The sequence below is a fragment of the Stegodyphus dumicola genome, chromosome 2, assembly GCF_044657685.1.
Source record: "Stegodyphus dumicola isolate Sdum_Otavi_A_Nest chromosome 2, ASM4465768v1".
Classification (NCBI taxonomy): domain Eukaryota; kingdom Metazoa; phylum Arthropoda; class Arachnida; order Araneae; family Eresidae; genus Stegodyphus; species Stegodyphus dumicola.
This window is the reverse complement of record NC_140769.1, coordinates 27119645-27191733: the sequence shown is the minus strand read 5'-3', so window position 1 is coordinate 27191733 and position 72089 is coordinate 27119645. Positions and strand designations below refer to the sequence as shown.

General features: G+C 31.8%; 1 protein-coding gene across 2 annotated transcripts; it reads right to left on the bottom strand.

Moving 5' to 3' along the window:
- Nucleotides 1–13710: 13710 nt before the first annotated feature.
- LOC118199031 (cytochrome P450 3A2-like) lies at nucleotides 13711–70517 on the bottom strand. 2 transcript variants are annotated; one of them, XM_035370812.2, is made up of 14 exons: nucleotides 70248–70517; nucleotides 66857–66953; nucleotides 66705–66757; nucleotides 63633–63729; nucleotides 58162–58278; nucleotides 52880–52968; nucleotides 50863–51008; nucleotides 47124–47239; nucleotides 44172–44340; nucleotides 42202–42362; nucleotides 33528–33616; nucleotides 29118–29264; nucleotides 16585–16750; nucleotides 13711–14007 (listed from the first exon to the last, which is right to left on the bottom strand). In XM_035370812.2, exons 1-14 carry the CDS (start codon nucleotides 70298–70300, stop codon nucleotides 13906–13908), a joined length of 1602 nt encoding a protein of 533 aa, XP_035226703.1. In that variant the 5' UTR covers nucleotides 70301–70517; the 3' UTR covers nucleotides 13711–13905. The 2 variants fall into 2 exon arrangements, with proteins under 2 accessions (XP_035226703.1, XP_035226709.1); XM_035370818.2 differs by lacking the exon at nucleotides 66705–66757 and having other exon boundaries at nucleotides 70248–70514.
- Between the last annotated feature and the right edge of the window lie 1572 nt (nucleotides 70518–72089).

Here is a 72089-nt window from a genome sequence, read left to right as displayed (position 1 = left end):
TTTCTTATTATGCACTAGTATTCTTTTTAATAAAAGAAATAATATTTTTCCCTCATATGTTGAAAGAGGAAGCTAGTTTATTTTAATATAAAATGAAGCTTTCATCTTAGAACAGGAATTAATCTTGTCTTTATAATTTAAGAAAATTGCGTGTTCCTCAGAAGAAAACTGAAATCAGATCTAAAGGACTTAAAATACTCACTCTGTCAAAAATAATGTTTCTGAAAAGAAAAGGAAAGAAGTTTAAATTTCAAAAACGGAAGAACCAAATTATGATCTTTCTAACTAAACCAAATTTTTGCTAAGGTTTCTAAATTTTATTTTAGTTACTATTTTACATTTTTATACAATACTCTTTGCTCCATTATTTTTCCATTTTTCTCAAATCCGCAAACCATAAAATTATAAGTGTTTGATATTAATGATCTTACAAATGTTTTCTTGTAAGATGTTTTATACGCTGCTGTTTTCATAAACAAAGCTATGGGATCAGTCTATTCCCACAAGGAACTTAGTATTTAAAGATGATTGAAATAAGTATCTCGGAAAACACAAATTTACAATTTAATGAATGACAATAAGTGGTGGTTATTTTCGTCCTTTTTTCAATTGAATTTGGGAAAATATTATGTTAAAAGCACCAATGTTTGCATAATTTAAGCACTGCAACCGTTTAAAAAAAAAAGAATTAAGTGTGGGAGAAATTATTGAGTACCTCTCTGTGCAGTACATGAACTCATATGCTCTTATCGCGAACCTATGATTATTAAAACGTACTTTACTTGTTCCCTTTCATTTCATTTAAAACTCTTGTACGATATTCACTTTCAATATAAATGTATTGAAAAGAATAGGTTCTTGCTCGGAAATATAGATTTTCACACTGCGTAAAGATGTATAGCCCTGTCTTACGAATTTTAATTATTCCTTTTCAGAACCGAGCACTAATAATAAAGTTCACGTGTCACCAAACTTTTCGTGAAGAATTTTTATTCCTTTCGTCCAAGTATTTTCATGAAAAATTTTTGAAAAGTAATTCTTTTTCATTTTTGAAGAAATTAAAAGGAAAGGAAAATAGTTTAGCTTAGTTAAAATAATTTTAACACATGTCATGATAGATTACATGTAGAGAACACTGTGAAAAAAATTAACGCTATATTTTCTTTCCTTAAATTTCAAAGCTTTCGTAATAGGGGAACACATCAACTCTTTTCAATTTTTCAATTAACTTTATGAAAAAAAAATTTTTTTTAACTGCTGACTTGGCTCAAATTTTCGCACTACGATTTCTTTTGTTTTCCTTTTGTACTTTTCTAAAATTTTTCGTTTAGCATTTATTGTTGAAAAAAGGAAGCAGATAATATTTTTATCTCTATAAACAATACTTTTTTTTAAACGCCGTCAGTTCTTTAAAGTCTTCTTTATGTGTGTGTTTTACTTTACTTTAATATTACGTATTATCTGCGGTACAGTCATTAGGGTTTTTTTATGCTGGAGACGGGGAAAATGTGCAGTGCCCTTGCTGGTACTCTACCGCTAGGCTTCTCTAATGCACGTCGGGTATGCTTCCAATTACACCATGAAGGCATGCAGAGAGAAAATACCCTATATAATCTCCCTTCTAAAAGGCGACAGGGGCTTAGGGGGCCCATTCTCCAAATCCTGGCGGTGACGAATAATCATCCGCCACCTTTTAGTTCTAGCGCCAATTGTAGAGTCATTAGGTATTTTTTATGCTGGAGACGTGAAAACGTGAAATTGTATCCTCCGGGATTCGAACGATGGACCTCTCGAATACGCGTCAAGTGTGCTTCCAATTACACCATGAAAGCATGCAGAAAGGAAAGAGGAAATACCTTATAAACTCCGCCTTTTAAAGGGCTACTCGAGGTTAGGGGACCCCAGTCACCAAATACTGGTGGTGATGAATAATCGTTCACCACCTTTCAGTTCGGACACTTGTAGAGCATTTAGGTGTTTTTTTATGCTGAAGTTATGAAAGATATGCAATGTTGTCTCCGGAACTCGAACCCTGAAACTCTCGAATAAGCTTCGAGCATGATTCGAATTACACCACAAAGGCATGCGGAAAGGAGGCAGAAAATATTTTATACTAGATAGATTTTCTCTTTATCGTGTTGTACCACCATTACAAACACAATTTCTTTCTTTTACTTTTCCAATTTTTCTATTCCTTTTATAATCATTGTGGGCTATATTCCGATTTTATTAATTTTTTATATACAATCAAAATCGTTTATAGTAAACTATGAGAAGAATGGTAAAAGGTCGTTATCATTGTTAACTCATTTTACTGATTATGTCTCCAAAATCTAAATTAAAATCAATAAACATATAGAAATGTATCTTATATTTTATTAAATTCTTCCTCCTTACATCCGACTCGTCAAATGAGCTAAACGTTTCAAGTTAAGAGATCGCCTGAGTCGAAAGATGTACTCCTTCAACTGCAAACATCCAATACGGACTTACGGCTGGATACGGGGATTGTACCTATATTTGCCCTTCTAAAGGAAATTAAACCTATATATCCAGAAATAAAATTTATTTCACAATATTTTAGAACTTACTGGCTTACATTCGTTAAATTTGTATATATATTTCAATTTCTCTAATATTGTGTTTGCTACTTTTAATTTTTTGTGTGTTACATATATTAAAATATTTTAAATAATATAAAAATTAATTGCCTTCTTCGTCATCGACATGAAATTATAAAATGTATCATTAACGATACATAAACTGCCATTTTTAGCTGATATTTGTTTTCCCAATTAGGAAACTAATGTAGAATTAATTTGTCCTTTAAAAAAATTCTGAAAGCTTTTTAATTTTATATCTTATTATATTAATTATATATATTATTATATAAATTGTATGTTTATATGTATAGCATTATGTATTATATTTGTTACTATATTATTAATATATATATATTTATATTTATTATATCCGGTTTAAGCGCGTCGCACTTAAACCATAAAATTCAATTCAACAGCAATATCATAAAATAATTTAAAAAGAGCATATCTTAAGAATTTCCGATACACAATCTTGTGCATTGGAGATATTTTTTTCAGTTGCCATTGCTCGTTTTGAAATCGTCGAGTTTGTTAATAAAAAATTCGTTAAAGTTTGACAAAATCTAAAATTCATAATGACTACGTTATTCAAAATTTGAAGTCTCTTTTCAATGAAAATTTCGGGTTGCATATTCTACATTATTTAATTTCTTTAATATAGAAATGTAATATTTGGTGGCAACAATTTAAAAAGTGATTCGCCGTTTATATTGAATCAATGCAAAATGCCAAAACGAAATTAATAGCTTTTCTGGAAAATTGTCCCTTTGGGTTAATAACATTATATTTTCTTAAAAAATAACATCTTTCACTTTTAGACCCCATATTTGAATTTTTTATATATAAAATGAAAAGTAATTTCTGAAAATTTTATATGAGAAACATAATTGGTCATTTTAATATTCATATAGATGACATTTAGACGAAATTGATCTCATTTAGACGAAATTCGGTCCAAATGGATGAGGGAAATCATGCACTAAAGGAAGATAATTATAGTTTAGAGAAATCATAAATTAAAAATACAAGTATAATTACCTTCAAATTCTGAAAATGAATGTTATTTTCTTTACTTAGAATAAAAGAAAGAAATACAAGAGTATATTTTTAAACTTTGGGCGATTAGTTCATTTCGGAGAGGAAACATGAGGCTGATAATGATGAAAGGGATGAGGATGAAGATGAGGATAATGAAAATGTTGGTGAGAAACAGGAATATATAGGAAGTTGGTGAGAAACAGGCGAAGGGCGAGAAGGATAAGGTGGTGAGGATGGGAAGAATCAGAATGATGATGAGAGATATGAAGGATAGAATGATACGTGGGATGAAAAGTGTGAGGAGGATGAGAATTACGATGGGCATGAAGATGCGGATGTGAATAAGGAGAAAGAAGATGGTGGAGATCATCGGAATGAAAATGAGAATGAAGGTGAAAATAACAAATATGAGGAAAAGGAGGATGAGTACAGTGTTTATGATTATAAGGAGGAGGTTGTAAAAGATGAGGAGGAAGCTGAATAAGATGAGGAGGAAACTTTTGAAGGTTATGATGAAGCTAATGAAGACTGTGATGTTAAGAATGAAGATGGAGATGAGGTATAGGATGACAATAGTGAGATGAGAATCAAGATGAGCATGAGAGAGGGACGGAAACGAAGATGGGGATAGCGATAATGGTGAGGAAAGAGTATGAGTATGTTGATGAGAATAATGAGGATAAGATAGGTGAGAAGAATAATGAACAGAACGAGGAGGAGGAGAAGCATGAGGAGGATTAGGATCTGAGGAGGAGAATGAGGATCAGAAACGGCGTAAAGAGGAGAAGGAAAATAAATTGCCTTCTGTAAACAGGATGATAATTGCGAAAAGGATAAGGACGGGATTGGGTATAAGGATGAGGATGAGAAGCACGAAGAAAATGATTACGAGAATGAGGAAAAGGTAGTTGAGATTGAAGATGAGAATCAAGAGAATTGATAACAAAATGGGGATTAGAATAATAAAGATTTCGAAAATGTCGATGAGGATGATAGAGAAAATGAGAATCAGAACGAAGAGGATGACACTATGGCGAAATTTAAGAAGAATAAGAATGATGAGGAAAATTAGGGTAAGGTGGATTAGGATGATAGAATGCTGAGGATTATGATGAGAAACAGTATGAGGAAAGCATGGATGATTATGATAAGGATTAGGGTGAGATTAATAATAAGAATGATCATAGCGTGCTGTTGAGACTAATGGGAAAGATGAGGATAATAGAATCCGTGATTGCGATGAGTACGAGAAATATGTGGATGATGAAAAGGAAGAAGATGAGAAGAGAATGAGGTTGCTGAGTATGATGATGAGAATGAGGAAGATACGAGCAAGGATAATGATGACGAGGATGGGAATTAACAAAAGAATATGGGTGAGAATGTTTAATAACTTTGTCTATAGTATACTGATGAGAATTATTGAGTAAACCTATCTGCCATTTTGATGACAGTGAAATATTAAATAGCTAAACATAACCATTGGAGTTTAGGAGTTTCCAATCTTTTTCATTCCCTGCATCCCTAAAACAAATTTTAATAGGTTCTCGGTTTAATAGGGTCAGATCGTTTCTTTAGAAAAGCTTTAACTTCCTTTCGCAGTTCAAAAAAGTGTGTTAAAGCTGTAGAGTGCCATTTAATTTTCTAATCAGTTATTTTAAATTAAAGTATCTTTCCTATTAAACCTTATTTCATTTCCCTGCCACAATCCAAATTTTCAGCACGTGCGCTATTCAAATTAGGCAGGAAAAAGGAGGTATTTAAGGGAATATTTTGGATGAGGAAATCAGAACGTGTTCCACATACTTAAAAGGCATATTGTTAACTTTTATTCTCTAGCGATTAGAATTCTGCAGCGTAGAGTTATTCTTGCTATTAGGCTTGTTAGGCATGGAGGCACTCTAAATTTATGTCGAGCCGAAAGTTTTCTCGTGTGGTTTGGCGGTAGAGGAGAGAGCTCGGATCACTCCCTCCCATATTGCTCTTCCTGAAAACTGGACTGGAAGTAGAAGTCTAACCTTCTTGAGGCCCTGGCAACCATTCTTCCATGAATTACATGAAGGAGATAACAGCAACAACAATATGTTAGATACAAAAAAATAAAAAAGGACCCCTTCTTAACCTTCATAAAGATTGTTAGAATAAGCCTATCAGTAGAATGAATTTTTTTATAGTAATATTAAATGAATTCAATTCCTTTTAGAATTCTTTCCTTCTTTCTTTTATTAAAAAAAAAATTAGATTTCAAAAGTAACTAAGTATGGGAAAAGATGAGTAGCGGGAATGCTATTCTTTCAGCAACACTTTCGGATTGGTGTATAATTTGAAAAATGTATATTTTTTAGAAAGGTAAAATATTACTATATCTGAAAATTTTTTTAGGAGCGGTATTTGTTTTGCATTTGTTCTTGACATCTGAAAGAATTCCCTGCTTCTGTTCTTTGCGACATGACAGTAAGATCTTCCGCGCATCGCACAATATCCCCAGAAGTCTTTGTTTCTCTTCTTTTCGGAGATAGTGTCCACTTTTCTCTGACAGTGATGTAAATCATGATCAAAATATATTAAGGCAGTGTGTCCTCTTAGATTCTCTGAGGAAAAGTTGTGAATATATGCTAGATTTAAGTGCTGCTGGTGTAATGCGTTACGTTAAAAGTATTATTACATGTTGAATCCCTAGAAAACTCCTTGCACTTTTTAGAAGTTGTTGTTTAGTCACGGTTATTAATACTATTCGCATTTTACTTTAAAGAACATCTCTCTCTCTCTCTCTCAAACTCGAGATATTTTCCGCAACTGTACGGATTGGAGATTTATATTTCGAAGTTGAGATAATAATAAAACTATAAATGTTTATAGCTTCAGACTAGAATATTGAACAGAAATTGATATAAAATGTTGATTAAGACATTTCAGATTTAAAAATTAAATATTAACTCCATACCTTGTACTGGTTTAAAAAAAAAGTAAAATAAAATATGACTGTGATATGACTAATTTAAAAAGACAACTAGTTAACTTAAAGAGACAGACCCTTAACAGTTTCAGTTTAATATTTTTAATTGGGAAATAAAACTGCACGCCAATTTAAATACAGATTTGCATTGCTATTGAGTTAAATGACGAAAGCAAAGTGCATGACAGGCTTGAAAGGAGGTATGTCACCTTTAAAAAATTTCAACTGGAAATTATATTCACGTCATGGAAAACCACGGAAATTTCATGCAGCCAACTTGTTCGCTGACTAAATTTTAAAAAATATTTTTTTTCAGTTATTGTAAATGTTCTCTGAAACTTTAATTAATTCATATAATCATTATTATAGTTATTAAATTGAATTAATATTTTATTTAATTAATTTAATTAATTAATATTTTGCTGTAAATGCGATGAAAGTACTGGAATGTAAAATTAACAGAAATATTTGCTCAAATTCTCTTCCTACCCCACCAAAAAAAAGGGAGGAAACATCACACTCATAAATTTTAAGAATTATGTGCGAAATATATATAGTTACGCATATATGTATATGCATATCTTATCATCTGAAATATAAGATGGCGTTATCACCATCTTCTCTTATTCATTCCATTGGTTGATGGGACAGAAATCGAAGGTACAAAGCACTGTTTCATTCATCACCGCTTCCGCTTTTATGAATTTTCGACTTAAAAATAAATACTTGTTAACAAATCCACAGCTATTGTTAATAAACTGATAAATAAAAAAACGAAGCTGAAAAAATGTATGGTGAAAAATTACAATATTTTTTATTTAAATGCTTGATTATTTAAATACTGCAAATAAACAACATGAATTAATAAAACATTTACAATTTCGCTTTTTCGTTATTCTTTAATACTAGCAACGTCCGTGACTAGTGGCTCAATAATTTCTTCACAGGATGTCAAAAATTTGATAAAAAATAAACCTTTTTTATATATAATTGACTGTAATCTCTGATGCTTCCCTCCAAAGACCTTTTGTTCACTATTTAAGTAATTCTTTTTGCACCATCAAAATGAAAACTTGGATACACATAATTTCTTCAGCGAATATAAGTTTTAAAATGTCATTTGTCGAATAGAGATTTCACACTTCATCATTTGACTTAAAATATACTATGTTCATTTTCTTTTTTTATAAACTACATATTTACCAATACAGAATGATATAAGAAATTCGATTTATAATTTTTTTTTGGTTGTTTTCAGGATCATTCATTCAATATTAGTTTTTACGCTGCTTCTGTTAAGCAATATTTAACTGTGCTGATTTATTTTTCGCATAATACACTGAGCATACTAAGCTCATATACAGAGATACGCTTCAGTTTCTTAGGAAAAAACAGTGAAAATTTTAAACTTGAAGGATCATTTAAAACCATTTTAAATTCGGACTAGTGGAATACATACATTAATTTCCCTTTATTTCACAAAATGTAATTTAAAAAACTAAATAATAAAATGTGAAATTTTTTATATGTTAAATTCTTATAAATTGTGAAATTCTTTGACACAAATTAAAATGATAAATGAATTTCAAAATATTTCTTTGATTATCTTTTTTCCTCAGTTACATTAAAAACCCCATGGCTCTAATAGCAGACATTATGTAATAAAACAAACATAAAAATATTTAACAAGTGCACAAAAATTAATTTTTCCAGTTAATTTACTCATTTCTATTATCTAAATTTTTTCAAGTAAAAATAAGAATTCAGAAAAGCTAAATTTCATGTTAAAAATAAATATAAAATGTGAAATAATTTTCCCAGTTTTATGGATGAAACTAATAAAAAGCATAAGACTTTTCATCCTAATTATTGGCACAACTTTTGTCTTCCATAAGTACTGCTGATTCTATCAATAATCTACTCTAATTCTATAAATTATATAAATACAGTACTAACATCTTTTCTGAACACCTAGAATTGTCATTGAATATATTTAAAATACAATAAAACTGATGTTTAATATTGAATAAATGCTTAATTTGCAGAAAGGAATGCTATAGAACATTTTAAGGAATTCAAAGTCTTTCCAAGATGTCAATTTTCAGAGGAACGTACCTTTGATTGTTGGATTCGTGTACTTCAATTTCAAATTTAAAAAAAGTATTTTATGTTTAACTTCTACTCTTTAAACGTTATGCCACTTTGTAAGATTCCTATCTTTTAAGTAACAGCTAAAGTTGAGGAACCTTAAGAACTGATAACCGAATAATCGCTTTAGTTCGGTAGACAGAGTACAGATAATTAAGAAGGGTTAAATACCCTTTATTATTCCAAATAAAATTCAAAAAAGACCCCTTTTTGGAGTTTACAATAAAGCCTCTACTATGGCTTGAACTCAGGAAACTAAGAAATAAAACTTGATTAATCTTAACTAAAAAGATATAGTCGAAGATATCAAGATTTTAGTAGAGTTGGCCCCTTAACGCTACCTAACGGCGAAGCTATCAAGGGCCTAAGGTACAGCCGAACGTAATAATAGCTTAAGAGAGAGAGAGTAAAAACGCTAAAAAGCGAACCCGCACTGCTCAGAATATCTTGCTCTCCAACGAAGTCAGTAGAACTTCACAGTTAAATACTCCTTCTCCTCATTTGCATTTGACCGGAATTCTGAAAATACGTTCTGGCCAAAAGTTGCAAGCTGAAATTCAGGGAAGACAGGAAATTAACTTTTAACTAAAAATTAATTGTTAGATGAACTAAGATAAACTTTACAACTTAACATAGCAGTAAGCTAATTGTCAATTGTTAGAATAAATTAGTGTCACTTTTGCATAATGAAACTTGGCAATGGCAAAAAAACAAACCACCGCCAAACGATATATATTGGCGAGAAAGGATTCTATTTATGTTCAGCTGCAGAATTCTTAAAAAGATTTTGTGCTAATGTTGTATTTCTGCTTCATTTTTTTCAGCATGTTACCTTTTTTATGGAATCTGCTCCTGATAATATTGCCTTCTAGACTTGTAATTGAATCTCTTACAAGTTCTATATTTCAACACCTCGATTTAAATGTTTGTATAGACTGTTAACTTTGATTTGCATTCTATCTATGTTCTATCTGAGCTAAGCAAACTCTCGAACTTGTTAAATAAAAATTTCGTAGCTATTGTAACTTACGATTCTTTCATAAAACTGTGCTAAATAGAGGAGAGTGCACTCAAACACCTTAACTGTGTTAAATACACGACATATGAACAACAACTAATATTAATTTGCGGCAATAAAATAAATCACCCCCGTAATCGTATGGCAACATAAAGCCCCTCTCTGTCACTGACATAAATTTACTAGAAATGTTTCCAAGAATTTAATTAAAATATCAGCTTTCCGATCTTTCAAAACCTATTATTATGTTTACTCTGAACTGTGATTTTTAATTTCCTAAATGTTGTCTCAAAAGACACTTTTCATAAATCTTTATATAAAAAATGCCTGAAAGACATTCTTTTCCAATTAAGAGTTAATACTATTATTTAGACAAGCAAAAAAGGAAAAATGAACAAACTGTCTCTAATCCTTTCCTGCTATACTGCAAAGAACAAAATTATTTAAAATTATACTTCTTCCATTGTGTACAGAGGCATTTAAAAAGACGCCAGTCATGTAAAATGTAGTAAAGCGACTATTAAACAAAATGCCAGTGGCAAAACATTTTTATATCATATAATTTCTTTTTTTCAAACAAATATTTAAACACCAAAAAACTTCTAATACACAGTGAATAATACTTAGCTTTTCTCTAAGCAAATATTTAAGTAGCATTAATCTCATTTAACTATTTTTTTGTAGTTAATAAATAATTCTTTTCAGATGTAGGTTTTTCAGATAAAAGAGACGAAATTAGTTAAGTGAATTAATCAGTAAATAGGTTTATTATTTAAAATAAGTCCTTGAACGTTACGTGAAAATTTGAACAAAATTTAGATATGGTCAAATAAATATGCAGTGAAATTTATTATTTGAAATATATATCTTTACTATTTAAAACCAAATTATGTAAATATTAAAAATTTTAAATCATAACTATAAGTAAGGTATGAAACTTGTTAAGATACGAATAATGTAATCTAAATTTCTATTCTTACATGTTGCTAATTAGCTATATATTTGTAACTGTGTATTCAGATCCTTGAGTTTTATTTGCCTTACTCAATCAATTAACCTAATTGATAGGTTAATTGAGGTTAGGTTCCTATCAATTAGGTTAATTGATAGTAATCATTTTCTAATACGTATCTTAATCTATTGTCATGTTTACACAGAAACGTTATTTTTAATTTTCTAAATGGTGTCTCAAAAGACATTTTTTATAAATCATTTGCTTTTCCAATTAAGAGACAATGCTGTTATTTAGGCAAGCAAAAAAAGAAAGAGGATTAGACTATCTCTAATTTTTTCTTGCTGTGCAGCTTAAAACAAAATTATTCAGAACTATATATCTTTCATAGTATATAGAGGCAGCTAAAACGACGCCAGCGGTGTAAAATATAGTAAAATGGTTGATAAAAAATGAATCGTTACGCAAAATATTATGATCAAATTTTGAATGAAATTTTTAGTTATCTTTTAATAATTTTGTTTAGTTAAACAAACTACTCTAATTTTATAAGATTACAGAAAGAAGTAAGTAATCAATAAGTTTTCATTAAGTCTTAATCATAATTATTGATTCTTAGTTTCCGTTATTGGAAATAAAAGGATTCCTATAATCATCTGTATTAAGTGATGATTTCAGAAACGATATGCCAACAATCAGGGCTTATCTTCTAAAACTAAAAGTTCTGGAGCCCTATGAAGGAGGTCAATAAAGAATAACAAAAAAAAATAATTTTTTAATATAATTCATTAAATATTTTTTAAAAAATTTGGAAGCTTTCAGATTATACATTACGCCCAAAGGGGCGTTTTTTTAACGTTTTGTGGGTAACCTTTATTTATTAAATATCATGTTCTTCGCACTGAAATCATAAAATTCAGTTCAACAGCAATATTGCAAAATAATTTTAAAATGAGCGTATCTTTATAATTTTTGTTAAACAGTCTCACGCGCTGGAGATAAAAACGCTTTATTTTTCGGACACTGTTGCCATTCCTCGCTTTGAAATCGTCGAGTTTCTTAATCAAAAATTCTTTAATTTCTAACAAAACATGAAATAGATAATAAAACAAATTCCAAATTATGATCCAGATGACCGCTGGAGGATTACGTTATTTAAAATTTGATGACTCTAGGTATCATTGTTTTATCAGAATGCGAGAAACATACATACATTTTATGTAGATTTTTCATTATTTAATTTCTTTAAATATAACATAGGGCTATAATAGTTGGTGGCAGCAGTTTGAAAAGTGAACCGACATTTATCGTGAACCAACGCAAAATGCCAAAATGAAACTGATAGCTTTTCTGGGCTAACTCCCTTTGATTAATGTGAAAATAATTATAGAATTAAAATTAAAATTAAAAACATAAAGATATAAATAAAAATTTAATAAATAATTAAATTAATGATAGGCAACTAAATAATGAAATAAAATATCAGATATCCTTTTATTTGCAGTTTCAAATAAAAGGGAGATTTTATTTATAAATTCTGGAATTATATTTTCACACTAAAACTAAGAAATAGCTTAGCAAGGCTCCGGCTGAATTTTAGCCCTGAATATATTGTATAAAGTACTATTCAAGGGATGATGAATGCAAAGAAATACATGAAACAACAACCGTGAAACGATCTTTTCCCAACATACCAATGAAAAAATTTAAATGCTTAAGAAACCCTAATGGGAACAGAAAAAATGGTAGAAAGATTATCAGAGTATGGATAAACGTTTAACGGTAGATGTGTAGGTATAAAAACAATGAGAAAAACAGTGCAACACTTTTTCTGACCACAGTGCACTGTCCTTACAATCTTAACTAGTTAGCAGAATGTTCAAAACAGAAAATCCCCCGAATCCGAGGAATTATCTATAAGCTTAGAATAAACATAATGTTTTCTACCAGTGAACAATTTTATTCCTTGTTTATTAGTTACATCGTCTAAAAAAGTCTGCTGGGGCTCTTTTCTACGGCAAACTACTAATGTTGTACGTGAACGAAAACAAAAGCCACTTTTAGTACTTTCACGAAAGAAAATTAAAAAATTCATTCTCACTTCCTGGATAATTCTTCTTCCTGACCTTCGCCATCAACCTACTCTGGAGATTAATTATAGGCTATATAGAACAAAATTTTTGTTTTTCTTTAAGTGTGACTATTTATAGTTTGTAAACATTTAAACTGAAAGTCCAGAGTCACCACTATGCTAATCCATGTTGGATAGGTTTGCGTGTTCTGCATCACGAGCAAATTTTCAGATTATTCCAGTTATGCATTTGCCAAAAGAAAATATTAGTTCACGTTAATCTTCGGGTACTGGAATCATGACATGTGACAACACGATTCAAACCTTAACAAGACTCGTATGTTTCTTTGTCTTTTGTATCATACTGAAGAGATTTATACGGTAAACATGCACAACAAATACGTTCCACAAATTACCAATTGTTAGTAACATTTACTGTCAATTTCATTTCATTTCATAACGCTTGTGAACATTTCTGGTACTTTTCGTCTGCACATTCAATTTTAATGATTTTTTTAATAAACTTGTCTAAGAAACACCGCCTGGATAAGTACCAAGTACTTTACTTCTTTTAATACAAATTTAGTATCACCAACACTCGTATCATTATTTTAACAAAATGGAAAGCCATTTATCAATAAAAGAGATGTTTCTCAAATCGATGGAAAAAAATATCTGTCCCAGCTTAGAACATTATTTTATATTCTTCGAATTAAAGATAAATTTTTGTAAATTAAATAAAACCCTTCTATAAACCAAGAGAAAACATATATATATATGTTATTAAGCGTTTTTGATTTGAACAGTAATCACTAGACATTTACAAGGGAAAAAAAATCTGATTTTGAAAAGTCATCTATTTATTAAACACAAGGGTATAATTTTAAAATATAGTTTCGACGGTTCATATTTCACAAGGCAGAATTTTCAAATAAAAATCTTTTCCCATTTTTATTATAAAGTATTAAATAGATGCATAACAAAATGCATACCGTACATTGTATGAGATTTCAATACAATATTTATATAAAGCTAAATTTCTTGTCCAGCAAGAATAAAACACTTAAATTGAAGTTTTTCACAAAACAGATTTCAGATGAAACTGTTTACAACAGAGTGTTAATTTTCTGCTGGAGTATTAAGTTCCGTCCTTTTTTCCACCATTAATGGAAGTTCTTTAACGCTTAAAAAGGCATTGCCTGGAATAAACTTGAGAGGTTCCTAATGAGAAATAAAAATTCATGAAGAAACAATTTCAAACATTTTCATACGACAGTAAAAATACATAGTTCTAATTTATTCAAAACATTTTAAGTACTGTTTCTTCTACATTTGTAAAATTACAAATATTATTTTCCGAAAAATAGTATTTATATGTAGCATAAAATAAAATCGAGCGTTTCATAGCATCAACCCAGTTTTCTCGCTCTTAAAGTCATTTATAATGCAAAAAAGTAATAAAAAAGAGTAAAAAAACTGTATAAGAAAATTTTTTGACTTTTAAAAGTTTAAACTTATTTCCATAACTTACAAATTACCTGCCAATATAGCTTAATTACCAAGTATTTTAACTACATCGAGTGAACAATGGGTGATGTTTTGTTGTGGTGGCGCCATCTATCGAGGTGAAGGTCATCAACCGAAGTTTTCTGGATTTTGGTATTGCTTATATTTAACTATCTATGTTTTATAAATATTTGCATTCTAATTATATAAGAGAAAACGCAATATGTTTTCATAATATAGCCTTTTTAACAGACCTTTAAATTACGGAAACAAGGTACATCCTAACTTTCCAAATGTTATGAGAAATGTTAACACTACAATCATATCTTCATATTATGACTAAGATTTTAAGTACTTCTATTTACTTATTTATTTTCATTTCTTTAAAAACTTGATCCTGTGCTCGTTTCGTATACTTTTTCAAAAAAAAATATTCAGCTTATCTTTACAAAATTTGTGACGATTTTATAAATTATGTCATTTAGAAATAATGAGAAGGATTTTACGTTTCGGTCCAAAAGAAATAAAATTATCCTTTTTTTACAAAATATTTCGAAAAGGTAAAACTTTTAACAATTTTTTTAAAGTTTTCCGCCACGTGTATTTATAACCTTAGGTATTATTAAAGAGGCGACCTATTTATATCAATAAGAAAATCTGCACTTTGAAAAGTTTTTAGTCAGAGTATACTCAAAGCTATGAAAAAGCGAAATTTGAATGGCTGTATAGCTTCACTTATTACCAAATATATATTATATTAAAAATTCCCTGCATTATAGTTCGCAACGTCTGTAGTGACCTAGTACACAACAGCACAATTATTATTTGGGTATTTAATAAATATAAGCTTTAAACGTTATAGAAATTGCTAGCATATGACGCAGTTATACAAAGAAAGAAACAACATAAACAAAATTATATCATTCTACTACTGAAATATCGAAATCGATTATTTTCAAAGCATGTGAAGCAAATGGTAGTTACATAAGATATTCCTTGGAAATAATTTTGCTTTCCAGATGGCAGTGGTATGCATTTGCTATCTTAAATTTCCAGCCCTAGGTTATGCTTGATTGTATTTTGTTGTATGTACTGGTGGTGAAATTAATGTTGTTCTTTGATTCTCCTTTTTCTAATACGTTCAGTATTGTCCGTTTTCCAGCAATCGATAACTTTAATTTTTATTTAATTAATCCACTTACAGAAGCAGTTCTTCTAAATATATTGTTTTTATTTGCTAACTAGGTGTTTGGTTTTGTACTTTTCTCACCCCTTGTTTAACAAAGTATTATTTTGTATCGTTATCAACCTTAAAGCTTAAGTTTTATTTCGATTAGTTGTCAACTGCATACGTTATTTATAAACTACTGTAAATTCTTCAAACTATATTATTTGCAATTATTAACATTTGATTTAATCTATTATTTTTTTACTGTTCTGTATTAATAAAGTTCTTATAGATACAAAATCTTGACTGGAGATAAATCACCAATTATATTCTCTAGTTGTTCTGTTATGAAATTTATTTAATTTTTTTTAACCATCAGAATTTTTTCAATATGCAGGATGCAGAACAAGAGAATATTTCTTCCCCATCTTCGTAAATAAAGTGCATTGAAACTTCACTCGATTTAAATGTCTTTATTCAAGTTATCGAACTTTTATGAGAAGGGAGAACAGAACTCGATAAGACACAGTATGGGATGTGCTAAGGTGAAAAATATTAGCAGGGTAGCAAGACAAGTGAAAACTATTGGCGAGGACAAAAGGCGAGAATTTATGACAACAAATCTCACAAATCAAGATGGACCGCTACCACACTTTCCCCTGATTGCAAAAAATATCTTAAACATTCGTTTCTACCTCACATAGAATAAGCGAAATACATTCATTCTTTTCCCCTATGAAATCTAGATCTTAGGTTAATGGACTTTTTCTCTACCATTTTTTTAGAAGATTCTTATTTTTAGCGAAAAGATTCACAATCTTATCTTAGATAAAATAGATCATTGTAATATTATTTTTGACGTTTCTCTTTCATTCTGTATGGGTCAGACTTGAAGAATCGATTCCGATTTGCACCAATTTTATTAACAATGCACACAAAGGAAAATCGTAATGCTTTTGCGATTCTGTATTTTCTAATAACGCAACAAAAATATAGCAGAAAAATACGTAATAATGTTTATTTCTACATATGCTAACACCAAGCACTAAACATAAATTTGCATAATTATGTTTTTAAAATAACTTTGACTAAATAAAAAATGCTTATACACATGATATACTTACTTCTGTGGTTTTTGCTTTTTTGAACCTGAAGTTTCGCAAAATGTTAGCCATGCATAACTTAATTTCCATCAGCGCAAAACGCATACCTAAGCAGTTTCGAGGTCCAGCTCCAAATGGTAAGTATGCATATTGAGGATGACTTAGTTTACCTGAAGCATCTCTAATCCTAGAAATAAAATATAAAAATAAACATCATTTCATACTTTTATCCAATTTGATTTTATATTTTTATCTAGCTCTACTTCATCAGTGAACAAAGTCACTGATTAAGAGTATGATGCATATCTATCACTAAAACGAATATAATGCAATATAAATTGCCTCGTCTCTATGCATAGAAAGCACTTAGGAACTTATTTAGAAAAACAATATTTTGAAAATGTTTATAAATCTTAATTTAGAATCAGTATATAAAACGTATTTAGTATTTAGAAAGTATTTAGAAATCCTATTTAGAAAGATAATACTTAGAAATTCTATTTAGAAAGAAAGTATTTAAAAATCTTATTTAGAAAGAAAATATTTAGAAATTCTATTTAGAAAGAAAGTATTTAGAAAGAAAGTATTTAAAAAAAATAATTTTTTAAATCTGTATATAGATCGTATTTAGTATTTAGAAAGTATTTATTTCTATTTAGAAAATGCGATATATTATATATACTTATTTGGGACTGCTCACATTTCGCCAAAAGTGCTTTAAAGAGCAAATACAAAATTGAAAGCAAATTGCAAAGAAATTGTGAAAACGAAATCTGGTGCAAACTTCAAACATCTGTTGTAACATTCAAGCTGTCGTACACCATTTGTTATTCATGTTCAAGAAATGTTTCAAATTAATCACTGTCTTGTTTCCTTTCCCATCTTCTACCTCTGCTATCACTTTTCCCTGACATTTCGGGGCATGGGTTGCTATGCAATTCTTAATCCTCATGATGTGCCCTACCTCCCCCCCAGAAGGTTGTCGTAACATTTACGGGACACCATGTATATGTGTAATGTTTCGATGGTGTATATGGCTTGGTGATTCCGTAACTGCGAACGTAAACCGAGAGAGTCTTGTAAATTGAAATGATTGACTTGTAGACTGACGTGACCTAGTTCAATATAATTTTATTATTAGATAAAATATATTTGGAGATACATTTACATCACACAGAATTATGGATGCAGTATGCACCCTACAATTTCAAAATTTAGCCCATTTTTAAAAAAATGGACGATACAGCGAATCGAGCTGTGCGTGGAAGCTAGACCAGAAAAGAACGGCGAAAAAGAGTATTCCAAGTTCCAAGCTCCGCTGGATGCGCCGCTGTAGACTGAAGTGGTATTTACAGTAAAATTTTTCTTATATCTGATTAGCATACACTACATGCATTGCGGAAGGTTAGAATACATAATGCGGAATTAATTTTCAAATATTAGAGTTTCGAAAAGCTATTGCTATTTTAAAAACAGAGAGGAGAAAAAGTCCAAACTAAAAACCAATTTTTCAAAGACCAAAAGTTGAAATTCAAATGAACTTCATAAAATCTGATAAATGTACAATAAGAATATTTTAAAATGTAAAAATTAAAATAAGCCATCACAAGAAAAACCAAAAAAAATATAAAAGAACAAGAAAGGAGAGGATTCCAATCAACTTCGACACAACGTCGTCAGGAAGAGGTATGACGAACTTGGTATTTTAAGGGCAAGTTTTCATTTTTATTAAATTCTTTTTGAAATTAGAAAAATCATTTTAACTTGGAAGATATTTTTAATGATTTTACTTTGTATTTTTGCGATTTTCCTTCGCTTTGAGGAGGACCAGAATTTTCGGGTTAAGTATTAAGATTAAAAAATATATTGAAGTGGTTCATAAGCTAATTCTAGATACAGAATAGTAAAGATTTTGTCTTGGAAATGGAACTGTAATTAAGTTCGACATACCTCCTCCTGACGACGTTATGTCGAAGTGGATTGCATTCCTCTTCTTTCTTATTCTTTTATACTTTTTTTTGTTTTTCTTGTGATTGTTTATTTTAATTTTTACATTTTAAAACATTCTTATTCTACAATTATAGGATTTTATAAATATTTTATATTTTATTTATTTGAATTTCATTTTTAGATATTTGCGAAAAAGTATTTCTAAATTCGTTATATATATATATATATATATATATATATATTTCCTAAATAATATTGATTAATTGATTATATTATCTCCTAAGTAAAGTAGAATTATATATATATATATATATATATATATATAATACTTCTATGCACAAATTCCAATAACTTTTTAATTGCAATAGGTTTATATTAAACGCAGTCATAACTAGAATAAATGAAATTGAATTCTTTGTTATATTTTTCACATTAAAGATATGTAGACGGTGGAGAATAACTATCGCTAATCATCGATTATCCGTTAAATGAATTTTACACGTACTTTTTGTGTTATTATCTGAAAATACAACTACAACAACTGCAATGTAAAATATTTCTTTTATTATTTTCATTCTCATATATAAAATGTAAAAAGTGTTCGCTACGACTAAATTATCAAACAAAATCCACAAATAACTGTCATTCTACAATATTTAATATACCTTTCAAATTATAAAGAAACTTTACACTTTAGGCACAATGACATGCAAAGTCAATATATCAATTCACCCTCAAAACATTCACAAAATCGTTTCTTTCATCTCTTATCATCTTCAGCCAAATTCATGATGCGAAATGCACAGGAAACTAAGATAATTTCTTTAATACAAACTGAAAATACACTGCTGGCAATTAAAATTACAACACCGTGAAGGAAAGAAAATACAAAAAAAAAAAAAAAAAAAAAAAGATATTTAATGTACTTCAGCAATCAATAACCAGATGTATTGAATGGGTGACAGATCTGGAGACCGGCAGACCAGAACAGCAATCGAATATCCTGTGTATCGAGGAAGGTCAGAACAAGATGTACAACATGTGGTCTTGCATTATCTTGTTGGAAGAAATGGCGTTTGACATCGAAGATAGGGCACAATCACTGGTCCTAAGATGCCAGAAATGTACCAATTTGCGTTCAATTTACCGTCGATCTGAACCAGCGATGTGCGTGTCGTGTACCCAATGGCTTCCCAAACCATCACACCATGTGCAGGGAACCTATGCCGATATCGAATGCAAGCAGGCGACGAGTGGTCTCATCGGAGCCTCCAGACACGTATACGGCTATCAGAGTACTGCACGCAAAACCGGGACTTGTCTGAAAAGAAGACATTATGCCACTCTTGTATCTAGCTTTGTCGTCCGGCGCACCACAGTCGCCATCTCTCTCTTTGCTGCATTGGCAAGGGAAGCCGAAGTAATGGTCGCCTTGCTAATAGTTCACGCTGCTGCTAGCATCGTCACACCGTACGAGCGGATACTGGGCGTGCTGTAAACATGCCTATTTCCTCACTAAGGTCCCAATCACATTATGTTTCACCTACGCGGGACTTCGCGTCGAAAGGGACAATCCTAAGAACCCGCACATTTTTAGGAAATCCACGCAGCTAGATTACCATTTTCACTTACTACAAAGACTTGAACGCCAAACAGTAATCGATTATCGCTCAGATTGGGATCACATCATCCTTAAGGAGCAGAACTTTCGTTTGATTGGTTGATCTCTATCCGGAACAAAGCTCCAGACGAGACATTTTCGGTGAGGTTTGAAAAAAAAATCCCGCGTAGCCGCTACATCGTTTCCGTAGCTAGGCGGGACTTCGCTTCCATCGGAGCTCTTTTTCCTATGAATCCTACCTTTTAAACCAGTGCTACCAGAACTTCGTTTCTCAGAAAAGTTCCGCCTAGCAGGGACTGTCGCCAGATGTTTTGCAGGGTTGACCTCACAATATGTCTGTCCACTCGGGCGCTATTCTAGGGAGGGCGTTGAGATCCTTCATGCCGTTCGTTATGACCCTCAGCCACCCACTGATTCCATATTCGCATAACAGTGATTGGAAGTCGACCAGTGCGACGGGCGATATCACGATACGATAATCCACACTCTCGATAGGCAGCAATCCTGCCTGTATCGAATTTCGACACTTGCTGGTAAGCATTTATTATTATTATTCGAGGCATGAAATGATATTCTGAGCAAACCCTGACCTTACAAAGCGCTTTCCGAATGTGAAATCCACTACACAACTTTTATTTTATGCAGTGCTTCAGATGTGGTTTCTCCCTCCTGCGTCGTCTAAATGCGCTGACATACTAATCGTTTGCATATCCCAACCTCTACTTCCTTTCATGTGGTTTTGACGTTCCTCGGTTCATTCCTTCCTGGTGCTGCAATTTTAATGGCAAGCAGTGTATATTGTTCATCTATAGGTTGCATCGACTGATTTTGTTTCTCATAAAGTGTCAATAACTTTCTTCCACATAATATATATATATATATATATATATATATATATATAATGTTGTATGAACTTAAATCCATTTAGTGCGAATACAAGTTATTATTACTTGCGCAATTGCTGCAAAGTTAGTTAATAATAATTTATTTCATAACAGTATTGATTAATTGATTATATTATCTCCTAAGTTTAATTAAAGTAGAATTATTTTAAAAGTGTGCATCCATACTGGTAAGTTATATTTTGAAAGATGTTTTGAAGTAATTTGAAAGCAAAATGTTAATAATATTTTAATGGGGACTGGAGTTAAATCATCACGAAGAATAATATATCAATTGTAAAAGGAAAAATTAAAACATGTAATTATTGTCATTGAGCGGAAATTAGTTGACTTTTCAAGGGGAACAAACCGACTCCCGTTCAATGAACAATAATTGATAAAAATACGTAAATATGAAAGTGTTTCGTCTTTACTCGAGTTATAAGTTAAAGCCAAACCGGCAATTCTAGTCAAGCCAATAATTTCCGCGAATAGTTGCTACTCAAAGAACTTATTCTCATGAAGTATTTTAGTTAATTCAATTTGGAGTAAAAATCAATTACTGTAGAGAAATCCTGTAAAACTCGAGTAACCGTCCCCAACACTATCATCTTTATGTATTTGAGTACTATATTATTTGTAGAAATTAAACATTGGAAATTGTCATTATGAAATCGAATTCAAAGTAAAGTTGAAATAAACATAGAAGATTATAAAAAAGATAAATAATGCAAACTTTGTAAAAACAAATCAAAGAAAACATAAAAATAATATAAAAATAATATAGAAAATAATATAAATAAGATCAGTGAATGTACATGAAGATATAAAGGCCAGAAAGGTATTAAGTAACTTACATTCTTTCTAGTGGGGGAGTTGGCAAAGTGTTCTCTTCTTGTCTGACTCAGAAGTGTAGGCTGTCCGAAAATTCTTAGCGGCAGTAGGGGCTTTGAATAATATCAGTCGGTAAGACTTGGGTGAAGTAATTTATGGTAGTGGGTGGGACTTGGAATTCTTGAGGGATGTATTTTGTGGAGTTCTTATCTGAGAGAGACCTTCTGTTAAGATTTTTTTGAAAAAACTAGTGAATGGAAATTAATTAATTTCTGGCTAATTGTCGTGTCGCAATGTGGGTGGGACTTGGAATTCTTGAGTTCTTATCTGAGAGAGACCTTCTATTAAGATTTTTTTGAAAATACTAGTGAATGGAAATTAATTAATTTCTGGCTAATTGTCATGTTGCAATGATTAAGAATTTAAGAAAGGAAAAAGCATTTTCGCTGTCCAAGAGCTAATAGACAGTCTAAAGGCAGGAAATAGGCCCATTTTTTTTAGTAACAGTAAAGTAACAGTATATGTCTCAAGACAATTAGCTTTTTACAATATATACAATTGAGTAATTACACTATATACAAATCTTTCAACTGACAGTCATCCAACTTATACCGCCTTCTCAGGTTTAGGAATAAATTATCATATCCCTATCAGTTAAATGATTTAGAGTGAGTATTTAATGCCTGCTCTTTTAAGGCAATGGTTGATAAATTGAAAGAGAATTAGATTATTTTTGAGAATTTTGATAAGGATCAAAATTTCGCGTTGTAAATCTATTGTATCTGTGCATATAGTTTTAATTCGTTGTATTTGATTAATTATAGTATTGTTAATTACTTTTTTGGATATGTTGGAGTTCCAATTTATTAATTTGTTAGTATTGAAATTGAAGTTTCTTGTTTTGTCAAAAAGTAAAATTTTTTTGTAGTTAATGATTTGAAGATCTAGAAAGTCTATGCTATTTTGTGAATTATTAGTTTTATTAAGTTTAAGACAATTCGGATAAATGTCGGAGTTTTCAATTTTACCAAAATTATTAATTGTAATAAGGTCATCAATATATCTGTAGGTGTGTTTGTAGTAATTTAACTCTTGTGGTTGTAGATTTTTTTGGATGTTAAATTCTTTGACAAATAAAAAGATATTACAGATCGAGGTGCTGGAATGTAAGCCCATTGGCAATCCTCTGACTTGTTTAAAAAGTTGATTTTGAAATTTGATGTAGTTATGAAAAAGTGTGCATTTTAGGTAGGTTTTCCATTTGTCAAGAGTCATGATATTGAGTATATTAGGGAAACGTTTTGGTAGATCAAGTAAACTGGTATAGATTTCTTCTAGAGGAAGTGAGGTATATAAGTTTTCAAAATCATAGCAGTTAATGTTTTGGATGTTAATGGTATGAATGGTATTAATGACAGGAGTGTTATTATGAATGATCCAGCAATAGTTATGATTAGTGTTACAATCATTGAAAATAAATTTACAGAATTTATTAAGTTGAATTGAAAAATAATAGTCTATATTTTTCTTGTAATTATTAGTACCATTAGCTATAAATCTAAATTTTAATGGTGTTTTATGGAATTTGGGAATCGCATAAAGATTAGTAAATCTGTTGTAGTTTGCATTGAAAGTAATATTGAGTTTCTTATGAAAAGTTTTAATCCTGTTTATTATAGATGTTTCTGTAAGGTTGGCTAATTGATAAGTAGTTGCATTGAGAAGTTCTTTATGAATAATCTCAGTGTAAATTGTTTTCATATAATGCTAAAGTTATTAGTTGCTTTATCTATTTTTGTAATAGTAAAAAGCTGTTTTAATTTACTAATATCTGATGTAAGTTGCGACCAATTCAGTGTACTTTTAAATTTGAGGTGACTGATTTCTGTGGATATGCGTTGAAGAATTTTAGCTTTCCATTTTAAGAAGGTATCTATGGGTAAATTCAGTTGATAGCTTGCTTTAACTATAAATTCGTTGATGTTGTTTTCGAAAGTCTTGTAACAGTAATTTGTAGTCATGTTTCTGACTGGTCTAAATTTTGTACCATAACTCATTAGTGTTTTTAGTTGATGGTTTTGTATGATATTCAGGTTGCCAGTAATTATGTGCTGGTGATGAGAATCTACGTAATTGCTGTAAATTGGTGTCTTACAATGTCATTCTGCAGTTTCATCTATTTCATGGTGGTTAGTAAGCAAGTTGCTTAAGGTCCTTTGATATTTAAATGCAATCATTGGTATTGTGTCAACTGCGGGGAAGTAATCTTTACAATCTCTGATGATTCTTGAGAAATGAATATTGTCAAACTGCGGATGCAGAAAATTGACTTTAAAATAAATTTTGCGTTGAGTGAGACTATTAGAGAGTCTGAAAAGACTAAAATCAAGAATCATGTCTTTAATGATTTTTATGTCGTCGTAGCTTTCTTGAATGAATTTTTTTAGTTTGATAAGGAATTTATTAGTACAGGAGTGTAACCAGTTGAGAAGTTTCTTGGGAAAACAGTCTGAGTCAAAAAAACATTTCAATTGTTTTTTCAATGCAAGTGTATTCAAAGTGGATAAAAATCTCGCATTATTTTTTATTTTGCTTCCTCTTTTTCCTCTCTGCGTTTTGATGCTGTAGAGTTTAAATTGGCTGAAAATAGACTTCTTAGAAGTATCTCTATGACTATGTATATAAGTGTTAAGTCCATATGGATAAAGTGAACGTTGTATTAGTATATAGAGAGATTCCTGAAAAATTCGTGTTTTGTGATTGGGTATTATATCTAGTATCTGAAGTTGAATAGAGTTGAAGTCATGGTGTTTAAAGTGTTCTAATTCTGCTGTATTAAGTTGTGATGGTGTACTTATTTTAATGCTATTTTTTTGTGCGTTGAATTTTTTGATTTGAGCTCTATGGTTATTGATTCGAAAGTTAAGATTGTTTTTAGTCTGTCCTATATATTTAATATGTCAAGTACCGCATGTAATCATGTAAATACAGTTAAATGTTTTTCATAGAAATTGTTTTTTGGGTTTACCTGTAGCAGGCATGGCGTTAAATTTTCAAGTTTGTCATCTAGTGGAATGACATTTAGTGACATCTAGTGGATGACAAACTTGAAAATTTAACGCCATGCCTGCTACAGGTAAACCCAAAAAACAATTTCTATGAAAAACATTTAACTGTATTTATATGATTACATGCGGTACTTGACATATTAAATATATAGGACAGACTAAAAACAATCTTAACTTTCGAATCAATAACCATAGAGCTCAAATCAAAAAATTCAACGCACAAAAAAATAGCATTAAAATAAGTACACCATCACAACTTAATACAGCAGAATTAGAACATTTTAAACACCATGACTTCAACTCTATTCAACTTCAGATACTAGATATAATACCCAATCACAAAACACGAATTTTTCAGGAATCTCTCTATATACTAAAACAACGTTCACTTTATCCATATGGACTTAACACTTATATACATAGTCATAGAGATACTTCTAAGAAGTCTATTTTCAGCCAATTTAAACTCTACAGCATCAAAACGCAGAGAGGAAAAAGAGGAAGCAAAATAAAAAATAATGCGAGATTTTTATCCACTTTGAATACACTTGCATTGAAAAAACAATTGAAATGTTTTTTTGACTCAGACTGTTTTCCCAAGAAACTTCTCAACTGGTTACACTCCTGTACTAATAAATTCCTTATCAAACTAAAAAAATTCATTCAAGAAAGCTACGACGACATAAAAATCATTAAAGACATGATTCTTGATTTTAGTCTTTTCAGACTCTCTAATAGTCTCACTCAACGCAAAATTTATTTTAAAGTCAATTTTCTGCATCCGCAGTTTGACAATATTCATTTCTCAAGAATCATCAGAGATTGTAAAGATTACTTCCCCGCAGTTGACACAATACCAATGATTGCATTTAAATATCAAAGGACCTTAAGCAACTTGCTTACTAACCACCATGAAATAGATGAAACTGCAGAATGACATTGTAAGACACCAATTTACAGCAATTACGTAGATTCTCATCACCAGCACATAATTACTGGCAACCTGAATATCATACAAAACCATCAACTAAAAACACTAATGAGTTATGGTACAAAATTTAGACCAGTCAGAAACATGACTACAAATTACTGTTACAAGACTTTCGAAAACAACATCAACGAATTTATAGTTAAAGCAAGCTATCAACTGAATTTACCCATAGATACCTTCTTAAAATGGAAAGCTAAAATTCTTCAACGCATATCCACAGAAATCAGTCACCTCAAATTTAAAAGTACACTGAATTGGTCGCAACTTACATCAGATATTAGTAAATTAAAACAGCTTTTTACTATTACAAAAATAGATAAAGCAACTAATAACTTTAGCATTATATGAAAACAATTTACACTGAGATTATTCATAAAGAACTTCTCAATGCAACTACTTATCAATTAGCCAACCTTACAGAAACATCTATAATAAACAGGATTAAAACTTTTCATAAGAAACTCAATATTACTTTCAATGCAAACTACAACAGATTTACTAATCTTTATGCGATTCCCAAATTCCATAAAACACCATTAAAATTTAGATTTATAGCTAATGGTACTAATAATTACAAGAAAAATATAGACTACTATTTTTCAATTCAACTTAATAAATTCTGTAAATTTATTTTCAATGATTGTAACACTAATCATAACTATTGCTGGATCATTCATAATAACACTCCTGTCATTAATACCATTCATACCATTAACATCCAAAACATTAACTGCTATGATTTTGAAAACTTATATACCTCACTTCCTCTAGAAGAAATCTATACCAGTTTACTTGATCTACCAAAACGTTTCCCTAATATACTCAATATCATGACTCTTGACAAATGGAAAACCTACCTAAAATGCACACTTTTTCATAACTACATCAAATTTCAAAATCAACTTTTTAAACAAGTCAGAGGATTGCCAATGGGCTTACATTCCAGCACCTCGATCTGTAATATCTTTTTATTTGTCAAAGAATTTAACATCCAAAAAAATCTACAACCACAAGAGTTAAATTACTACAAACACACCTACAAATATATTGATGACCTTATTACAATTAATAATTTTGGTAAAATTGAAAACTCCGACATTTATCCGAATTGTCTTAAACTTAATAAAACTAATAATTCACAAAATAGCATAGACTTTCTAGATCTTCAAATCATTAACTACAAAAAAATTTTACTTTTTGACAAAACAAGAAACTTCAATTTCAATACTAACAAATTAATAAATTGGAACTCCAACATATCCAAAAAAGTAATTAACAATACTATAATTAATCAAATACAACGAATTAAAACTATATGCACAGATACAATAGATTTACAACGCGAAATTTTGATCCTTATCAAAATTCTCAAAAATAATCTAATTCTCTTTCAATTTATCAACCATTGCCTTAAAAGAGCAGGCATTAAATACTCACTCTAAATCATTTAACTGATAGGGATATGATAATTTATTCCTAAACCTGAGAAGGCGGTATAAGTTGGATGACTGTCAGTTGAAAGATTTGTATATAGTGTAATTACTCAATTGTATATATTGTAAAAAGCTAATTGTCTTGAGACATATACTGTTACTTTACTGTTACTAAAAAAAATGGGCCTATTTCCTGCCTTTAGACTGTCTATTAGCTCTTGGACAGCGAAAATGCTTTTTCCTTTCTTAAATTCTTAATCATTGCAACATGACAATTAGCCAGAAATTAATTAATTTCCATTCACTAGTATTTTCAAAAAAATCTTAATAGAAGGTCTCTCTCAGATAAGAACTCAAGAATTCCAAGTCCCACCCACATTGCGACACGACAATTAGCCAGAAATTAATTAATTTCCATTCACTAGTTTTTTCAAAAAAATCTTAACAGAAGGTCTCTCTCAGATAAGAACTCCACAAAATACATCCCTCAAGAATTCCAAGTCCCACCCACTACCATAAATTACTTCACCCAAGTCTTACCGACTGATATTATTCAAAGCCCCTACTGCCGCTAAGAATTTTCGGACAGCCTACACTTCTGAGTCAGACAAGAAGAGAACACTTTGCCAACTCCCCCACTAGAAAGAATGTAAGTTACTTAATACCTTTCTGGCCTTTATATCTTCATGTACATTCACTGATCTTATTTATATTATTTTCTATATTATTTTTATATTATTTTTATGTTTTCTTTGATTTGTTTTTACAAAGTTTGCATTATTTATCTTTTTTATAATCTTCTATGTTTATTTCAACTTTACTTTGAATTCGATTTCATAATGACAATTTCCAATGTTTAATTTCTACAAATAATATAGTACTCAAATACATAAAGATGATAGTGTTGGGGACGGTTACTCGAGTTTTACAGGATTTCTCTACAGTAATTGATTTTTACTCCAAATTGAATTAACTAAAATACTTCATGAGAATAAGTTCTTTGAGTAGCAACTATTCGCGGAAATTATTGGCTTGACTAGAATTGCCGGTTTGGCTTTAACTTATAACTCGAGTAAAGACGAAACACTTTCATATTTACGTATTTTTATCAATTATTGTTCATTGAACGGGAGTCGGTTTGTTCCCCTTGAAAAGTCAACTAATTTCCGCTCAATGACAATAATTACATGTTTTAATTTTTCCTTTTACAATTGATATATTATTCTTCGTGATGATTTAACTCCAGTCCCCGTTAAAACATTATTAACATTTTCTTTCAAATTACTTCAAAACATCTTTCAAAATATAACTTACCAGTATGGATGCACACTTTTAAAATAATTCTACTTTAATTAAACTTAGGAGATAATATAATCAATTAATCAATATTGTTTAGGAAATAAATTATTATATATATATATATACATTATTGGGTTGTCATAGCTCATACTATACCTAACAAAGCAGTCTGACATTTGAAATTTATCTAATTTAAATTTATAAAATTAAACATCATATTTCTTAATAAATTAGATAGCTTATTACATATTTATTTGAACTGAATTAATAAAACAGAACTGTTTCTTATTTTTCAATACTTGTCGTAATCACTTTCATTCTTATTAGTTTTCCAATTTGAAGGTTGCTATTCTTTATCTTTTGAGAGTTAAATTAGAAGTAATACAGTATACATATATGAATATATGAATAATCAGATTTATATTTACACAGGTAGAAACAAAATGAAAGTAATTATTATAAGAAATGCAAACTTACCATCTCTCTGGATTAAATTTTTCTGGGTCAGGAAAAAATTCTGGATCGTGATGCATAGCATATATAGGAAAGATCACTCTTGAGCTTTTTTCTATGGTTATTCCTGTATTTCCTAGCTTATATTCAGCTGCAGCTGTCCTATCTGTCCTGTAATATCGACGTTTACATATTAAGGTTTCCGTGTTTCTTAATAAGCTCATTTATCTCTATACTTTAATACAAATAATATACAGCATTCAACTGGAAAAATAGGAACATTATACCACCTTCAAAATTTTTCCCATGACTCTAAAATGTCAAAAGCATCATTTGAGAAAATAACCGTGTCTGCTACCAAAATCCTAAAGTGGCTAGAAAAAATATTCGAGTAGTCGGGAAAGTTTGGTGTAACGAGATTTTCAGCGATTTAAAGGTAAGAAGCACCCAAGATCCTACGTATATATCCATAAAAATTTGTTTTAACAAAGAAAATTAAGGATTATTTAACACCTTAACGAAAACAGTTTATTCTGATACTAGAAAAATGTTGAAATATAAATAAAATAAAACGGTTTCATTTTCAAAAATTTCACTGATGAGGTTATATGAAATGGTTATAACAAAAGCGGTTCTGAAAATAATGATGGGAAACAACGAAATCTTTGCACAATAAGATTATTATTATTATTATTATAAGGGCACAGCCCCTATCGAATTTAAGCATTCTGTACCGGTCAACGCGCATAAGAAAAAATCCGTACTTGTAATTGGACATACATTCCGATGCCATCATTTTTTCTTGGCGTAATGACTTTTAAACGGGATTCTTACGGTTTTGTTTTCGATGAATGACGCGCATGAGTGGCACAGAAGCGTGAAAACTAACGTTTATTTTCTTTGAAACGAAAACATTTAGCTGCAGCGGTCTACAGATGGCTTCCCGTTTCATGGAAATGTAAAATTATAAACTATTTCAAAAATGCGGTTAATATCAGAAGCAATCTTAAGCGCTTAGATTATATTGTTACGAAATGTCCAGGCGCGGTAAGATAGCTTCTCCTCAAAGCAGTTTCAGGGTTGCCATATAATGGCAAGAGAAGGCAAGGTTGCCACATTTGGCGAGAAATCGCCCATTTGGCTACATTTGGCGACAAAATTAGCGATATGCCATAGACGGATAAAGAACCTTCTGGAACGAATTCTTACCGGTTTAGCCCAGAATGTTCTTGAACACAAGCCAAAAACTATATAATCTTTGCTGGTACGTGGAAAGTCAGTGCGAGATAGTTAGTATCGAGTCACTTAGTTAGTCCGTCCGGAGACCATCGAGTTGATAGTTAGTCAGTGAGTTCCGAGTTGGTCGTCGAGTGCACTGAAAGAGTATCCTAGTGTATCGCGGTTAGTGCATCGTCGAGAGAAAGTGTTGAGCTCCGGGAACGACGGGACCGAGGAGTCGGGAACATTATTCTAGTGTATCGTCGAATGCATCGCGAGTTGTAGCCTGGAGAGTCTTGAGAGTACGTGGAGTTACGAGAATGACCGAGCAGAGTCGGGAGCTGTACTCTGGTGCTTTGCCATGAAGCTGTCTTCACCGTTACAGTCTGGAAGCTGTGTTGCTGATTGTTCCAGCGTGTTTAGGAGAGCTTCGACGATTGTAAAACGTGACTTTGAAGCTGTCTTGATTAATACCGGCCAATAAAGGGTGTTTCGATATTCAATCAAGTGCTGTCGTCGTTATTCACCCCAAATCTACAGGAACCCCGTACGAACGTGAAGGAAGAAAATAACATAAGAATATAAATAGCTCAGTTCATGAATTTAGTGCAAAACCCAAAACACGACTATCTCGATCTAACTATAAATGTACTGTGCCTACATTATTATTATTGAAATTTGTTTGCATTCTGTTCCTTTCACATTTCAGAAAACATTTCCTTTGCAAATGTTATGTTATTTCTATGTTAATATCCGTGTCATTTCTAATAGTCTGTTGCCTTAAATGAAAGAATAAAGTGCATTCAGTCATTGAATTTAATACACGTGTATAAGAAAAGAAACTTCCTTCTCTGACAGACACTACTTTATGCAAAGATACAAAAGATGTTACACTTTAGTCACATGCTTTCGAAGATTCATTTATTAAAAATCTCTGGACTTAATATTTATGCACATGTACGGAGTTAGCACAGGAAGAAATAATACTTTTTCTCACTAGGAGAGGGGGGGAGAAACTACATTTTTTTAATATTAAAGTCACCACACTACAAACTGTTGAAAGAAGTGTAATCTCTAAGCAACAAAAATACAACGCACGTAGTAATCTTTTCGGTACTACTATCAAAATGGGAACAAACGGTATAGAGATGTACCCTCGAGACCAAGCAAAGGCTTTCCTAAGCGTTGGAGAAATTATGTCATCAGAATCTACATCCAATCACAAGAAACGATTTTCCCTGTGTGCGTGGCGCGGTACAAAATGCTTATATCCGCCCCGATTCTCAGAGCCGGCACAAGCCGGCAGTATGATAAAAAAAAATGGGACTGGTCAGAAATGCACAAGATGTCATATGTTCATTTGAAAAATGAAAAAAAAAAAAAAAAAAGAGGGAGGAAAATGTTCTCTTTGCAAATGATTATCTCCTTTTTTTTTCCTTGATGGTGAGAAGGTTAAATGATATAGGAAATCACAAAAAAATGCAATGGATTGGATTAATCGGCAGAGTACATCACGGTAGTATGTTTAAGCAAAGGAATACCTTCTCAGAGGAATTTCTAAAGAAACCTGGCTCGTATTAATTTTATACATGGGCAAAATAACGAAAATACTCATGCAATTAGCTCTTTCGCCAGGATCAGACTGCACTTCCCTTATCCACTCACGCAGCGTCTTCTCTTCAGTATAAAACTCGATCGAACTACCAGTGTTCAGCGATTTTCACTTTGCCACCGGTGTGCTCAGATTTAACTGCTCAACAGACAAAGTATAATGCAAAACGTTCATAGTCTTTGGCTAAAATCTGGTTTCAATTTATCAAGAAAGAAAGGTAAAGAGAAGCATTTCAGCGTCATTCCAAGAAAATTCCTTTTTACCTTCCATCTCCTTGTGGTTAAAGGATTTTTATGATATGTCTCAAAACGTGTCAAACAATTTTCTTTAGCGATATACGCACCGATTTGATACTTCTAGAGAGAAAATATTCTTTCCTTCTCAGCTTATTTCGATTGCAGTAACATGCTTCAAAGCATAACAAATATATCTCTTGTATTATTTACTTCGATAAATAAAAAAGAATTAGAATGATATACTTTAAAAATTTCTTACTGACGGTATTTAATTTGAAACCGTAAGAACAACACATTTAATTTAACAGTAGCAAACCGATAAAGCTTTTCTGAAGAAAATTATTTGACGAGTATTATCTGTCCTACAACGGAAATGATTCGTATTTGATTTACCGGGAAAATGTAACATTAATTCGCAATACTTTTCTTTTGCGAAAAACAAGCAGTTTATTTAATCGGATGTAATCTGATATGGAAAAGTGCAAAATTCATTTCCACGCATAGATTGCATATTCCACCCATTTTAAAAAGTTGCATTGATGTTATACAGTATGAAAGATGTTTATATTGTTTTGGCCACTTTAAGAAGTGTTTTTAATGAATAGTAAATGCAAAAGAAAATTTTTTGCACGTCTTGAAATAAAGAAAGAGCATTACAAAAAAAGGATGAAATGAAATATCGTTCTTTCTTACAGCGCTTCTGAAAGAACATTGGTTCTGCCTGGAGAGATATCTGGTTATATCTGAATATACTTAGTTATAGCTGAAAAGCGAGAGCTGTATCTTTTTTGTAAGATACTTAAGATGGCAATCAAATTTCAGTTTGAGCATTATTCGTACCCTTCCGCCATGGATAGCAGATTTGTTGTTGCTTCTAAAAATATCTCAGAACATCAAAGTTGGTCAGACGAAATTATTCTACGAAATTACGAAGATTGCTATAGGATTTCTACTAGATTGCTAAAACATGCTACATATACGAGAAATTCCAGTGCAATAAAATAAATAGAAACAGATGAAATAAGATATAAAATATGTAATAGTGTAATAGGATGAAAAAAGATTCCAGTGTAATAAAATAAAACTCTCATAAATTTTACATATTATAATAACAAACAAACAATATTTTAGGTAAATTTTATAAAATTAATAAAGAAAAGATAAATTATCTTTAATTTACTTAATTTTTAGATTTTTAAGTATAATGTAATAATACTTAAAGAATAAACTTCTGTTTTTATAACGTAAACTTTTCTACCAACTTTCCTGTTAATCTAAAGACTTGGTACAAGTGATTTGTAACCCGCTTCATATAAAATAAAAAGAAAAGTTAGTGAAAGGAAACACTTTTAATATAAAATCACTTACAGTGTTAAAATAGGATACATTCTCAATGTTTCAGACACAACGTAGTCTAAGTATTTCAAGTCTCTTACCACATCGTGATCCACCTGGCCCTGTAATGAATTCAAAAACATAAATATAAATATATGTGTAACCTAAACTTTTATAATTAAACATTTAAAAGTAGCATATTTTGATTCATTCAATAAAAAAGTAAGTTTCTTCAATTTGTTGAAAAAATTTAATTATTCTATCAATCTAATATTTTAAGCTAAAGTTGCATTTATAATAATATAATGTCCCATTCAAACGCGTTTGAATCCCGAAATCTCTCTATAATTATCCATTAAAGTGCAGATTAACTAACTATATATATATCTTCTGATAATAATCTATATAAAAATATATCGCTTCTGTATAAAAATTTCTTCTGAATCGGTTTTAAATCAATTTTACAATCCGTTTGGGAACAAAAGATTTCTTTATTGTGACCGTACATGCAGATGTCATGCAAAATAATCGTTTAAATGAATTCCAGAGCAGTCAAAATAGGTATTACGATGAAATATGATACCCAAAATTTTTCGTAATTACAATACTTCCTGTACTTCGTACAAGGAAGTAAAAAAAAACAGAAACAATGCTTTCAGAAATGCAGTATTGTACTAGCAAATACAACTACACAGAAAAATATTGCATTAAAAATTCGGGAATAATGAGGTATCATGTCCTTTATGAATATTTTATCATGCAGTTTGCTAAACTTCATGAAATGACAAAAACGGTTTTCTTAATATAAGATAATGAGAAATAAAAAAAAAAAAAAACTGAGCTATGGGATATTGCAGCTATTTCATTTCGGATCCATTTTAAATATCACTTTTTTCTGTACATAACAATATGCAAGCCAAAGAACTAAAATATAATTTAGTTTTAAACATGATATTTATGTGTACTATATTAAAAATAAGTCTATATTACCTCTTGCTCGTATCCGATTATATAGGTGAAAAGAGTTTCTTTTATCAGCCTATCCTATTATTCGTTATGTTGTTTAGTACCTAGAATGACGGATAATCGAACAGACAATCTCTATTTATGAAAAGACATGCAGCTACCACGTAAATTTGTAGCATAGCTGCTAAGCTTGAAATATGAAAACTAGAAAGGTTCTTAAGCAAAAACCAGAAGTTCCCAGGAGGTCTTTCGCGCATTATTCCGGCAGTTAAACTACAGATACGATAATAAAAATAATAATAATAACGCAATAAGGTGACAGTTTTGCAATTTATTTAGCATCCCTTTCGAATTTTGATCGCAAAACAATGCAGTACCTACGAACTGATATAATTGTTACTCCACGAAACTGGTAGTGGAGGGTTTTCTGTAAGCTACTCAATGTTCCATTAACCAAAAAATATAATTGCGCGCCATCGGAGATACGCTTTTGTCCGCAATGACAAAGACAACAATGCAGTATATAGATTATTAAAATTATAGTCTGGAAAACATTTAACTACCGCGAAAAACTTGCGCATTTTGATATAAGATTTGAGTGCTAGTTATCGGGAAAGGCGCTTTCGATTTTATAATTTTGTACTAAATGCCACGAACGAAAATATTAAGTCGTCCGAAAGTTCTGAGGTTTTTTAATCGAAACGCGTTTTCTTCTAATTATTTAGGAGGTGCTGCTTATCTAGACGATTAGTGTATGAGGCCAACACCTACTCGTGTCGAGTATATTCTAGGTGGCCTCTGTACATATACTACATGTGACATAATATGAAGTGACCTTGATCGACGCGTATGTTTAAATACGGTCTTTTTACACTTACATCGCATGTTTCTAGCATTGGTTGTAGCATCAGTGCAATGCCAAGAATGGACAAGCCAAAAATTCATTTTCTTGATATTGTGCTCTTTAAAAGACATGCTAGTAAATCGGCTCAGAAAATATGTGCTATATACGAACAGAGTGTTCTTTTTCTGATGACACAGTTCAAAGCTTCGTTTGAGAAGTTTAAGCTTGGAAATCTTAGCCTCTAAGTCATAGCCATGCTCTATAAGCAAAGACCTGTTAAAAGAAGCTATGGCTTTAAATTCAATTTAGGAACTATCAGACAAACCAAATAGTCCAAAACGTACATTACATGATCATTTGTAAAAGAATGGTATGTAAGCTGCTACGATGTATATGTACTCCATGATTTAATACAATGGAATAATGCGCTCGTTCCAATTTGCAACATATGATTCCTTAATGAAAAGAAGTAAAGAATGTTCTTTTTTGAAACGGCTGATTACTGTATATGAGAAGTGGATACTGTACAATAATGTTTTAAGAAAAGGATCATGGGATAAGCCCGAAGAACCTCTAGCTAGTAACTTCGAGAGTGCGACGGCATTACAAACACGTAATGTTTTGTATAGGGTGGAATTATACAAGAATTATATGCTATGAATTGTGCCCACTAAATCAGGCAATACTTTCGGGAAAATATTGTTCCCAAATAGCAATTTTAAAAGCAAAACTCGAAGAAAAGCATCCAGAACTGAGTCGTCCAGGTGTTGTTTTTCATCATGACAATAAACAAAAAGCTATTAACTGTGCCCCCTTCATATTCACTAGTTCTTGACCCCTCGGATTTTCATCTCTTCATGTCACTTCACAATTCTTTAAACGGCCTCAGGTTACCTCTTTGGAGTCTGTCAAACAGCATTTCGATGACTTATATTTACGAATAAGCCTAATGTTGTTTTTAGCAAAAGAATTTTCCAACTGCCGGAGAGATGCAAACCGTCAAACAATAAAATGGTATTTAAGGGATTCGTATTGTTTCATTTGTGTTTATCATCAAAAACTGCAGAACTCTCCGTATGACACAATGCATTTTTTCCCATATTATATTCTTTCGGCTATTACGTAGAAAAATAAATTATCGTTTCTAGATTATTCAAGATCTACATATCAAACAATCTAGTATGAATGAAATTCATTGATAATTGACTCTATATTGTTTGCAGAAGTCATCTCTAACTGTAATCTTGGTAAATTTTTACTATGATAATTTCTGATTGGAATCTGTCATCGTGATTTTCTGTGTAGTTCAGTACTTCATTTTCTTAATTTATCTGACTGAATATTTCTCATATATGTTAGCAATACGATGGCTTTCCTCTCACAGACTTTCGTCCATGATCATCTTTGGGAAAAACATTTAAGGTGAGAATGTACAGAGAGGAATTGCCACTACTTTCTCCAGATATCCCTTGCATGGTCTCTTCTTTCTAAATTATCTAATTGAATAGTTTCCATACAGCAATTAACAAGACTACAGACTGGGCACTCACAGAAGTATGATCCATATGATGGCTTTTTGTGATTTGAGTAAAATTCTTTTTAATGGATTGCAACCGTTAAAAATATTTAGAATAACATGTTAAGTAGTAACGATATCGGACCTAACCATTAATAATCATTTGCATACTTAAATTTTATTTTCAATTCTTGTCGCGCATGCCTTTTATATTCCAGCTTCAGCAGCTCTAAAATCTTTCAATAGAAAGTTAAATAGATGCGAGAAGACTGACAGAACATATTATCTGTAGAACATATTTCTAATTAATTTGGAATTAGAAATATAGAAAAACTAAATTTCTAAATTTTATAAATCTAGATTTTTTTAAATTAAAAAATTTAGAAAATCCAAATTTTAAACGCTAGCTGTTATTTATTATGACATGAATACGTTTGTTTAAAATCCATTTTTAATGTAGTGAGGTCCGCGACAATGTAAAATAACTTATGTTTCATAATAAAATATAAATTTCATTTTATAAAAGTATATTTACTAAATTCATTTCATAGTATTAGACGTTTACGGTTTGAGGAAAGAAATATTAAACTGTACTGATGTTTGGTTGTACATCCTTTAGCTTTCAGGGCAAAAAGAAGTTACTAATGCATCACATTCGTTTGACAAATATTTCAATGTAATTACACCAAAAATCATATTGCACGAAAACGGAAGAAAATTACCACTAAAAACTGCAGTTAATAACTGAAGCAATAAAATCATTTTAAAGCATTTTTTTGTTGCAATCATGTGACCTTTATATTTTATTGAAAATAAAACTTTGCTTGTGGTTTGATTTTAGAACGTCAATGCACTGCATTAGTGTATACATTGCTTACATCGCCTATTTCGTCAGCTGTCTGTAATTTCTTCTTTATCCTAGTTTTCTAATTCAATAGACTTTAAATTTTCTTCTACGATAACTTGATTCATAAAAAAATCAGTTAAAAACAAAAGCATGATAATTTCTGACTATAAAGTAAAAGTTCAAGAGGGAAATTGCTTTTTAGTTAAATACCGTTAAAAAGTCAACAAAATCATATTAAAAATATTGATATGTAGAACACCAAAATTCAAAGGATCAAATGACAGGTTTAAATGAGGTTTTTATAGTAATCACACTGCATCTGACTATTTAGTGGGAAATTATTCAAGGAAGTTATTCTAGTGACCTTTTGCGACCGGCTGCGTATCATTGAATAAGCTAGAAAATACACGAATTGGAATAAAAATATATGGATAAAGATAATTTTTTAAGAATAAAATTGAATAAAATATAGCCACACTCCTTTTATTTCGCATGCCATAGCAAGACAATAAGAGGATAAAATTATGCACAATCTAGAAAATTTTTGCAGTAAAATGTATCGAAAATAGTGTAATCACCCTCCTTAAAGCAAAATAATTACCATATTGGAATTTGTCAAATATTCTAGTTTTATTTCATGTTTGTTGTTACTCGTCTTCTTGTTATTTTCTTATTATATGTGGTACAAAAATACAGTTTTGCAATAAAATTACGACAATGCAGAAAACTTTGGGCTGCAAAATGTATCGAAAACAGCGCAACAAAATATTACCATTTCCTTAAAATAAAGTAGTTACAACAATTTCATTTCAGTTTTCAACCCCTCTGTTGTAACTCACCGCAGTTTTTGGATATTATGCTGATGTTCCTTAGAATCACATGCAAACGACGTGAATCGTTTGCTTCGACAACCATCGCTACTGCAACAAGCATTGCACTGCCCCTAACTTGTGGCTTCCAGCCATGCACCACCGATGACCAGTGGCCCTAACATTCATTGGTGATTATGCGCTTGGTGATCACCAGCTCACTACAGTATAATTTAATACAGTATAATCTATCTACATTTACTACATTACCCAACTGCATTTGGTGGTGACCTATGAGTCTACCAACAGTATCTGCAGGTCATTGGTTACCAATTGCTTTGACGAGCACTTTTGTCCTTGGATTTATTTTTAATTTCAAAATATATCTTTCACCACTTTACACCGATGAAATATCTGTTAGTCTGTTACGATAATCAGCATATATGTCACCAAAGACCAACATCATTTACAGGCACAACTGGTTTCATTTCAGCTATAATTTGAAAATCTCTTTAAATTTACGGCGCACCCTTCCCCACATAGAGCAGTCAACTACTCTCCGTCAGCGGCAGTCACCTTGTCGCTGACCAGTGACCAACAGCTTTAATGGGCGTTGGTGATCTTCGGTTTAATTTAAATTTTAAAATCTATGTATTAAAATTTTCTGCACCGCTCCATGTGGAGATCAGTTTATTTATAGAGTTATCAAGTTTATTTTGGAGCAGGAAACCGGAAAAATCAGCAATGTCCTCGTCAGGATTAGAACCCCGGACCTCCCAATTATCAGCCGAACCGGATTATTACCCACAAAAGCATACAATAAGAAGAGTGAAAATTTCTTATACACTTCTTCGATAAAAGGGCAACTGGGGTGGTGGGAGTCACTCGTCAAATCCTCCTAGCGACAATTTACGTCCGTATTTTAGTTCGGGCGCTACTTGTCATCAGGCTTATTTAGAACAGAAAACATAAAAATTGTACAATGTCCTAGCCTAGATTCAAATCCCGGACATCCCGATTTCTAACCAGATTTGCTTTCAATTACACCACGAAGAGTCGAGATAAGAAGGGAGAAAATTCCTTGCAAGCATCGCACACGAAGAACACCCGAAATTGTCATCAAGTAGATTACCAGGAACCAATAGCTTGACAAGTACCAGTAATGCTACAACTTAATTTTAATTTCATAATATATCCAAATTTACTGAACAACTGCAGATTTATGATCCCTGAGATAACCGACTGTCAGTTTGAACGTCAACGATGCCCAAAAGTCTATATTTTGATGGTCACTCATTATCACTTATCGGTCACGTTTCTAGAGCGATGCAATACATTTAGATAGATTTTTGTATTAAAATTATACCTAAGCATATTGATTTGCATCTAGGTACCAGTGATCGGTTAACATTGACCTACAAGCTTATGGTTACTTACAGTGAACTCACAGATCACCGGTATAGAACAGTAAAATATATCTAGATAAATTTGGAATTAAAATAAATTGAAGCATATTGTATTCGGCAAATTTAGTGATCAATGCATATGTCATTGTGGCTGGCAGCTAAAGAATTACCTTTGATGCCCTACATCTGGTGAGACTCATCAGATGTAGGGCAGTGAAGTAAATTCGATTATTAAAATTAAGCTTAACCAAAGAATACCAATGACTATCAAGACTATTAGTCACTGATGACCTGAAAAGCTTGTCGCATTTGCAACACTTGGTAAAGCAAGTGGCTGATAAGTTCATGGTAATGCAGTTTGACGTAAGGTAAATCTCTAAAAATGTTAATAAACACACTTAAAAGGATGTTTCTAACATCATTAACATCGTAGTATTAAGATCATTAAATATCTATTCGTTTCAAGTGACTCTGTTCACTTCTGAGAAATATATTCCGCTTATTTCATTTTATTCTTTTAATCTTGTCTAATCTTTTCGGCGCATCGAAATCATCTGAAGAGATTTTCCATTATGTATTTAGTGTAAAGGATAAAAATGTAGCTTTTAAAATTTTTACCATTTAAATTAACGAATATACCTTCATCGCCAAGAACATAAGTCTCATGAAAATTCTTAAATGCAGATAAAGATAATCTCTAAATTTTGCCAGTTTCTGTTGGCCAGATCTAGAACAAGTAGACCAAATACAAAGTGTTGATAAATTTTTACTTATTTCGGGTTTTAGTCTGATCGGGCACCTAATTTGCAAAGAGGCGACAATACATGCTTTGGACGAAACATGTATATCTGATGATAAGGAATTCTCATTTAAAGGTTCGTGTTCCCTTGAACTATAAAACTGTAATGCATAAAATAAAAAATCTGAAAGCTTTAAGATTTTATGTAACACCCGCAGGGGGCGTTTTTCGTTTTTTTTTTTTTTTTTTTTTTTTTTTTTTTTTTTTAATTTATTTACACACACATACACGTTTCGACAGCATTTGGGTTAAAAATATTTAAAAACAACATATCTTTATAATTTATGTTAGACCCACTCACATGCTGAGGATAAAAATGTTTTATTTCGTACAGTGTTCCGCTGTTTGTTTTGAGCTCATTGAGTATTTTATTCAAAAACCCGTTAAACTTTCACAAAATAAGAAATAGATAATAAAAGCGATTTGAAATTTAAAATTCGGACTTCCAATATTCGGGTGGAGGACTACGTTATTCAAACTTTGATGGCTGTACATACCGTTGTTTTTTGTTGAATGTATATATGAACCGTTGCTAAATGTATATATGCGAGAAACATATATAAATTCATGGAGATTCATCGCTATTTAATTTCCTTAAATGTAATACAGGTTCGATTTAATGTAATGCATACACAGATAGAAAGAAAGAAATAATTTAAATAGCATTTTTAGCTGAAAGAGCGTTAGACCAGAAGTGGCTGTGAATTTCGTTTGGACATTTTGCGTCGAAAATTTTAAATGTCCGTTTTGCTTTTCAAATTAGTTGCCACCAAATATTATCGTCCTGGTGTATTATATTTAAAGAAGTTAAATAATGAAGAATCGGCATAAATGTATATGTGTTTCTCGCATTGTAATAAAACAACAATACTTAGAGCCATCGAATTTTAAATAACGTAATCCTCCACCGAAAATGGGCATCTGGAAGCCCGAATTTGGGAATTGTTTTATTATCGATTTCATATTTTGTAACACTTTAACGAATTTATTATTAACAAACTCAATAATTCCAATGCGAGAAATGGAAAAACTGTATGAAAAAACAAAACATTTTTATCTCCAGCGCACGAGACTGTGCATCGAAAATTCCAAATATATGTTAATTTTAAAATTATTTTGCGATATTGCCGCTGAATTGAATTTTATGGTTTAAGTGCGAGGACATGATATGTAATAAATAAAGGTAACACACAAAATGTTTTAACAAAATGCCCTTTGGCTGTAATGTAAAATCTGAAAGCTTTCAGATTTTTTTACTATATCTATTTTAGAAATAGATAATTTAAATAGCACTTTATTCGTTCGATTTAAAGCAAGGAATACACAGAGATAATGGATAATTTAATACTTATATGCACCCACTCATCAAATAATTCATATCCCTAAAATACTTTCAGAAATTTATATGAAAAGGCAAATTCCCTTTTATTAAATTCTGGATTCTTCTGGCTTTTATTAACTTTAGGAGGACATATAAAAGCTTTGAAAAAGAAAAGAACCAAGAATTAATTTTTACTCACATGTTTCTGAAAGGCATCATCTATTTCTTGAATGAGCTTTTCTTGACACTCTGGGTTTAAAGCAAGAGAGTAGGCAATGTAAGAAAGGGTTGAAGCAGCAGTTTCGTAGCCGACAAAGAAAAACATCACACACTGAGCTATGAGTTCGTCTTGAGATAGCTCTGAAATGATATATCAGGTAATTCCTTTTGTGCTATCACGTACAAAATGTAGCACCTCAAAAGAAAATGAAACAGTGACTCTGCTATTAAAAACAAGGGATTAAGATCGTTCATAACAGTATCGTTAATTTGCTTAATATTTCGCTTTTGTTTTCAAATACCGCTATGTTATGCCATTTCGTAATATACTAACTTAAACACTAACTACCGTATATTCCTGCATATAACGCACACCTGTGATTTTAAACTACATTTTTAAACTTTTAGTTTGTAGGGATTTATATTTATTTTAAATAAGCAATTTTATTTTATCTTAAGCTTTCCTATAAGCCTTCATTTCCCTAATTGCCAATACCGGAATATTTAAATTTGATAACGCGTGTGAAGGAATGCGAATTCTACTTAGAGGAGAAAAAAATTTAAATACCGGTTTCCAGAAGGAAAGTTTAGAGAGTTAGGCTATTGCCGTCACCTCTGTTGCGTGAGCTTCTACTCCCGGAGTTATTGCTGGTTTACGTAGCATAACTGCATTTACTTTGCTACCACTAGTTTTGACGTGGGATTAAGAAACAGGAGTATCTGAGCCCTGTAGCTTAATTTCTACTACTTGTGAACATTTTCGAATTTTTAGTTTTGTTTTGTGATCTCGGTTACCGCCCAAGGGAGACGTAGTGTGTTAGCGTCGAGTTGACGCATTGTAAATTTTAAAGAGGCACTTTTAACCCTTCTTTTGCGTAGTTCCTATAAGTACAATTGTCACTTACAGAATAAGCAACTGGACAAGTTATATTCGCGTACAAAGCGCACGGTTTTCTTTAAGAAGAAATCCGAAAGATAAATTTGCGATGTTCATATCTTTTAAAGTTATTCATTTCGAAGATTTTCCCTAGACTTTGGAACAAAGGTATGTTGAATTGACAAGCGATAAGCGAAACAATATGAGTGTGCGGGAAATGCTTAAAGAAGTAAATAATTCTGAAAAGGTGGTGGGTATTATTCAATGCAGTTGTGCGCACAAATGTTATTCCAGGCCTCCGAGAAAAGGGAGACATAATTTGGAGTGGGGTAAGAATGTACTTCCGACCCGAATGAATTCGCGGAATCAGGAATCAGATGTTTTCTCTGAATGAATGAAATCACAATAATTAATCTATTTTACGGAAGGAAATTATCCGATAATGAAAATTTTTAAATTCATAAGTTGCGTCATTTCATAAACAGCAATTAGGTACATGTAGAAATCTAATTTCTTAATGCTCTTATTTCCATTCTTTTTAAATGCATCATTATCATGTTCGGGTATATCGCGTACGCGCAAATTTCGATCTTATTTTTTTGTATTAAAACTGCGCGATATACGCCACAATATGAGAGGCGTAGCTAGAATTTTCAGCGCGCGGGGAAAACTAAGGATTTTGCGTTCCGAAAATGGAAATCATTTCATTGTAAAATTTGTAGCATCAACTTGGCGCCCCTTGGATGTTACGCCGGGGAACAGATGTAACCACCTTGCCTCACCTTAGGTACTCCACTGCCCAACAAATGGGAAATAAAAACTTAAACCTGCAATCTGAAAACTTCAACTAACCGTCTAACACTTCAAAATAGATTTCACAAAGAAAAACATTTTAAAACAAGTAAAATTAAAATAACTAGCATAACTAGCAGTGATATGATATTGATTATGCCTATTTTAATTCATACCTTAGGCATTTCACCTTTAGGAAATTAATAATTATGTAAGTATATGACACTAAAAACGTATAACTCGACATCTTAAAAAAGTCTACTTTTTCAAAAATCACTAACTTGTATACTTCTGAGATGTAGATATTCCTTTGCTCGTTACACTTCCGAACTGGTCTATTTCGTCGTCATTCTTTTCAACTGATTTGAATCCTGCATTTTCAGATTCCTCGGGTTCTTGAGTGACTTCATCAGCAGCATCCATCAATAGTTGCAAGAAATCATTGTGCCTCTGCATATATCCAGATTTACTTATTTTAATTTTTACGAGATTATGTTTAAGACATAAGTTCTCAATATTCAAATAATATAAAGGAATAAAAGCACTGCTATGCGCAGTTAGTAGAAATCTCTTTAACAACTACAGTATATGAACAGGAACAAATTTACATTTTAATTAAATACACTGCTCGACTTTGAAAATGCAACACCAAGAAGGAGTGGTCAGAAAGTGATGAAATTTGGAAAAACGACTAAGACAGCAAGCAGCAATAAGTGATCTTTATTTCAAAATGATTAGTCAGAATACAGAGCGAGAAAGGTGTTGGCTCAGTAGGATGTAGGACCACCGCGGACAGCGATGCACGAAGAAACACGTCTAGGCATAGAATCAATAAGAGTGCGGATGGTGTCCTGAGGTATGGTTCTCCATTCCCTTTCAACCATTTGCCACAGTTCGTCTTCTGAACAAGGCAGGGGCAGCGTCTGCAAACGGTGTCCAATCACATCCCACACATGTTCGATTGGTGACAGGTCAGGAGAGTATCTGTATACCTTGCAGGCCAGGGAAGCATCTGGTATACCCTGCAGAGCATGCTGGTAGATGCGAACACTGTGTGGTCGAGTGTTATCCTGCTCAAAAATTGCATTAGGCAGCCCCTGAAGGTAAGGGATTGCCACCAGGACGCAGTACATTATCCAAGTATCGTTGGGCCGTCATAGTGCTCTGAATACGAACTAGAGGTGACCTGGAATCGTAGGCAATAGCGCCCAATACCATTATGCCACGTTCTCGTGCGGTGGGGCGTTCCACAATTGCTGCCGGATTAGATCTGTCTCCACGTCGACGATAACATACGTATGCAGCGACTGTCACTGGATAAACAGAAGCGTGACTCATCTGAGAACACGACGTTTCGCCATTCTGTCATCCACATCGCTCCAGTCCGGCACCATTCTAAACGTTAGCGTCTATGCTGTGGGTCAATGGCAGTCTTCTCAACGGACACCGTGAGTGCAGGCCACGTTCAACCAATCGACGGGAAATCGTTCTGGTCGACATGGAAACATCCAGGGTATCTTGCACATGCTGCAGAATCGCGGTACAAGTGACTTGCGGAATCGCCGCAGCTTGTCGGCGGATGCGTCGATCCACGCGTGCTGACGTCACTCTGGCTGCACCCACACCCCTCCTTCTTCCCACATTTCCTTGTTCTAACCATGTTCGCCATAGTCGATGCACCGTTCTTGCATCCATGTGGGTATCAGCTGCGATTTAACGTAAGGACCAACCCGCCCTTTTCAGTCCGATCACCATACCCTTCGTAAAATCGTCTATCTGCTGGAAGTCTCCTCGTTGACGGCGGCCTGGCATTCTCTCCTGTTAAATGTATTCTCCAGGACGAAAACCAACTTTCTTTGATAATTCGTCTGGCAGAAATAACGACACGAATATTGCCCATTCTGCACGTTCTTTCCCTTGTATCTTACTTCACGTGCGTCGGAGAGCTGCGCATTTCACATCATTCGCATAACTCAGTGACGTGCGTCTACTCTAAAATTTGCATAAATTTCTGATCACTCCTTCTTGGTGTTGCATTTTTAATGTTGAGCAGTGTAAATCTTAATTCAAGCAAATTAAAAGCTACAAATAGCATACGCAGGGGGAGTAACAGATATCAAACAACTTTCTAAAACGCAATGAATATTGCAGATCAGCAAAATCACTTCCAAAGTAGTAAAGTTTAAAGATCAGTTGCAAAAGCATGATTTGAAAACTGAATCATTACACTAACTGATTGACGATTTCCAGTGCAGATCACAGCACTTATAGGCTTTTTTTTTTTTTTTACTTATTACGTGGTCCGCCCTTAGGCACTTCTAGGAAAGGGAGAGATGCAACGTGGAGGTCTTTTTAAGGGAAACTGGCTCGTATCCACGGTACACATGGGGATAAAATCACGAAAACGCCCATGCAGCAAACCCGTTCACCAAGATTCGAATCCCGGACCCGAACTACCAGTGTTCAGTGACTTTTACCGCACGACCGCTGGTGGGTCTACTTATAGGCTTGCCAACACATCTGAAAGCTTTGACAATCATTTTTGTTAGAGCTTTCAAATTCGTTTTGCGAAAACTTTCAGAATATCTATAAGTTGGCTAAAAATCGCCAAATACCGTCGACTTTGCGACAAAAATCTGTTCCCAACCAAGGAACTTTTTTCTGAGCCAAGCTGTCGTTAGTAGTGTTTCTCAGTTTATAATTGAACTAACTTCACAATTCAAATATTGGTCAATCCAGAAATACAATATAATATACGAAATGAACACTAAATACGACAAGTGGACGCTAATTAGTATTAACATAAATAAACTGATTTAATAAAAAAAAATGCTTCTACGAAAACTTCGAAATATCGCCAGTGTCCATCAGAGTTTTGTCCCCTTATATCTTAAGTTCTTTTCAATACTGAAACATCAATCTATTCAGAATTATAAGTTCTGTTGTATTTCCTGAATTCTCCCGCAGAGGGACATAGCTATTATTAACTAAAAGATATAGTTACTTTAACTTTCTTTATAGTAAAAGATTTAAGTGTTAAGGTTTAAATCTACATTTCACTTTTTACTTACGTAGTTAAATAGTAATCTTGGTAGCTATGTAGAAAATATCTGCTCAGCTCCAAACGGTTCTTTACAATAAGAAATTACGGACTACAAAAGGGTAGCACATAGAACCAAAAATCCTGAAGTGAGCGTCGAATGAAATACTATGACTTCAAAGAGTCTACTTACATGGCCTTTCTGCCTTCTTTCTTTAATCACTTGCAAAGTTACATTTCGGAAGAATTCCGCTGACGGTACAATTTTGAATCCTAAGTTTTTTCTCAACCAATTCGGAAAGAACAACACTAGAATAAATTGACATTAGTTTTATTTACTTGCTAATATAAAAATACCATAAATAAGTTTAAAACACAGTTATTGTAGCTACAGCGGAGGAATACTTCAAAAAAATTTAAATTATAAAAATAAATAAGTATAAATTCAAATGACAAAAATTACCTAAAATTTACATACTGAGAAATTTACCGAGAAAAATAACACACAGGGTTATTCTATTTACCGTACATGAATTACGTACGTTTCGAAAAAAAAATGACTAATTTTGCATAATTTGTTAATTTAACTAGATTACTGATTAATATTTTTTTTCTTTTCTCGCTTTGAATGTTAAGTTCTTTTTTTTTCCTATGTACATTTATATATGCATTTATTTTTCTATATACTATAAGTTATTTTAAAATTGCTATAAGAAATATCGTACTAGGATTAAAAATAACTATATTAAAGTTTATTAAAAAAATCTACTGTGTATACCATATGACTTTCTTGTACAACCTATTAAATTACACACATTTTTTGTTGCACTTAAACTTTTGCTCATTTAAAATTTTTTCCCTCGAATCTCATTAGAGATATATTTCTCATTCAATCAATGAAGTTCTCACTTGGCGGGAAGACAAAAATACATAAAAACTCAAAATCGCTTCATTAAAAATCGTAAAATACAGAAAATGCTAAAACACCAATACAGTTAAAAACTATTTTTGCATATAAATTAGAATTTATACGCCAAAACAAGAAATTCGGCGAACGGTGAGAAAAACAAAAATTTCGGTGCACAACAATAAGTTCGCTTTTGGTCCCATTGAGCAAAAAAGACACTGAAATTGGTGCATCAACTTATATTTAATACTAGTACAACTGAATACCAACACAACAACTAATATTTTATTCCCTGTATTACAAAGAGTTGCAAATGTAAACAAATAGCCGACACGTTAGACCTAGCGAAACATACACTTTTAAACTGTTGATAATTCTATAAATATCACATGCAGGTTATCTGAAAATATAAGAACCTTAACCGGAACATAAGAGCAACATAATTCAGTCACTTTTAAAGCAAAAATGCACAACTTACCAATATATAAGAATTAAAAACCCAATTCTCACCAAGCCGAGATAAAAGGTGAGTGATGTGAGTGATACATGTCGAATATAATGTCGAATACTTACAAGAAGAAATCAGTCAAAATTATCTTTGAGAATAAAAATATCTGTATTCAAAATTTCTATATCTTAAAGAAAGTTGTTATTAACTACATTTTTTAATTTCTCATCTAAAGTGATATGATAATTATTACTTAATCGGAGGTAATAGTTGGGTGACTGCGATAAGAAATTTGATGTAAATATGTACAAAGATCTTGTTTCTTTTCACTTTTAATTATTATTTGTACTATATTTTGTAAATTTAATAACTGGTCAATCCTGCTTTTACTAAAAAAAAATGGGTCTTCTAGTTTCAAAGACGTATTGTACCCCGACCTTTTATCCTTTTATAACCTACATTTTTTCTTTTCCTCAATTTTGAGCCAGTTCTGTTTTCACGTTTTAAGATTTTACAGAAGACAGCATCTTTTAGAAGTTTCTTACACTGCCATTTTGGAGTTGATGATCACCTTTCTCGTTCGTAATAATTTTTACAAACCGCACCCAATGTTTGGTACCTCCACACACAAAGTTTAACAGGATAGGACATTTTGAACAAATGTGAAAATGCTTAATTCTGCTATTGGACACTGAATGTTATCGCATACTTTTTCCAAGAACTACAAAGTTTTTGCTTCTCCAGAGCAGCTTTCAATTCTAATTTCTTTTTCAAGGAAAACAGTTTGGTCGTCTTAAGATTTCAGTTAGTTTACGTTAAGAAGGTGATCTTAAAAATTCAGCAAGTTTGCGTGACTTCTTTTTTTTTTTTTTTTTTTTTTTTCCCGATTTTTGTTTCAGTTTTTAGGTGTTTAAAGCTTAGATTAGATTTTATTATTTACAGAAATTTCCATGAAAAGTCTTTTCTTTTCTTGGTATTAAAAGTTTAGTTTAATATAATCGGGGACCACCCAATTTTCGAGTGTTGTTTAAATGACAATTTGGTTTAATGTATATATGATTCGCTCTTTATTTGTAATTGCTTTTGAATTTCGGATTTGCATATAGTGGGTTTACACCAGTTTATTTATTTATTTTTTTTTTTTTTTTTTTTTTTTTTTTTTTTTTTTGAATGGTCAATTTGCATAATGTAAAGTTTTATGGGTTTTTTTAGTAGTCAATTTCACACGATTTTATGCTTTATTCTTTTTTCCAACTGTTTCGAAAGCGAGTAGGGAAATTTCTGGTACATTTGAGATTCAATTTTTTGGTTTTATATAAATTTTAATGTCTTAAATGAAATTTTAATTAAATCTTTTCTCGGTTTTTGATATCAAATGAACCAGGAGAACGAAACATATTAATCGACTTTTATGAAGCTTTAGTTCATTATCCCCTGATGAGTTCTGAATTGGAGTGTCAGTAAAAGGAGATTAATTTTATATTTTTATAATTTTGTATATCTTTTTCCTTTCGTATTTTTATTTTTCATGTTAGTTCTTTTATGAATTCTTATTTTAATTTTAGTTTGTTTAGACATTGGGTTAAACCTCTTATACAAGGTTGCAGTTATTAATATTGTTGAGGAATAGCCTTGCTTTCATTCCAATTTAATATTAACTTTACATGCTTTAAGTATATTATAACCTACATTTTTCCTTTTCCTCAATTTTGAGCCAATTCAGTTTTAAGATTTTACAGAAGACAGCATCTTTTAGAAGTTTCTTTAAGATGCTTAACTTTACATGCTTTAAGTTCATATATGTATATACGTCCAGGCGGCCGATTTTAACAAGAAATGGAGTTGCATAACTAGATGTTATATCATATCAGTCCCATATCCAAAATTTCAATGATCTACTGCTAATCTTTTTTAAGTTATGCGAGATACATACATGTATACGTAAGTACGTATGTATGAAGGTCCATATGAACTAATTTTTTCGTGATGTCTGTACGTATAGTGGTGCACATTTACCTACGTACTACCTGAAATGTACTTAGGTAAATGCGTATGCGTGAAAATATATCTAATCACGGCCCATGGTTTGTGGTTTTAATCCTTTGACATACAATTCCGTCTGGGATGCGTTGTTTATTTTTAATATAAAAACAGATTTGATGCGTTCCAGATGTCAGGAAATTGTTGTTAGATTCATATAAAATTTCCTTTTCGTTGTCTGTTTATTTTCCTTCTTGTATTACCAGTATCCAACAAATTAGCAAGTTGCAGCTGTCTTCTGAAAAAGATGAAAAATGTATAACGCAAAGAAACTCTGTTATTTTAAGTTTTTAATCGTTTTCTGTTTCTTTGAATCAATTTTTAAACATTTTTGGGAAGCCTAATATTTAACTATAACTAAAAATATTGCCGTCTTCTAAACGTCTTAGTATCGCTTCCTCAGCTAGCTGCAATTTTTGCAGAATTTCACGGCAACATTCAAAATGAAATGATTGTAGTTTAAATATTACGTTTCGTTTGATATATGGTGACCATGTTTTCTCAATGTAATGACACTTCTTTTCAACAGATACTTACAAATGATTAACATCCGTAAAGCAAAAAATTCTTCAAAAATTTTTCTTGCATGCTTCACGAAGATGTTATTAGGATCGTTGTGGCAATCTATCTTTGTCGCAAAAGCAGAACAAGCGATTACATCCATGGTGAAAGTACCAAATAACCTGTAATAAATACAAATAAAAAATAAAATATGTAAAAAATAGCATTTTAATTTTAAAATTTTAATTAAATATTCAGAAAGTAAAAAATAATTTTTAGCTAACATAACATTTTTAAACATAAATGACTAAAAATACAATCGTGAGGCTGTTAACAATGGTGCATTTTACAGCAAACGGCCAAAGAGAAATTTGAGTGAATTGAATATAATCATTTTAATATATGTCACTTCTATACTATTATTTAAATTTGTACCTTGAAATTCTTTGTTAGTGTCATAATGTAATTATTTTTAGTAAAACTTGATTAACAATATTATAAAATTTAAAAATATATATTTTTTTAATTTTACAGCATTTAATTCTTATTGTGCTATTTAAAAAGGTTTCTACATACTTTATTTTGCATGTCTTAGTGAGGGTGATAGGAAAACAAATCATTAAGAAAAAAATACTCTCTCTCTGAACATAGAAAAATTATTCTTTCCAACCAACGTGATGAATTATATGTGACGTCGTCTTCCTTTTTTATCCTGAGGTCTTCTGATCTGTCCAGTGGCATTGATTTACACTCAATCCATTTATAAATTTCCGTTAGGTATAGAAATATGATCTTATTGCTTTAAAAATCACGGAGCTTCTGTTAGCAACTAAACGATAGCTAAAAAACCGAGCAACTTTTGAAAAGGTACCAGAACAAAGTAAGTGAACTTTGAAATTCCGAAGACATTTCACCTGAAATATTATTTTTTAAACTATCTTATAATTTAAATATCAAAATACTGCGATAACAAATTTGTATATTGTGCAGGGATACCTGAGAAAAATTCAGCATTGAAAAAAGTCTGTTTCGAATTTTAAGAAAACGTGCTGTGGAATATTGTACGGTTATTGCAAAAGAAACCGTAACAAAACCAGATCGGTGGAAGAAGGGTCAAAAATAGTTCTTAGATTTGACTGAAAAAATTTTAATAATATCGATTAAATAAGCATATATTTGTTTATCGTCACATGCTGTTAAAAATTAGAGTTAATAATTCGATTCTTTAACAAATTAATTTGTCTGTTGCTTAATTATACTTATTAAAATCAATTGTATCTTGCAAGCAAAAGGTTAATTCAAATGTTGTTTCAGAATGTTATATGAAGGTTAAAATTTTAGAATGCGAAGAGTTAAATCTTTCAAAACATTGATCAGAATGCTGAAATATTCTGACGAAAATCGAAACGTAACGGCCACACTCAGTACTTTGAAAAACTAAAAAATGGTTTTATAAGTTTGGTTTGGTTAGGGAGCAGAAACTAGTTTCAAATCTAACATATGCTATGTAAATTATCGCTCTGTATGAAGTAACTACAGACTAGAAAAGACTCCAGACTACCTTTTCTACATTCTAGAAAAGGTTTCAAAATAAACCTTTTTCATTTAATCACAAACTCTGAATATAAATACACTTCTTGTATTAACAGAATCAACCACAACTTGCGGGAATGTAACTAAAGTAACAGTCAAATATAATTAAAACCTAGGTCAGTAGTCGAAGACTACACAATTAAATTTTAAACTAAGCTGGCTCAAAACATCTAATCGACGTATCAAATTCAATGTCAGCAGCAAACGCAAAACCAAATTGTTTCCAAACTTATCAGATCTGACAGAAATTATGTAACGTGGCCACGAGGAGCAGAAATACGCTCTGCCTTACAATCTAAAAACTTCAATTTAAATACCCTCTATCTCATTTACATTCTGGTGGGGATAAGAAAAGAGTAGTTATAGAAAAGAACTAAATCATAATAACTGGTTGACTTCAAATAACAATCCTACAAATTTAGTTAAAAATATGAATAATTGATAACTATTAGTAACGTACTTTTTGCAGTTAACTGGTTCCTTGTTTTCGGCGTGCTTTTCCAAAGTTTGCACCAATGTTTTAGCGCAATCATTTATAATGTGGGCCATCTATAAAATGTAAATACACAAATAAATTTTTTACATGCAAATAAATTCACCTTTCAGTAATATTAAATATCATATTTTTCCCCATATGCAGAATGATGGTATTGCCTAATGAAGGTTTCGGCCTAGTTAATTTTTAAACTGTTAATTTTTATAACCAGTTAATTGTGGCGTTCTCGTTTAAGAGTGCGCACCGTTTGTGTCGCCAGAATCGAGCCATGACGAGTATATTCGTCAATCACAGAGTAAGTTGCGCTGGTAAGATACTGGATGAAAAAGATGGGTTCATTTTATAAAATTGAAAATTTTATTACTAATATTTACTTATTTGATTAACATAAGCATATATTACATACATATTAAACTAAAAACGCAATAAATTAAATTAAATATTATACATATAAAAGTAAGAATTTAAATTCCTGCTGTGGAGTGATATTCAGCGAAACAGGATACTATAACGCAATGGAACTTTGTAAATCGAACACCAGTAACGCGATCCCTTCCTGATCTTACGTTTGTAGCAATACGAACACCTTCACGTAGGGTTTTTTTTTTTTTTTTTCCGATGTTCCGGGTAAATAATCCGGAACATGATTCCCGCGTAATTGGCTTATATTAGGTCTAAACGGCCAAGTTTGTGTCCATTTTTTTCTTTCAACTGGATACGTCGCAAAAGTGTCTTGCGATAATGTTCCATTATTTTTTTTATATAATATTAATGCATTCAGACACATAATGTCTAAGAAATGGAGAAATATCTTTTTGTAGTACTTTTTGAGTCGTTTTCTTGCTGTGGAGTACGCTGTCATAATTCCATAGCTCATATCCACTCCACCCATTTTTTTATTATAATCAATCACTAGCTTCAGTTTCTTTGTTATTATTTTTTTTGCCTGTTTCTATTACGTTATCATTATTTAGAGTACTTACTAAATAAACCTCCCTCTTATCTTTCCATTTCATTAACATAATATACGCATGACGAGTATACTCGTCAATACACATAATCATGTCGCTTCTCCATACCGAGTATACTCGCCAATCACAGTTAACTGGTGAAGCACTACAAATAATTTCATAAGTTTTGGAATCGGAGTCGAGCAGCAAAATATAAACCCTCCAGTTATCTAGATATCTCTTTCATTCTGATGTACGGGAAAAGTCGTATTGCTTACAACGGAAACAAATTTTAATAATTTTCTATGAAAATATTATATTTGCTAGCTTTTTTTATTAGATGCTAAATTTAATTTTTGTACGATATTTTCTTGACTCAAAGTGCAGTTTATTTTATTCCATCTAATACAGATTTGTGTCACACCTAATACCAGTTTTTAATGAATCTGATACATCATTCTGCTTCATTGCAAGAAAAAGGTTAATTTTACACATAATGCTTAGTTGTTTTCTTTGATTATTTACGCATGTTTACTAAAGAATGTTTAATTTCACACGTTTACCATACTTTTTCGAGTTAAAATGAGGAATTTGTTAGCAAATATTTACTACTGAAGTTTGGGCATCGGTTCATATATAAATTCAAAATTATTTGTAAATAATTTGATAACGCAATTGATATCATCAGTTAAATCACTGAAACACTGTTACTTTAATTTTATTTAATCCTAATAATAATCGCATTTCTTAATATTTGCATCTACTCGGAGTAATTCAGCAGTTCTTTGAAATATTGCTATAATCATCCGCCCTCCATTTCGCCATTAACATGGTTTTCATTCGACAACTAGATAATATCATCAGCTCCGTCTAGATCATTACTTAGCAGAAATAATAACGTTTGAAACTACCAGATTACAAAATCATTTTATGTACAGAAGGCGTCTTTCATTAAATATGGATATAATAAGTAAGCATTTCTGAAAAAAAAATTGAACAACGGGTGCCAGAGCATATATTGAAATAACCTCACTAAAAGACCTGTCATCTAGTGTGTAATTATGGCAAAGCCTCGAGAGCTATCTGCCTAAGGGGAAGGATGCCTTCGCGGAGGACTTTCTAAGGGAAACTGGCTCGTATACACGTTACCCAACCACGAAAATGCCCATGCAGCCAGCCCGTTCGCGAGATTCGAACCTAGGACCGAACTACCAGTGTTCAGCTACTTTACCGCTTAGCCGCTGGTGGGCCACCTGTCATCTAGAAACTGGTGATTAGAGTTCAACTAAATTAAATAAATCATTACCTCTGCAAGGTCAAATTCAAGGTTATCAATAGATTGAAAGGAATGCGGAATAAATTCTTCTCTGGTGTCTTGGTATAAAATTAAAACATATTATTTTTCAATTTAAAAAACTCTAAAACTGCTATAATCTTTCGACTTTCCTGAAAACACGTAATTATCCCACATATGTCAATACATAACAATCCTAAACTATAGAGATCGCCACCAACTCATTTTATCGAAATCTAAAACCAATACCTATCAAGACACCAGGGAAAGGAAACCCAAATATGAAACAGTTCAATCATCACTTCACATAAATATTAAATTAATAAATACTGCAACTATTTTATGAATTCCTCGGCACCTTCAAATATCAAATTTCTCTACAATCATCTCAATAATAAGTGATTAGTAAATGGCATTATACTCGCGTTATGTTGTTATAAATTAGCCCAAATTCTCGTAAGCCTGCATGTTTTCAGAACCTTCCAGTCAAAAAATTAAGTGACAAAATATACCCCAAATGAATAACAACATATTCAAGATTAAATAATAAACACATTTATTATTTATCATATGTTATGATAAGTGGCGAGACTACCACTATAAATTTCCTTAAAGGACAAAAACACACTAAAAAGTCTAAACTAAAACATCTCGTATGATAAAATGTATTCGAGTACACACTAAAAGTCTCTGATAAAATGCATTCGAAGTTGAAGGCTGTTTGGTGAATTATCACCAAGTCCTTAAATTACGACATAATCAGAAGAAGGGTGTAAAGAACTCTTTATTAACTCAAATAAAGTTCACCAACTCATGCTTACAAAACCAACACTTTTGGCTTACCTCAAAATGTAATAAATAACTTAAAAGTAATGAAGTTAAGTATAGATTAACAGCTTCACAGGGTAACTATCCGGCAAGCTGGCTCTGACCTGAAAGTCGGCTTAAACAAGCCTAATGGCAAGAAGCGCTGAACGCTACAGAAATCTAATCGCCAGAGAATCAAAGATATCAACGTGGCCTTCAGGCAAGCAGGGCACGCTCTGTATTCACCCTCCGAAACCCTCACTTAAATACTAACTTCTTAATTTGCATTTTGGCAAGAAAGTGTGAGTTGAAAGCAAGAGTTGTTTAAACATGAAATAACAGTTAAGTAAATTAATTAAATCCCCCAAAACACATTTTATAAGTATACTTATAGACTGAAATCTGAATAATTTATCTTCACCAGTAAAAACATTTCTATTATCCTCAAGCAGATATTAGTATGAGACACCGATCTTTGCCCTATTATTATTAATTTCATTTACTCTTAAATATCCAATTCCAATTACAGATATGTATAAATGATTAATTTAAATTATTATCAATAATATTAATTTAGCATTACATTAAGTTTTCCTTATGACAGAGAATCGAAATTAAAAGTTCTTAACATTACGCATTCACAACTAAACAGAAAAATTCAAACAATTTCTTAACCCTGTAACTTCAAGAGCGAAAAATAAAGCAACAAAATTTTGACTCAAAGGACGAAAGTCCAGATATCCGGCACCCTTCTTCATCAGTCACCCTCGAAACAGCGTCAGTAAGCTTTCCTAGCCTTTCCTTCTCATACAATTAATTTTCCTCAGCCTGATTTCACAGTCCATAACTTCTCCAAGGAAAAATGTCGAGTCGCAGAACAGATACCGATGGAAGTTTCAGTTCAAAGCTACACACGCGCTAGTAACGTTATCCAGGATTCCCACAATGCAATTAATAATTCTCAGATTATCGTCATCAATAAGATGCCGGGATGACTGCAGATAACCTTAAAAATTTATCAGAGAATGGGAGATGAAGCATAAATACTTATTTTTTTTAAGAACTGCGATGAATATATTTCAGCTTATTGTCCGCGCTCGAAGCACTTCGTCCGCAGAAAATGCTGGCCCCGGCCCGCAGGCAAGGCGTCAGTAAAGCAAGTGGGGCTCTATTCCTTACTATTTTACCTATTCCTTACTATTACCCTGAAGTTTATGACAAATCTGAGTTTTATTCTCACACAAGCTTCGAAGAAATCTGCGTTCCCATGCTCACCTAAATTCCTCAGGTTGAAGGGAAAATTGAAATTATTGCTTGACCAAAAGAATTTTCCCTTTTCTCGGTTTTTTTTTTTTTTTTTTTTTTTTTTTTTTTTTTTTTTTTTTTAATTTTTTTATTTTATTTTTATTTTTATTTTTATTTTTAATCCTCTGACAGCCAATCCAAGCAAACTGCTGTCAAACAGCTCATCTGGACCACCTGCAGCTATGCAAACAACCCCGCTAACGAACATTAGACCCCTGTTACCTTTCTAAAACAAGGAGGCCCTAACACATAGATACACTCAATCCTGCCTTTTTAATTTCAACTCGAAGAAAACTCTCTCGGCGATCTTCCGTTCGGAAAACCCATTTATCTCTAAAATGTGACTTTTACAAAAGCCTAAGTAAAGCAAAGACGCCGATTATTACTTTTTATTCCATACATACAGTAACGAAACTCTACTATCTCCTTCTCTCGGTAGTCAAACAAAAGCCTACGGACAAGATAACTTTACACTGCTCTTTTCTTTTATTCAAGAAGTTCCGTTTGGGAAACAGTGAGCAAAAATTTAACCTCAGCTTGCGTATAGATGTCTATAAAAAATACACTTCCTGTTCCATGTCGAGCTCATCTAGAAATTTCAGTCGTGAGAACTGACAACGCAAAGAAATTAAACCTAAATAATTTCAGTTAATATAAAAAATAATCCCGAATAACAATTAATTTAAATCTTCGAAATAATATATCACAGAATGTAAGAAAAACATACAGAAATATCTTTTACCTCTAAATTGTGGCATGTTATTGCATATTTGAAATCATTTGGCAATAAATATGCAAATTTCAAGATCATTTTTGTTTCTCTAGTGCTTATGTCTAATATTTGCTTTAGAAACAGTATAAAAAAAATTAAATAATATAGCGCAACTTACAATCCTCATTTTCTTGGATGTGAAAGCTGGTGTGATTATAGTTCGTACTCTTTTCCAGTCTTCCCCGTTTAACATAAAAGCCATGTTGTCCATCGTCGGGTCGTTAGTGGTAAAGTCCTGCGGAACGAAATGCTTATTTTAATACTCTATCTCAACTTTCGAAATTTTTAATAAAAAAGCCAAAATGTGATTTATATCCGATTTATATCCTTTTCTGCATATAACATTTTGTAATAAAATTTCTAAATTACTTCAGTGTAATATTCTAATAACGTTCTGAATTTCTCTTCGGGAAAACAAATTCAGAAAGACGATAATAACCCAAAATAATGGTTAGCATATTTTTCTAACTTCAGTTAAGGTTTTTCTTTTCAAATATTATTCTTAAACTGAGAATAAAATGATCAGACTTGATCGAAACTTTGGCTTGATATTTATTAAGATATTGTCCTATTTATTTGAAGTTCGATTAAAAATTGGATTGAAAAAAACTACTTCGACAGTCAGAAAAATCGAAAAATAGTGTATAATTTTTTAGCTTCCTCAGAATTTTTAATTATCAGTATGCTATTGTTGATCACAGGACTCACCGGTGAAACGTGAACCCATTAATACACGATAATAATATTACATAAAAATAACTCATTAATACATGATACGTGACCTATTAATACATTATATTTATATAATACATGACACATAATAACCCATTAATACATGATATTTATATAATACATGATACATAATAACCCATTGATACATAATACCCATGATAATAACTCATCAATGATAATAATATATTGGTATAATACAGATAATAACCCATTAATACCTGATGTTAATAGCCCTAAAATAACTTGACCAACTAACAGCGATTAAGGAAACACGAAAAGCGGAAGATCTGCGGTTTTTGCAGGATAACATACGCTCACGATATACGAAAACAAGAATAGAATATATATGACGGCTAAAGCTAATGTAACCGTATCTTGAAAATTTCCATTAAAAACAGAATTTTTTATGATGGCAAGATATTCTGAGCAACAGAAAACAGTATAAAAATTGGAACTTTTTGTCTAGAAAGGAAAACAACGAAGATGTTATTTATTTTTAAACAGTCAGATGGAAATGTTGGGAAAATAACAGAAATAGAGCATGAAATAAAAAGGCAAATCTAAGTGAAAAAAAATTGTTGAACATTAGGTAGACATTATAAATGTTTAATAGATTCAACACTATTATCGAGAAAATACTGCATAGGGTTGACAACAGAGAAAACGGCGACATAATACACATCAACCAAGATACCCCATATTTTTCTCACGGTGCCTTTCATTATTTTTTTACTGGAGAAGTTGCAGAATGTAGAACATGTTGTAGAATTCTTCATCAAAATCAGTTAGCACCGGGGACAAATAGGTAATTGCGATAGCTCATGAACCTTAAGATCTGTCCGAATTTAGCAAAGGAAAATCGATATATTATCTAATCTCGGTAGTAAAAGATTTATAATCTCCATTTCTAAAATGGCAACAAAAAAGATCTATAAAAGTACTTTACTGGTAGTTTCACATTCAACGGGAGGTGTCCGCCGATAACATCGCGGCAAAAACATCGTGGACGAAAACGTCGCGGAGGAAACAACGCAAGGTGAAAACGTCGTGCTACAAAACATCGTGGGAGAAAACATCGCAAAGAGAAAACATCGCAGTTCTAAAACATCGTGGTACAAAACATCGTCGTAGAAAATAAAGCGGTTCAAAAACATCGCAGTTTAAAAACATCGTCGTCGAAAATATCGTGGTAAAAAATAAAGTATCTACAAATCATCGCATGACGATAACATCGCAGACATGCTTTTTTCAGGCATGTTTCAGGCACAAGATGGAAAGAAGGATAAATTTTACTTTCATATTTTTTATTAATTAATACATTTTTGCTGAGAAAATAAAAAGGAAACTTAAGCATAAAAAATTAATGCAACTTATAGCAAGCACTTAATAGAATTTTAAACAGACATAGTTAACTAACAAAGGCCATTAATAAAACATTTTTATAAAGTTTTTACTGGTAATATTTCATGAAAAGTATAATCTATAAGTTACATTTAATTTTCTATGCTGAAGTTTCCTTCTTACGTTTTCAGCAAAAATTTATTAGTTAATAAAATATGTGAAAGTAAAATTTATCCTTCTTTACACCTTGCGCTCACAAATCATTATGGGAATATCCATTTACAATTATTAAAACCTGAAAAAAGCATGTCTGCGATGTTATCGTCATGCGATGATTTGTAGATACTTTATTTTTTACCACGATATTTTCGACGACGATGTTTTTAAACTGCAAAGTTTTTGAACCGCTTTATTTTCTACGACGATGTTTTGTACCACGATGTTTTAGAACTGCGATGTTTTCTCTTTGCGATGTTTTCTCCCACGATGTTTTGTAGCACGACGTTTTCACCTTGCGTTGTTTTCTCCGCGACGTTTTCGTCCACGATGTTTTTGCCGCGATGTTATCGGCGGACACCTCCCGTTGAATGTGAAACTACCAGTAAAGTACTTTTATAGATCTTTTTTGTTGCCATTTTAGAAATGGAGATTATAAATCTTTTATTACCGAGTTTAGATAATATATCGATTTTCCTTTGCTAAATTCGGACAGATCTTAAGGTTCATGAGCTATCGCAATTACCTATTTGTCTCCGGTGCTAACTGATTTTGATGAAGAATTCTACAACATGTTCTACATTCTGTAACTTCTCCAGTAAAAAAATAATGAAAGGCACCGTGAGAAAAATATGGGGTATCTTGGTTGATGTGTATTATGTCGCCGTTTTCTCTGTTGTCAACCCTATGCAGTATTTTCTCGATAATAGTGTTGAATCTATTAAACATTTATAATGTCTACCTAATGTTCAACAATTTTTTTTCACTTAGATTTGCCTTTTTATTTCATGCTCTATTTCTGTTATTTTCCCAACATTTCCATCTGACTGTTTAAAAATAAATAACATCTTCGTTGTTTTCCTTTCTAGACAAAAAGTTCCAATTTTTATACTGTTTTCTATTGCTCAGAATATCTTGCCATCATAAAAAATTCTGTTTTTAATGGAAATTTTCAAGATACGGTTACATTAGCTTTAGCCGTCATATATATTCTATTCTTGTTTTCGTATATCGTGAGCGTATGTTATCCTGCAAAAACCGCAGATCTTCCGCTTTTCGTGTTTCCTTAATCGCTGTTAGTTGGTCAAGTTATTTTAGGGCTATTAACATCAGGTATTAATGGGTTATTATCTGTATTATACCAATATATTATTATCATTGATGAGTTATTATCATGGGTATTATGTATCAATGGGTTATTATGTATCATGTATTATATAAATATCATGTATTAATGGGTTATTATGTGTCATGTATTATATAAATATCATGTATTAATAGGTCACGTATCATGTATTAATGAGTTATTTTTATGTAATATTATTATCGTGTATTAATGGGTTCACGTTTTACCGGTGAGTCCTGTGATCAACAATAGCATACTGATAATTAAAAATTCTGAGGAAGCTAAAAATGTTTTGTACCACGATGCTTTAGAACTGCGATGTTTTCTCCCACGATGTTTTGTAGCACGACGTTTTCGCCTTGCGTTGTTTTCTCCGCGACATTTTCGTCTGCGATGTTTTTGCCGCGATGTTTTCGGCTGTAACCCAACGGGAAATTAATGTTAAGGAAGTTCGAAAAAGTGTCAAAATCATTTTGTCGTATTTTGCGAAGCTAGTATCTCATCTCCTATATTTTAAAGAAAAACACCTAGGCTTTTCATACAGAGAGACGTCACAGCGCACAACTCCTTTGCGTAATATACTAGTTATCTAAACTGAACACTCTTCTTGGAAAAAGTACTGACAGTTATAGATAATAAATTTATAGATTTTGATAATATTCCTTCAAAGGCTGCTGATGCTTCTCCAATCGATTATTGTACCTTTGGACTGTTAAAATGAGCTCTTTCTAAATGTAAATCTAAAACAATGGATAAACTGTGGAAAACAGAGAAAGAGGAATGGGGTAAAACAAGAATGCTACCTTAAGAAATGTCTCCTTAAAATTTAGATGTAGTTTGATATAACATAGAAAGAGCTCTCATATAGCTCTCAGATACCAACAAAAGTTACTGGGCTAAAGTTTCATTTTAAATATATATGTGCTTCTGCATTTAACATAATATTAGTTTTTTATAGATCCTATACACACTCACATGCAAACTCACGCATACACTTGAAAAAATGTTCAATAATTTTCTCCTTCCGATTCAGCGTTATTTTAGTTTACGATACTCCTTTAATTTTAATTTCTTTTCCGTCGCATTTCTTTAGCCTCTTATTTTAGTTCTTACCGTATTTCTTTATTTTTAGCCCAAACGGGCGTTATCCCAGAAGGGCTATTAGTTTTGATTTGGTACACTATAAACGTCCATTCTTCTTTTCAAATTGTTGTCACCAAATAGTATCCCCTTGCTTTATGTTTAAAGAAATTAAATAATGAAGAATCTGCATGAATGTGCGTATGTTTCTCGCACTGTGAAAAAACAATGGTACCTTTAGCTATCAAATTTTGAATAATAATCCTTCACCCGAATAGGAGCCCCTGGAAGCCCGAATTGGGATTTGGAGTTTGTTTTATTATCTGTTTCATATTTTGTAAACTTTTAACGAATTTTTCGTTAACAAACTCAACGATTTTAAAGCCAGCAATAGCAGCACTTTACGGAAAAATAAAACATTTTTATCGCCAGCGCGAATCTGCAGAATCTGCATGAATGAAGAATCTGCATGAATGTGCGTATGTTTCTCGCACTGTGAAAAAACAATGGTACCTTTAGCTATCAAATTTTGAATAATAATCCTTCACCCGAATAGGAGCCCCTGGAAGCCCGAATTGGGATTTGGAGTTTGTTTTATTATCTGTTTCATATTTTGTAAACTTTTAACGAATTTTTCGTTAACAAACTCAACGATTTTAAAGCCAGCAATAGCAGCACTTTACGGAAAAATAAAACATTTTTATCGCCAGCGCGTGAGACTGTCTGTCGGAAATTCTAAAGATATGCTGTTCTTAAATATTTTTAGTCCAAAAGGACACTAATGCTCTTGAAGCGTGTATGTGTATGTAAATGAAACAAGCTCCTTTGGGAGTAACTAAAATCTGAAAGCTTTAAAATTTTTACGTTTTATTTTATTTACTTACTTATTTTATTATTTTTTAATTTATTTATTTATATTTTTAATTTATTTATTTATTTATTAAATTCATTTATTTATCTATATATATATATATATATATATATATATTCTATCTTTAAAACTTACTTCATTTTCATTTATCAATGCACATTTTACATAAATACATTTGTGTTAATAATGAACATAAAATAACATTTTGTTCAGGTTGTCTTACCCTTTTGTTTGAAAATATTTGAAAATCCTTCACCAATATGTCCTTCACGAGCTCTGGTTCAGCAACCATAAGGAAAGGTGTTCGGAACTCAAAAGCGCTAATAAAGAAAATACGGAAATAAAATGTCAGTTCATGTAAATTTATATTATTTTTATTATTTATATTAATTTATATTACACACTGATGGGGTAAAGCCGCTTTAGTATTTTATTTTTATTAATATTAGAGCGGCTTTACCCCATCAGTGTGTCTTTACTTTTAATACCAGAACCGCTTTACATCAGTGTACAACCTGATTCTGTGCTTTTCTGAAGTTATAAAACTTAAATCGTCCATCGTATGTATCTTCCATTCGTGAACTTAATATGAATACAAATTTTAAATGCAAGTTAATTATTATTAGATGATATTTTTATGTCATGTACTTGGCTATATGAAACTCACTAACTTTTAGAATAAGAATATAAATTTTATTTCAAAACAAATACATTCGTGAAATTAATTCAGAGTTAAAAATAATTACTACCACACACTCTATGTGTTAGTTTTCCGATAGCTCATGCAAAATTTCTATGTAATGCCGAACAGGGCTGTATTCAACTTCTCAGAACTTTTGAAAAAAGATTAAATAAATATGAGCTACAGGGGATACCAAACGTAAGAAATTAAAAACATATAAGCATATTGTTATAAGAAAAAAATAAACGAAATTAAATCCTTTCTTCTCGAAATCAGCGGAAGAAATAATTTGATATAAGGTATAAGTTATATTTACTTGGCATCAACTTGGTTTATTCATATTCACTTGGTATTGAAAGTAAATTAAGCAGTTTCTGTTTCCCTTGTTCAACAAACTAAGATATAGTATTTGAAAAAAAAATCTTACGCAACCAAAACTACTTTTTAAAATGTAATAAAAACTGTTAAATGCTTCAAAACTCTGTAAAAGGAAGAATTTTCTAAATCAAATATTGATCAATTCATATGAAGTAATTCTCGGTTATATGAAATGGACAAATCTATGGATAAGAATCATTTAACCATGAAATGTTTAAACAGCATGGGCTAATCTCTTTTAATCTAAGCATTTGCTTGAGACCAAAACTATACTTCAAATCAAATTCTCATTGATAAATAACATGTGCCTTCGATTTAAAATGAACTAAAAATATGTGCTAATAAATCAGAGATTAAATGCATAGAAATCCTTAAAAATTGGGTGCATAAAAACATCTTTCAGATGAAGGATCCAAAATACACTCGTGCGCAAAATTAAAAAAATTTACAAATTATATCTACTTTTACGAAACGTATTGAACGAAAGGTACTAATTATGTCGCCCAAGAATTATGCAAACATTTAAAGTCAAATTCGTAAGCGTACACTTGCGTGTCTGAGGAGCTGTGATTGTGGAGGAGATATAAGCAGAGGGGTTTGAGGAGATTTGTGGACTCCTTCACGACATTAGCCATCTTCCTCCCACAATTTGGGTACATTTTATTACGTATCAGGTAAAATAAAAACTACGAACGTACAGATGACAGAATGAGATGGAGAACTGTCAGTAGATTGGCAGGCCAATCACAAGTGCAGATGGGTACTAAGGTCAGTGTCATGCCCAGTGTCGGCTATAATTTCTGGAAACAGTTTCAGGACACGGATCCAGAAGACCTGGATAAAGTCGATCAAGACCCGCCAGCGACAAATGAGGATCGTTATCTGTCACTATCAGTGCAGCGACACAGGAGTGCTGCAGTTTCACAACTCTTACTTGAGCTGTATGCTGAAACTGGAACCCGAGTTTCATGGTTTACAATTGCTCGAAGGTTTCATGACATAGGAGTAGGGCAAAAGCCCCCGCTGTTTGCGTCTCTCTATCTGCAGCACACTAAAAAGCGCTTTTATTATGGTGCAGACAACATGTGCCTTGAATCATACTTCAGTGGAGCACAGTGCGTTTTACAAATGTTTCACTGTGCTAATTCAGCCTGGACACTGATTCCCAGAGTACCTGTGTCTGGCGAGATCCTGGAAGATGATAACATTCCTCTCTCATCAGTGAAAGGGATTATTACGGTAGTGGATATGTAATGATTTGGACAGACATTATGTTAGACGCCCAAAAACTCCTTTAAGTGTTTGACAAAAGTTCCCAGACTACTATGAGATATCGACAGATCTTAAAACCGTATGTTCCATTTTTCAGAGGCGCTATTATCCTGGGTTAATAGAAGGCAACCCTCGTTCACATAGGGCTCAGCTAGTCGACGATTACTTGGAAAGTGAGAGTATTCAACGCATGGATTGATCAGCCAGATTCTCCGACCTTAACCCTAACGAGCACGTCTGGAACGCTCTTGGAATAGCGATTTGATTTCGTCTTCCGCCCCCCCCCCAAGAACCAGCCCGGAAGTTGAAAACTGCCTTGCTGCAGGAATGCGATCGACTGCCACAAGGGTCTCTCAACTGCCTCCTGTTCAGTATGCCATCATGCTGCGCGACCTGTTTGGCTGTGAGAGCAGACCATACCGTATATTAAACTACTTTCACTTCGACATCACAACCTGGATTTTGGACACCCCTGAACTATGGACTTTACTGAAAATTATGAGCACATAAAATGACTTTTGAATGTTATATCTCTTTCTCTGCTACAAATATGTATTCGTACCAAATTTCATCATAATCCTTTCTGTCCAATAGTCCACATAATGTGGAAATTCTCTTAATTTTTCGCACCAGTGTACTTACTAAACTTTTTCAGATGAAGGATCCAAAATTATTAGAAATCATTATCTTCTGCTAGAAAATAGTTTGAAACATACAGCACTCATGTAGTAACATGTTTATCAAATTATTCGGAAGTGAATCTTTTGTAAAACTTGTAAATATCGCGAATGGCATACGCCCAAGGTAAACAATGTAGCTTTAATTGAGGTTTTAGATTGTTATCCCAAGTTATACTCAATACTTTCAGAAAAGATTTGATTCCGTTTTGATATTTGATGAGTAGCTTTTAGTTTTTTTCACTTAATATAAAATAGCAGTTTGAAAGACTATAAATATACTTACCCAAATATTCTACCATATTTCTTGTACTTATCCATTAGCGTTTCATTCACTCTCTGTCGTTAAAAAGTGAGTATTAGAACGTAATTCTAGAACATAAAAATATTCAGTTTCTAAAATTATATGGAAATGTTAGGAATGAGTATTAAACTGACCTTGTAATACGCATCCCAAAGTATAATTATGATGCTATCACGAGGAGTAAATGGAATTCCACGCTTTTTCCAATAATCGTCATTTTTTCTGTAATATCTACAAAATGATGGGATGCAAAATAACAAAGTACAATAAGTTTATCTAAATAATCCATATCTAAATATCTATCTATCTGCATTCATCTAAATCTATAAATACAATGTTACAGCTAAAGTTTTAAATCTAATTACTAAAAAAAGCTTTCAGAACTCTACTTACAGTAATCGACATTAATTTAACGGTTTATTATGCAACTTACCACGTAAAATTGTGTGTATTATGATACGATACAGCTCTTTTCAGTACTCACTTTGTCATTCAGTTTTGAAACTTTTGAAGTAACTATGAATTGATGTTTGAATATCCAGCAAAGAAACACTTTATTGATTTTGTGTCTAATAAGAATAAGACAGTCTAAATCACCACTGCTTTCGTTTGAAATGGATATATGCCAAACACATACTTCACACTTTACTTCTTTTCATACTTTCCGTAAAACCCAAAATCAATAATTTGACAATGATGAATTAATGATTTCCCAAGTCCAAATTTACGTTAACAGTTTCCAGATATTATAATGAAAAATACAGAAGAAAAATAATAGAATAAGCAAAAACATCTGGATTTCTATCCAAAAGTCCCTCTGATTTCCTTCTGGACTGCTAAACTTGTTACTGTCATCTAAAGTGTAAACATATTCTACCTATTTTCGCTTATTTAATTCAATACTTTATTAAATTTAAATATGCTTGGATAAAAGCCGGGAATATTAATATTACATTTAGAATGCCTCAGGATTGGAGAATAGGGTTTAACGCGACGACATTTCTTCCAGAAACTGGATTGTAAGTCATAGGAATAAACATTAGCCTTCTCTAATCTACTGGTTTTAGTGCCTAATTTTTAGTGATACTGGGGGCATTTCGAAGGTGCAGAATTAGTCATATTTTCTCTCAGCTACTTTAGAATATCGTGCTGAAAGAGATTTTCCTTATTAGAAGCAAAATGGATTTGAAATTTTGATATTATTACCATTACTAAACAATGGGAAAAAAGGGGCGTCTTCAAGAAAACAAAGATGAGAGGGCTGTTTTCTTCACTTAAAACTATTTTCGGGTATCAAAGAGGAATTCTGAGAATAAAGATTTTAAAAGAAAATTGCAAGAGATTTTCATGTCAACTGCACGAACGTAGAAATGTATTAAAAAGCCAAAAAAATTAAATCAGCAACTGCAGCTAAATCAAGCAAGAGACGGGCAATTTTTTGGAATTCGGCTTACTAATACTAGTCTACCAGTCATCCAGACCAGTAGTTCTCTATTTTTTTCCCCATGCACCCATTCATCATTACTAGATCATCCCCCTACTTCCCAAACTTGAAAAATATATATATACATTCATTTAAAATTAGATTACATTCTAATGGGTTTTATAAGTTAACCAACAAATTTTTACACTCATAAAGTAAAAGTAAATACTTAGCAATGAAATAAGTTTGACCACTCCCCTTCTAGTAGAATCTTTCGGTTGAGAACTGTCAAAACGAATGAAGATATCTGCTCTGACATTTTGCCAAAATAGAATACGTTAACATTAGCATTTAGGCACGATGTTGAGCAGTAGTTTTTCCAAATCTTTCCCTAACGTATATAACCTGAAGTTACGAAAAAGACATTATCATTTTTCTGCAATGGCATTATCAGATCGCTGCTCGCATACCATAAATTTCTAGCGAAATTTATAATGGTTTGAATTCTTAAGAAATCTAATTGTTGGGAATTTATAAGTAATAGATAATAAAACATTTCTTTGATTTTAGCATGAATCAAAGGAGAGGGTAATCTGTAACCGAATGCCTAATAAATAGAGTTAAAAATGCCTTTTTAATTACCCTACTGGTGTAAACGCTTATAAACTTTATGAATCTAATACACTATAAAGATTATTTATAATATTTTTATGAACGAAATAAAAGAAAATTTTATAAACAGCAACACAGTCCTTGGATAGCTGAAATATTCCTTTATAATTTTTTATATATGTAACCGATGTCATTACCAAAGCGCTAACAAATTTCTCTGCATAGGCACAATTCCAGTACATTACGTAAATAACTTATCAAATCAAACCATAATTTTTTCCCAGGTTATACAAATGTTATGTCTCTGCTACACATGTAAGACATATATGAAATAAAAAAGGCTGTTCATCTTTCTTTCCATCCCTTGAAATGAGGAATTCTTCGAAATCATTGAAATCCTTGAAGTCATTCCTCTCATTCCTTGAAATTAAGGAAAAATTTCCTTAATTCCTCACAGTCATCTCATTCCTTGAAATTCAAACCCGAATAAAATGTTCAATGTTTACTACTATTATCTGCTGGTATTTCCCACCAGTGGCCAAGTGGTTAAGGACTGCTGAATGTTGGTAGTTCGTATTATGTTGGAACTTAGGCATGTTTGTTTTCCGAATGTGTAATATGCATACAAGCCAGTTTCTCTTAGAAAAGGCCTCCTTCACGAAGGTAGATGGTATACCTTAAGTAGATGGTCTTTGAGTGCTTTGTTTCTTAAAGAAATAAACAATAATAACTGGAAAGTAGATTTTATCTTGGATAAATTATTTTTATTGATATTATTGTCGCTTAAAATGAAATATACGAAACTATTCTTTTTACTTTAGTACTTAGAAGCAACTATAATTAATTGGATTTTAGAAGAAAAAATAATTAATTGTTCTTACTTAAATATAATATTAGCCAAGAGAATAAAAATGCATATTTTAATCGCAAGAAATATACAGAAACATTCTTAATAAACGAAAGAAATTCAACAAAGGAACAATTTTAACAGTTAACTAAACTCACACTTAGTGAAGTGAAATTTCACTGCCTTTAAAAAACACTGTTACGGTCTGGAAGTTGTACCTCACCAGTTACGATTTGAAAATGGTCACCTGAAGATTTCAGTAATAAATACCATAATAATCAATAGGTAATTAGGGGAAACTGTGCTTTTATTGTTTGTTCTGTTTGAATATAATAGTACTATATAAAAACAAATCGTTAAGTGTGATACAGAGAAGTGAATCAAGCAAATGCGTCTAGTAAAATGAATAAAATGAAACCGATCGATTTGCTCGATGCAATGTTAATACAATCTTTTGGTTTATCTACTAAAAATGCAGTAGCTGAGGAACACAAAAAATTGAATAATATATTCCTGTATTCATTACATTCAAGTAGAAATAAATTCTTTTTTTATACAATTTCCTCTTGCTATTTGAAAATTAAAACATTAAAAATGAAAATTTTGCATCGCAAATATTTAATGGCAAGTCCAACCAACTTACCTTAAAAACAAAGCAACGACAACGACTGCGATAGATACAATTATTATCCACATCCTGACGCTTGATCCGAACACAGCCTGAACTTAATTTTCAGCGCAGCAGCTGCAACTCTTAAAATGAACATTTCAGCCAGTTTTTCAGTTAACAGGATATGACGAAATACTCTCACGGACGGAAGGAGTTACTCTTTGATGCCGCAATTAGATACGATTGTAATAATAATTTTTGAATGAGACAGCTTTTTTAATTTATTTTTATTTTTTCATCTAAAAATCAACTTTGCTAAGCTTAGTACATTACATCACTGAAGTGCTTTGATATGTATCGATTGTCAGTAGACAAATATCGCAAGATAAGATGTATGTAGAGTAAGATAAAAACTTTCATCGGTTTTTACTTCCGCTTTTAAATCCGGGTTACTTGGAGTGTTGTTTTCGTTATTCAGTAAAGGCGAAAGAGTTGCGCTTAGCCTTGAGATTTCGCTTTTGACAAGAAAAATAAGAAAAAGAGTTAAATACAGTTATGAGCAAGGTTAGTCCAAAATACTATATTTGCGATGTCAAACAACTTTAAGATTGCAACCTTAAGGCAATATCTAAATTTATGAAAAATTTGAAAGTAGTCATCTGCGCTCAACTGATATCGTAAGGAAAAAAAGAACTGAAAACGTCGCTCAAGAAATGAAATTTTTTTCCTCTTTCGGAGTTCAAACTAGTTTCTTTTTCTCTTGCTTTTACTTTCTTTTTTCGTGATTTTTAATTCTTGTGTCGCTCAAAGCATTTTGACGGTAAAAATTATATTTCTTTTGCAATCTTTCAACATTTGACAACAAAAAAAGAGAGTGAAATTTAATAGCAGTACGACTGCATTCATTTTAAATGGCAAAAAAAAAAAATGTACGTTGTCATTATTTGACGCGGAATCGTGCCTACATACTTTTCTCATTTGAAGCAAAGGGGTAAATGCGTGCCCCTATATACAATTAAGGTAAACATGTCTCTACACTTTATATTTAGGAGAGGTAGCTGCTTAAAATCATAATATTTTAAATAGTGTATTTTGCGTATTCAGAAAAGTAACGCATGTAATAATTTATAACTTATAAAAGAAAATGCTAAAAATTACCTTCTTAATAAATTACAAATAAAGCTAAAATAATATAAATAACAATACAATTTATATAAGAAGTATTGCGCTGATTTTCAAACATTTTTTATTTTGAGGTTGCATTGGTATCTTTCCGGATATTAAGCCGGTAAATTGGGACTTGACTGCATATGCAAGCAAAATAAATGGTGTGTTGGTGTATTTAATTATGGCAAAGCACACGAGATCTATCTGCCTAAGGGGAGGGATGCCTTCGTGGAGGACTTTCTAAGGGAAACTGGCTCGTATACACGTTACACATGGGAAAACCACGAAAACGCCCATGCAGCCAGCCCCGTTCGCGGGATTCGAACCTCAGACCGAACTGCCAGTGTTCAGCGACTTTACCGCTCGGCCGCTGGTAGACCGCAAAAATAAATGGATAAATATATAAATGTTCATAAAGAGAACCTTAACGGAACTCTTATTACACACCGTGGAGGTGTTTACCAGGTCATTATTTAGCAACAGTTGGTCATAGACATATACCTGCAGTTACAAAAATCTTTTAAATGACGCAGAGATTCACGTTTTGCCATTTTTAAATAAGATATTAATTTTGATACATACTGCGAAATCTAACCTTTTACACGTTCCTCCAGTCCCTATACTGATATTTATGAAATTTTTTTTATTCTTTATAAAAAATAAAACACAAAAGTTTTGACCACCGTACGAAGAAAACTGATCGAGATA

Excerpts from the sequence above, each read along its gene's own strand:
- LOC118199031 (XM_035370812.2), bottom strand. The coding sequence starts at position 70,300 with ATGTGGATAATAATTGTATCTATCGCAGTCGTTGTCGTTGCTTTGTTT. Across the intron at positions 44,341-47,123 it reads AAAGAAGGCAGAAAGGCCAT|AGGCACAATGATTTCTTGCA; the intron begins GTAAGTAGACTC and ends GGATATATGCAG. Across the intron at positions 14,008-16,584 it reads AAAAAGCAAAAACCACAGAA|GAACCTCTCAAGTTTATTCC; the intron begins GTAAGTATATCA and ends ATTTCTCATTAG.